Here is a 69,312-nt window from a genome sequence, read left to right as displayed (position 1 = left end):
AATTAGCAGTGTAATTCAAGATGGGTCCTGCTGCCCCAGAGCTGTAATTTACCCTGCGTACTTCAGACATCATTGTCCTTAGAGCCTAAAAAATCACCTTTTGCTACTGGTGGGGTAATGCACCGTGCTGGTGGTGTGGTAATTGCAATTGCTAGAATGAACCAGGACCGTTTAGGGTTCCAAATCAATCTGTGGCAATTAAAACACCAGTGATACACAGTCCTTGGAAAAGCCAAGCAAATTGTAATGATCGAATGCACTTATGCTCTCACAAGGGCTGTGAAACACAGAAACAGAGTCCAACTCCTCTCTCATCAATGCCAATATAAACCTGAAGTAAATCCACTAAAATTTATACTGGCGTGAGTAAAAGGAGTTTCCAGCCAAGTAACTTTTCCTGTCCTTGACAGCAGGTTTCTCTGTCAATGAATTTTTCTCGGTCATGGCTAAAGCATTAGCACTGTGAACTTCTGCAGCGATGCCCCAGCAGTGTCAGGAGGGTGCTGGCAGAGCAAGCCTTCCCAAGAGGAATGCCACGGCATTTAGTCTGAAGATCCATATGGCAATGATGTATCTATACCACCTGAAGACTCAGAAAGGCAACAAAACTGTCCAAGGGGCTGTGTTCAGAGGTGAATGCCTAATGACAAACACACAGCTGGGACTCCAGGAACCTCTCCAGCAGCACTACCTTGCATTGCATTATAAAACTTTCCTTACCATCAGCATCTTTCATTTAGCTGCCACTTAAATTTTGATGCCAGTGTTGCTAGGACCATAAATACAGCATAAGCCTCACATTCCTGAGAAGCAGAAAAATTGCCATCAGCCACAGCGGACATCTCAGAAGACTCCATCACAACATTGCCACTGCTTGTCCCTCCAGCAGACCAGCAGGTTTTTGCCCCAATGCCTACTAGATCAGCTCCAAATGTTATTTGTTGGTTAAAACCAGACAAAAAGCTCCGACTGCAATTTCCATTCCAGGCAGCAGAAGCAAGAACTGTAGGATCAGGGCTACGAGGCAGCTTAAACGCCATGATGCCAAGACAGCACCCAAGCTGGTTATGTCCCTGCCTCAGCTCTGTATCCCTGCCAGCTCCCGTGACCAGCCCGCTCTAAAGCTGGCGACCAGAGGCTTAGCCACAGTGAGCGCCTGTCTCTGGTGGGCCCTCCCAGGAGGAAATGTGGTTTCACAGTGGCTGCTTGTCCTTGGGATCTATTTGGAGACAGGACCCCGCCCTCCCAAGGGCTTGATGGATGACCAGCCAGGAGGATAAAAGGCTTTCCTCTTAAACAGCCCAGCTAAATATAAACCCTTGCTGGCTTTAATGTGTCTTGAGCACTAACTAAAACCATCTGCAATGGTAAATCTGCCGTCCTGGGCCCAACCATTGTCTCACAGGCAGCTCCAGACCTTGGAAGCTCCACGAGCTGGCAACAGGCCAGGCTGACAAAATGGCAGTGTGATGGAGACGCAGCCCAGGTCATGATGCAGGAGAGACTCCAGGCTGCTCCAGGCTCAGCAGTGTCCCGTGGGAGCCAGCTGCAGCACAGGGCGCTCCCAAGGCTGTTTAAATTCATGCTGAGAGTAAGGGGCTGGTTTATCCTGAACATTGCTTGGGGGAGTGCAAAAGCAGCTCAACAACACCTCTTTGAGAGGCTGTTCCCTCAGGAAGCAGGGTAGAGCCTACACTGGGACAGCCAGAGTTAAAGTCTTTTGGCAAAACAAAGTGGAGGGACCCCAGCACTGACTCCATCCTGCAGCTCAGCTCAGCAGTAAGGGGTTTCCCAGAAGCCAGGGCTGACCTAGTGAGTCTGTTAGAGGAAATCTGTAGAGGAATCTGGGGCTAATAAGCATTTATTAGCCCTGAGGTGCAGTACACTGAGAAGTATGGTTTAGCCAAAAGCAGTTGGGAGAAACGTGGCTTATTCTACCAACTCCTTGTGGTGATGCTGTGGTGGAATGAATATCCTTGCTGCAGTGACGTGGGAAGGACCTGAGGATAAACAAGAGCCCTCCCAGGGCTTGGATGTAACCAGTCTGTAGTGGAAGGAAGCTCTCAGGACCTCTTGCTGCTGTTCAGAATATATTCTGTCACTATCATAGTGTTAGTCAACCCATGAAATGCTAAGCAAGCCTTATATCAGGTCATATAGATACAAGTGGAAAATGAAGGGACTTTCAAGTTGCTTTGATGGAAGAGAAGCTCCATTTTCAGTGCAGCTCTGTGGAACCAAGACAACCACCAGCTTCAGATGGAACCGGGCCCACCAGTAAAGCCACTAGTCTCCACACATTTGGGCATCAAACTCCGTTCTTTAGCGCAACCCACCTGATGGTTAGACCCAGCTGGGAAAGTAAGAGGTCCACAGCGCACATATCCACCTGCTCCACAAAAAGACCGGACGGCACCATTCTTCTATGGCAGCCACAGCCCAGGCCACCCCCTCCCCCTGCCTCCCTTGTCCCACTCTCCCCACCCTCAACCGCTGAAGTGACTGGCACTCTCGCAGCCCCGTGGAGGCAGAGCTGTGGTCTGCACCGTGCCAGGGCTCCCTGCCAGCCTTCGCCAATGTCTCCTACGCCTCTGAGCCCAGTTTAGAAGCCTCGTTTTACTGCTTCCCAAACACAGCGGGTTCGGCTCAGTGCACCTTCTCCGGTTTACTCTGCGGAGGATGCAGGCCTGAAATAGAAAAAGGAAGGGACACCTAAAAATAAAGCATAATTACAGAGGGAAAGGGTGTTTGGAGTTCAGAGCTCTCGGCCATGCTGGTAAGCAGTGACTGAGACTCCAGGCTCACTGTTCCTACACAGATGGGCAGACTTTAACCTCTCAGGAAAGATCCTAGGTAACAGAAGCTGTCTTGAGCCCCAAAAGCCCCAATGTGTCTGTGGGGAAACCCTGTGGCAGTCAGAGATACCAGCAACCTCTGCCAGAGCTCTGTGAGGTGCCTGTGCCACGCAAACACACACTGTCCCGTCCCGAGTGAGCAGAGGGCTCACGTCGCCCCTTTGGGACACCTTCTACGAGCAGTGCAGTGGGCTGCTCTTGGAGTGCCCCAAGGTCACATCCTGGAGCTGAGGTGGGGTGAAAGCATAGGCAACAGCCTTAGCGAGGTTTATCGAATGCTGCCCTTGGTATGGAGGTACCTGCCTCACCCGCTTGGTTGACAGTCTGTGGAGTATGAAAAGTTTCTACCAGTTTCTGGGGAACCTGAGAGCAAGCCATGGGCTGAATCTGAGGCAGCTGGAATCCTCTGCTCAGTGCCTGTCCTCACCTGAGCCTGACAGAGAACCAAAGGTGATGAAAGACACTTCTCTACTCATTGGTGAAGGAAAAACTTAATGCCCAGCTGGCTGCTCCATGCAGGGAAGGGTGTTGCCAAGCCCCTGGCCCCTCCGATAACCTGCAGGGTCAAGCAGTTCAGACTTTCCAGGGCAGAGGACCAGAGCAAGGAGCACAGAAGCAGCAGTGTGTGCCTGCCACAAAAACAACACACTAAAGGGATTTCCCAGTAGAGGCCCAGATCCAGCCCTGCTGGTCTAAGCAAATGTGATTTCATTGAGCTGACGAGGAATTGGGAATTTGCTGTCAGCTGTGAATGTTGCCTGTAGAGCTAACATACAGTTATACCAGGACCATGTTGAGCCCTGAAACCTTGGATACAAAGATGGAAAGGCAGCACAGAGGCTCCTGCTTCTAAGTATCACAGGCAGATGCAGGGCAACAAAAAATTTCAGGATTTAAGTCCTGTTTACTATTACTTTGTTATAATTTCAATATTCTCCTGATACCTAATTGTCCCTTTGAGGTGGTCCAACCACCAAAACTTAATTAATGGCTTTCTCAGCATCTAGCCCCATCTCCTTTTACAGGTGATGAACTCCAGGGAGGAAACAAGTGTCTTTTTTTCAGTGGATGGCCAAGAAAAACTTGCCCTGAGGCCCTTTGTCTGCATTGACTGCAAATTCACACTCCCTCCTCCCACCAAAACGAATCCACCTTTGGGATGGAGCACAGGAGCCACGCAGCAATTTGTCTTACCAGTTTCAGATAAGTAATATCCTAAACTATCACAGTGCAATTAATGACCTAAGCCATCAGGTTTGAATCTGGTCTGGCTGAGAGCACCTCCGCTAGCATCATCTTCCCCCCTCCTAGCCCGCCTGGGAGTGACTCAGAGGGAACAGCATCACCTGCTGAATCATCAGGAAAACTTCCTGCACCAGCCGGCTCCATGGGGAGAACTCCCATACAGAAATGAACTGACCAAGCCAAACACTGCTTTGCTTGTGGGAGCTGCAGGGCTGCTGGCCAAGAAATTATGGGGCCTGGGTATCTCTGCTCAGTAAACACTCCTGATGGAGGGATTTCTTGTTCATCAGAGTTTCCCGACTTAATTAGCAAGCATGTAAAGACCCCAGGGTATTCAAGGAATTAGCTGTTGTACAAATCTGTCACAGAGGCAGTCCCTTCCCAACAGATGGAGGGTAACCAAAGCACTGGGAGAAGTGACTTGCCTGAGGTCGCACAGCCAGCTGCAGGCTGAGCTTGGAAGAGCACCCACCTCCCCACGTTGCTGTCTCCAGGCCTGTGTTCAGTCCTGCACACATTACAGCCCCCAGCTGAATTCTGCCACACTAGGCTTTCAAGGTGCACTCCTGCTCCCACTGTAACCCATCGGTGGTTTCACAGTAGGAACAAGATAGGACAGGCAGAGCTTCCCCCATGCCACATCCTTTCCCTTTGCCTGAGGATGCTTGGTTATCTTGTCTCCTCAGCCTGATAGTCTCCGTCTGTCCGTCTGGGCAGGACAGAAGCTCTGCCTGTTGACTGCACATTGTCCGCGTCTGTCTGGCAGCCTTGGCTCTCCCTTGTTCCATTGACTGCTCCCAGCACTGTCTCTGTCTGCCTGTCTCCCTGCTCAGGAGAGCAAGCCTGGCTCCCCTCTGCTGTGCCTCTGGCGTTCTGGCAGCATCTCTCCGTGTGTGGGAGGAGGTGGTGGAATAAGGGAAGAGCTCAGAGTTTAAGACGACACAAACCGGATGCTGCAGCACCCTTACCCAGCCACGGGGGGTGCAGAACCTGCCTGGTCCAGGGCAGGGGCAGGCACAACCCCTGGCTGAAGACCTGGGCACTGGTGCAGATGTGAGCACATCACGCAACATGAATGCAGATTTGCAAAACCAGGCAAAGATAATAACTCCAGTGCCACCCTTCCTTTCCCTCAAACCAAGGTACATCTGCACATGCCAGATGCAGAGCCAGTCAAAACCAGCAGCGATACAGACTGTAGGCCCAGATCTAATGGTGCAAAGTGAGTGAAAGCTTTTAATATCTGGCAAATTTGTTTTGCAGTGGTATTATGGCTTTACTAGAAGCCGGAAACACTAAAGGGGGCCCTTTGTCAGAAGGAAAGGTATATGACCCAATGATGACTTTCAGAGTAAGATTTCTCACTTTTTATCCAGCCCTTTTCTCCAACAAGTGCCTTAGGGCAGGTATTTTCCACCAAGCTTTCCAATGTTGGGTTCCTGCTGGGAGCAGAGGTAGGATCATAGGAGAAAGTCATTCCCAGGAGAGGAAAGGTAGAAAAAAAGCATTGCACTAGAAAAACATCTGATTTGATGGTCACTGATGAAGGAGATCTCACACAGTCCTCATTACTGTACAGTGCAGCCCCTAATTCCTCTGTGAGGCCACGTACTATGCACAGAAATTGAAACAGAGAGAATGACACGGTCAAGGTGGGTACAGTGATCTGTGGCAGGGACAAATGCAAGTCAATGAAATCTCAGCTGATGGTCCAGCCTGTCCTCCTTTAGAGTTGGCCAAAGTCATGGCTGCACTTTTCATGGCTCTCCTTCCACCTTTCCCACTAATGTGTAAATTGAAACATGTGGACTGAAAATGATGGGCTCACCACTGATCTGCAGACCACTGTTGAGGACTTACCGCTGTTAGGCTACAATGCCTGCAGCCCATCTGCCTCAACCCCAGGGGTCTCAGCCACCTCAGGCAGAGCCCGCTGACTCCAGCAAGCTGTGGTTGATGCAAGCAATGAGACCAAACCCTGACTTCACACAGTTCCCACACTCACCCGTGCAGCCTCAACACTTGTTTTTCAAAAGGAGCACATTAGCATTGTTACTCTAAAGCAGACCCCACTCTGTCCCCCAGATGACAGAAATAATCACAGGAAAGGCAGTGAAAGAGAAAACTCTTGGAGTCCTATCCAGCTCGTCTCTCTAGGTTCAACAGAAGACAGTCTCCTCAGGTCCTGTCCTAGTGATCCTTGTGACGGGATTTCTCCCAGGGCTACAGGAACATGCCAAAGGCTCAGAGGGCTCATGTGTTTTGTGACAGTCATCCTATATTTCCCCTCTCTTTCATCCCTTTAGTTCCAGTTTTTTACCTCTCTGTGTCCCCTAAAAGATATTTCTACCTCCTTGGGCATCTTCCAAGAATATGTATCAGCCCCTCCCCACCATCTGATTCAGCCTTTTGTCACAAACCAGTCCCTCAAGCTCCGGACCAGTTTACTACTGTCCTCCGGACTCTGTCAGTGGTCATCTTCCGGCTGGAAGACTAAAATTTTCCACAGGGTTTACTACCCACAGTCAGAACCAGATTTTCAACAATGTGCAGCACATCAGCTTGGAGTTGGTCACAACAAAAAAGCCATCTATTCTTCAGGGCAGAGATAAGACATAGGTCCTTCAGAAAATACATCAACTCTCTCCCACCTCCCAACACATTCACATCCCGCAGCATGTTTCACTGCTTGTTTGTATAGCGGTACAATAAGCCTGTATCTTAAGTAGGGCACCAAGATGCTAACATAATGGAAATGAAAAAAGACAGCCACGACTTCTTGAGCTGTAACAGATCCTACATTCAGACTGCGAGTCCTTCTCCAAAAGGGGAAAATCCCGAGTGTTGTTTTCATACACTTGCAGAGCTCTGGGGCACATCTAGTCGATTTTAATGAAAACTGTAAAACCAGAGGAGCTTGACTTGAATTGATCAATGTCAAAGTCCTTTTTGGTGCAGGAGACAGAGAGCCTCCTGTTGCTGGTTGCATATATTGCAGGCAGCAAATTATTCAAGTGCTCCCTCATTAAGTGCACGACAAAATATTTGCATAAATAAATAAAAATTTGCAGCCTACTGGTGATATCTTTAGCCACCCACTTCCACTGCCAAATGGTGACGTAAGACCTGCGGGGCTGTAGGTGTTGCTGGCAGTCCAAGGGTTAAGGTGGGTTAGTCACGGCAGGGCAGGGCCAGGGGCAGCTGCACTGCCCAGGGACACCGCCGGTGGAAGGCCAGTGCCATCTACGGGCCATATCCTGCCTTGGCTGCTCTCCGGGCTGACTGGGGACAAGGGACAAGAGTGGGAACAGGTCTGTCTCAAGGGACGGCTGCTCTGAGGTGTCATCAGTCAGCTCAGAGCCGGGGAACCCTGTTGCATGCAAAGAGAGAGCGCCCGGCCAGATGGGTTCAGACCGTGCTAGCAGAGAAGGCGTCACTCGTGGAGATGGGAAAAGAGATAGGTCACATCCCCTTGCAGCACAAGCCTCCACCTGGGTTCCCATCTGGCAGACTGGCCTCCATGAAGAGTCTGGGAGGATCTGGAAACATCCTTGATGGAAGAAAAACAGATGTCCCATCCCTGAATTATGGGGGAAGCAGGTACCCCCCGAACTCCTAGCAGAGGGCAGGAGTGATGTCAAAACAGAGCAACTAAGGCACACAGTGGCGAAGCTGTCTGTCACACTGAACCATCTGCCTGTGCCAAAGCTGGGAAGAAAACCCAAGGTTTTCTCTAAAGCACCAGCCAATGCTCTGGGAGTAAGTCTGCACCTTTCCTAAAGCACGATCCTGTACTGACATCCTTCATGGTGACAGTTAAAAATGCGCACCGGACCATGCAGAAGTGGCTAACTCTCACCATGCCCTTCCCGCTAACCCAATATTCCTGAATGTGAACAGTCGGGTTTGCCCAGAAAATACAGATAGACGGATATCCATCTGCCTGAGCCGCCGGGACTGGAGATCGGCTCCCTGGCCAGTCGGGCAGCGCCTTCACACAGCGACTGTCCCTGCCCTGGGAAGGCAGCACCCTCTGCCGCCCTCCCGAGCAAACCAGCCCTTGCTATAAACCCTCCCGGACCTCACTGACATTCCACTGGGGATTTCCAGGGAGCTTTGCGGTTGCTTGGATTCAGTCGTGTATGCAATGCCTCTTCTACTAGCTAAACATGACGAACTGAGAAAAAAAAAATAAGTCCAGGAACTTTTAAAGCCCTTTTAATCAATTGCTTGTGATGATAGCAAAAAAAGGCTGTGCGTGATCAGAGTGGAACTCCTGGACAAGCAAGGTCATACTTTTAATAATTACATCTCTCACCTGGTGGGTGGGAAACATCTTAGGAATCTTAAATGTGATCTGAATCAAACTTATCTGGGAAACGGCTTTCTCACAGCCCCATCAAGTAAGTAACCGCTTTTAATGGAAAACTTGAGAATTGACTGTCATGGTGAGCTTAAACAGGTGAGATTAAATGGCAAAATTTTCACAAAACAGCAAAACCTTTCTGCTTCCAATTCTACGGACTTTCTTGGAATTATAGAATTAATTATCTATATGTGATAGAATCAGGCAATTTATCAAAATACAAAAAATGCAGAAGTATTTGGGACCTGTGTATAACAACTTCTTGCTGTTAGACCACAGTATTATCTGATCAAAGAGCTTGCTAAAGGTTAAAAAACATACACAAAGTAAACCCAGCTTCACCTGCATCTTGTTTTCTAGCAGACATATCTGTTTTGATTTCCAGTGTTTTTAATACACGGTGTCTTTATGCCATGGCAGAGTGAATAGCCAGCTCCTCCCAAACAAGCCTGCTACCTCTACTTGCCATTAGTGTAAATGACTACATGTGGTCCAGGACAATGTTGAAAGCATCCTTGTGTGTCTAAGGTTTGTCCTTGGAAAGTGGACATAGGATGAGATAAGACAACCTCAGCTTGGCATTTTTCCTTGGCATTTTCTAGAAAAGACACAAATACCTGTCTGCAAAAGGACCACTGAAAACCTAACTACAAGAAAGCAGTAAGCCAGATACAAATTTATTGCCTACCACCTACAAGCCATATCTCTGCCTGTTTCTGCAAGCAAAGTTTAGTGAAGTATAGCAAAGCCATGCTCCAAAACAGCAGCTCTTGAGATGTTAAAGTCAGTCAGAAGAGGAGTAGTCTTGGCCAATATTAAAGTTAGTCACTAATTTTATTGTTGTTCCCCATCTGATCTCTGGTTTTCTCACACAAGGACTAGTCCGTCAAAGATTGTTTATAGACTTTGGATTGCCGGTTTCCAATTCCAGCATTAAGTCATAAACAGAATCACTCAAGCAGCAAGTGATTGATCTCACTGGAAGGAGAGTGAGTGATCTGTGCTGAAAACTCCCTAGTGGGATGGAAAGCAAACAAGTACCTTGATGCAATGTATTGGCTCATCAGGAACACACTAAAGTTGCCAACAAACATGGTTTACTGACATCCTGTTTCTTTCTGACTGCTCCAAGCGGTCAAACTGCATCTCCAGAGGTGGGAGAAACACAACTAAAAGCTTCCTCTTTCCACTTCTCTGACCAAGAAACTGTCCTCAGGTCAGAGTGGTGAAAAGACACACGGGCAGATGAAGATGTCCCAGGTGTGCATTAACTCGGGGAACCCTGGGCAGAGTAGACAGCACCTCTATGTCTTCGTTAGCCCTGGCTAGTGTAATGTGTACTATGCTGCACTATGGAGCGACAGTTGCATGGCTATGCAGTTGACCTGTGGTCAAACCAAGGCTGTGATTGCCTTCATTTATACCTCAAACACCTCTGCTGAGATACACCCCTCTGCAGATGGGTTTATACTTCATTGATTCCTCTACAGAAGACCTCATGGTTGCCAGAATTAAACAATCAATCCACGGCTGAGCTAGGAGAAGAATCCAGTTGTGAACTGAAATGGAAGTGGGTTTGAGTTTTTGTTTTTCCAGTGGAAAGTGGCTGGTGCCTCACTCTAAAAACTGTGCTGTGGGGAGGTGGAATTTGTAATTGCTAACCAGGAGCTCCCAGCTGTGCACGGCATCACTCTGAGATGTTTGAGACAGTTGGGGTATCTCACATCAGAGGGCATTGTTTCTCAATTTTAACTCAAGACCTGGGGGGAGGTTCCCTTTCTTTCTCTGAGTCATCATAATAAGACCAAGTGACTAGCAATTAGTTCCTAAATGTTAGCCTGACACAGGCCACTACACACTGGGTAGCAAAGACTTCCCGTGCAGTCTTAATCTCTAACCTGACACTAAGAGGACAGTAGAAACAGGAGGAACATGCAGCTGAGGTTAGTTCACTGAGAAGGGATCAAGGACTCAGCATTGACAAAATAGGAGAGCTCTGTAAAAAAAAATCAATGGCAGTGCTATTGATATAAAGAAATAACCGGACCATTCTTTTGCTGCAAAGGAGAAAGGAAAAGTTACAGGAGGTTGGATTGTGTCAGCGATTTGCTCAGTAGCCTGCAGAAAACTATACTGAGTTAGAACCATTTTGCCCATTTCATACAAAAATGGCATCTAAAGCTGCTTTCCAACTTGTTGCTACCTGAGCTGCAGTTCTAGTAATGTTTGTCTCAGGAGAAGCACTGAAGAGCTCCTTAGAGGTTTGGGGTTTTTTTTCATATGGCTAGAAATGGTCTCATAATGTCTCAACAGAATTTGCAGTGGTGAGTTTGTTACTTTAGTTAAATAACGCCCAGCAGAGCTGAAACCCACTGATCAATCTTTTTTGTGCTAGATGTGAAAGCCAAGAGCTGTACAGGTAAGATCCTTTCAGGCAGTGCTTCAGCTGAAACGCAAAACCACTGAACTTCCTTGTTCAGACCAACCAGTGGGTAAGGGGGTGATAGTGGCTGGTAAGCGTACAGATCCCTTGACCTCCCACACAATCTCTTCCTACATCTGTTAGCAAACCTGTTGTCATGTTGAAGATTGATCTCAGTTATAAGCCCTAACTCAGACTCCTCGTTAATCTCCACCTAAAAACACTAGCTATGGAAGAGCCTAGTATACAATCACCTACCCAAGCACCAGGGGAATTGAATACAAAGAAAGCAAAAGTCATTGTCATTTCCCTCTGTTCAGACAGCTTGCTTTTAACCACCCCCAATGAACTGAGTAGTGCTAATGTGTATTTCCTTCTAAAGCCTGTCAGTTGTCTTGTGCCATGTATAGCTCAGCATGCTCATTCTTTGCTGATTAATTTCTACAAATAACAGAATACGTAATCTAGCTCCAGAAACCTGTATTGTTTTTATTTGCTACTACTACTACTGTATGATGTAGGATCGTTGTATTTTGTGGATCCCGTGGATACGTGTACAAAGTAGGCACAAATTGAGAAGTATTTTACCACTGTTCAGCACAAGAGTCAATTGTGACGCTGGAGGAGGGTGTCAAGTCCAGTTTAACAGCTCTCTTTGAATTTGAGATATTTCACTGTAGAAAACTCACAAGAGCCTTTGAGATCCATTTGCTTCCTGGGGATGTTTTCTTTTCCTTTTGTTTTCTCCCTTTTTGCTACACCTCTGCTGTCATCCCAGACTCAGGTCTGGATGTTTTCTTGTGGTGTGTGGGCAGGAGCCCAGGGGAGGAGGGGGAAAGCAGACCTAATTACAGGGGATGGTCTCAAAAATAGAGTTGCTTTTCCCCTGGTCTGTGAGCTGGTGTGAGAGGTAGATGTTCTAGTTCTTTCCATAGTATTGGAACAGGAGGGCGGAGTTACTGGCAGATGTACTGTCTTACATGGGTTTAAACTAAGCTCAGAGTTACACAGCCATCACAATAGAAACAACTGAAGTAATTTTACATATTTAGCTTCCTTTCCTTCCTGCTTCCCTGCTGTCTCTTTCCCTCTAGCACTCTTTATAGGAGTATCAACCACCTATTCCTTCCCTGCAGATACTCAGTGTGGCCACAACATGACCACATCCTGCCCCAAACAACTACATCAAAAAGGAAAAGCCAGCAGAACTGCCAGTGCTCAGCTGGGGAAAAGGAACAGCAGTGATGGACCAGTTCCTGGAGATGCACGCAGATCTCAGTGAAGAAAAAGCACCAGCTTGCTTCATCATGGTGAAAATTCTTGTAACAATATTGCATGAAACTGGGGGAAAAACTGGGAGGAGGAGGAGGGCCTTGTAGTTTGCCAAATGAAATGGTCCAGGGAGAGAATGTGTGAAAGATGGAAAGGTTTGGATCACATCAGAGATGTGGTTCAGCACGTCCCTATAAACACCGTACTGGTACAACTGACAGCAGCACAGTGAAGTGCAGGATTAAGACTAACCAGCTGGCGGTGAGAGAATATCGGCAGCAGCATCCCTATGCCCATCTCCTTTGCCTCAGTTTTCCACACTGCAAAATGGAAGTTTATGGAACAGCAGGACCTGAAGGGCTCCGAGAGCTTGCCTGCCCAAAGCACAGAGCGAGGAGTAAATGAGACTATTCCCCATACAAGGCAGTAGTTCATGGTCTGTTGTCATACCCATTCTAAATTCTCATTTTGGGGGTTTTAACTGTAAAAACTTGTCTTGCCCTGGGCAGATGTTCAACTTGGAAAGCTTCCAGACTGGAAGCTTTTCTTCAGTTCTTTTGAAAAAAATCAGAGGAAAAAAATAATTTAACTACGTCCAAAGTCAAAAGAGCATTTTCCAGTGGCAGATTCCGAGAAAGTCCTGGCCTCACTCACACTAGGCTGGAGTAACAGCTCAAGTGTGTGTGACTGCTCCTGATAAAGCCCTTTGCAGGACTTGTTCTTTGTTAGGGTCAGCACATCTGAGGTCTGCTTCCAGAGTCTGGATTCAAGGACAAGTTTGGGGAGAGGCTGAAGTATTCCGTGTTATAACTATTCTCTGTTTCCCAAGGCTGATGGAAGTTTTGGGATATCATACTATTAAAGCAGCCCTGAGGCTGCTCTGATATGCACTGGGATGAGCAGAGGATAAAGCAGGGCCCTGGATGGCTTCAGAATGCACTGGTAAACCATAACTGAACACTTGGGGAGGATACATAATTTATAGAGATACCTTCTTTAAAGAAGGTATGTAGATATCATAATTATGATGACATACATTGTTGAGGCAGTCATTAGCCTTGAACATTAACCTCTGACTCCTGTCAGACACATTATTGGGTTCAACTGATCTGAGATTTGATCCAGGCAAGCAGTTCCTGCACAAGTTGGCACAAGACTAAGAATCTCTCCTGCTATGAAATCTTAAACTACATGGAGAAACTTGGAGTGACTTGGGGGGATAATTAAACACACAAGTCATGCGCTAACTAGTTCAATTAACTTCTCTTCAGTTCAGCTTCCTAAAGCTGGAACAATTCTAAGTCCAGCTCAAGAGCAGAAGATATGTCCATGCTGTTTGTCCATGTCCAGCCTGAAATGCAGTAACTGTCTATAGTGAAGCTTTAAACCTGGAAGAGCAGTGCATGAGCCAAAGCAGAGAAGTGTGGGTGAAATGCTCTGGAAAGCATATGGCCATGTTACACTTGTCTGCAGTTTGTGCCAGCACACCTGTACTTTAATATGGAGACTAAAATAGAAAGTGAAGTTGCTTTAACTATGACATCTGTAAAGCCAGAAACAGCAAAATAAATGGGAAAAGCTGCGGAATAGAGAGAGTCAGTAAAATGGCTACAGGGTAGCTGGATTTAAGCAAAGGGGCAGAAGTCATGGAAAGTCCTCTGGGAAACAAACTCGACAGGAAATAATACTGTTATAAAAGTACATGCACTGGCTATTACTGCGGCCGTAAAGCTTTCAAAGGGCTAGTTCTCATTTACTGACAGTGGACATAAAGGTTTTTTAACCTTGGCTCTGCTAAATTACAATCTTTTTGGAAGATATCCATGAGAAGTGCATTAGACGACACCCAAACCAAACAAACTTCATTGTTGGGCCATAAAAATAAAAAGGATGAGTTCGATGCTGAAGCATTGAGACTGATCATTGGAAGACCCAGCTTTGTCTTGTCCTCTGGTCGGTTACCTCTCTGATTCTGGCCACATAACATAGGGCTTTCAAGAAAAGCCAGTTCCTTATGAGGTTGTATCTGCTCCAAGTGTTCACCTTTACTGGCATTCAAAATCTTATTCCATTTGTCTGACTTTCAGTTCCACAATCAGTTCTTGTTTCTGACATAGAGATGAGGTGGTCTGGCTCTGAACTTCTCATTCAGTCATGCACTGAATTTGTGTTTGTGCTAAGGTTTTTTTGAGTCTGTCACAGCAAAGAACTCTGTAGGGTTACTAGTGTGCTTAAAATTACATACATTACCTATTCCTGTGTTACGTCAAGGCTGAATGCAAGTGTGTTTTTCTAAGTGAGAAAAGAGGGCAAGGAGGCATCAGTCTAGGAAAATTTACTGAAAGCACCAGCTGCTTTTTGGTAGCATCGGAATTTTTAGGTGGGCTTCAAACTGCCCATACAGAATGCAACATCTGCAAGTTTGCAGTTGCTATGAATAAACTGTGGGTGAAACTGAGCAAGTCTCATCCTTTGGTTACCCAGAGATGTTTACGGCTATCTGTATGACTCACTACTTAATTACTGTTTGCATTACCAAAGCACCCAGAGGTCTCAGTCAAGCGTGGGACCCCATCGTGTTAAGAACTGTACATACACAGGGAGACAGTCGCTGCCTCAGAGAAGTCACAACACAGACTTGACTGAATCAGGACTGGAGGGAAGCAAAGGCTTAGAGAGGGGCTGGCTGTCACACAGCAGAGCAGTGTGGGGAATAAAACCCTTATCCTCTTGTATCTCTGCCCAGTTCTCTACAAACTAAATCACACTGCCTCTCTGTACTTGCAACAAAAGAGACAAAAAAAGCCCAAAAAGGCAGCAAAAAGGCAACGGGTATTGTACAAAATGGTGCTCAAAGTAGTAAAAATGCTCTCAAATCAAATGCTTAAAACACCTGTCTTATTAAGGAAAACAGGACAGAACTACGAAGAACCTTGATCTGACTTGAGTAAAAAAGCATCGTTGCTCAGGGAGGTATCCCTGATTTTCATCTCAATGGGAACAAGACTACCAAGGTATTCCATCTCAATTACTTCGCTCTCTTTCTTTGTAAGCTGAGTATCTTGAGTCCCAGGCCGTGATCACCAACACATCAGGCGGTCTCTCTGCAGTTTAGAGCCAAGTCCAAAAACATTCCCTAATTCTTCTTAACTCCTATTGAGTTATGTAGGAAAGCAGAATCTCTGGAAGAAGCTGGAGCAGGTATGCGTAATTAACCATTTTATATCAGAGACTGAATCAAAGACTCAAGATGTCTGAAAGATGTGCTGAACTTCAAACACCATTTTTTGAAGATCAGCGACTTCACTGTCCCAAGTCCTCCCACAGTACAAGAAGGTCTGGTCACGGAACACAGAAGGCAAGGCTAAAAATCTAGGGCCATCACTTCTAGGAGAACTCCTTCCTTCTTCAGTGAACTTCAGGTTGACAGATGCTCCATTTTGCATGACGTAAGTTGCGAGTATCTGACAACATCCATATATTCCTCATGGTAGCCTCCTGTGCACAATGAGCTCTCGAATGAACACACAATACAGGCTATTTCTGACAGGTTCAACCTCAAGGTCATGCTAGTCACAATACTTAATACACCAGGGAGAAAGATGGGTTCCAAATTAGTCCCTTGCAACATAAAGCAGCAGTTTCACTTAACTGGAGATGCACAACAGCATCTGAATGAAAAAAAATAAAAAGGCTGCATAAACTTGAGCAGGGAACATGCTTTATTGAGAAGTAGATATAAGAACAGCACATTCTACCATGTCATGGGAACAGGGTTTAGCTTCTGCACAAGAATGGCCTTCTTCCCTACTCCACAACAGATCTACTTTGTTGGATAGTTTCATGAGCATCTGTAGTTAGTTACAATACAGGAGCAAAGGGTGTGAGACAGCAAAATTCAGTAATGCCCACAAGGTCTACATCATGTACTGATGATCCCTTTTTTTTTTTTTTCTTTTCTTTCACGGAGGCAGAGAAAGGCAGACAACCATCAGAAGAGCAATAGAGAACTTTTCCACATTAGGATGGGTCAGTAATTAACAGGAAATGGCTCCTACCTCCTGGCACAATGCAAGTGCTTCATTTCAGACACCATCCAGTGAGGAAGCATTGGAAGGTTTAAATGAAATCGGCACTGTGTGATGCTGCCATCATCCACCCCAGCATTGTCCCCCCCTGTTAATCACACTGGAGCCATGTAGGAAACCTGTGGCAGTGGTTATACTTGAAAGCCATTGTAAGATAGTTTCTTCCGGCGGTGCTGATGGAAGAGAGGAAGTAAAAGTTCTTTTTTGTTTTACAAAGACAAACAAGGATGCACTGTCAGAGAAGCATACCATCCACACAGCTAACCAGAGCTGCCACTGATGCACAGAATGTACACTGTAGGCAATCCAACGACTGACAATATTTGCATTGTAGAGTTTCTGTGGCTGTTTGGACAAGGTTAGCAAACATCTGCCTAAAGTTTTTGTTTCTTCAGTCTAGAGGGAAAAAATCCTCTCCAATACCAAGAGACCTACAAATCAGGGAAGACTGCTCTGCGAAAAATATCTCCACTGAAATACACTGAACATGCGTGTTTCTGTGTAAAGGAACCTACTAACTCCAAGAGATAAACCAGGAAAACACAGTAACTTATAATCGGAGGTCTCTCCAACAGATACGGTACTGTAGTAGCTCCAGGAGCATATACCAAGAGCAACTCTTTGAAACATCTCAGACCACGATGTTCTCACACACTTAGCCTTGACTCCTCCAGGGTAACACAAACAATCACACCACTCAGTTACAAGATATGCAAGTTTCTGACTGTACAATATTGACCATGTGAAGACCTGCTATGTTATATGGAAAACACTGCTGAAAGAGGTGGCACATTACCTTACTAAAACTATTTGATACATGGAATAGAACAGGCCATCAAACAGGACTAGTTAAAAATGCTGAAGTCAGTGTAACTGCAGCTTGTTGGAAAACCAGACTTTCCCCAAACAAGCATTAGACCTTGTTCAAAAGCCACAGAAATTATCTCCATTACTCAGAACGCAAGGAACCTGAAGGAAGAAACAATCAGATTATAGGACACAATACAACCTCACTGGAATAAGAACATGAGGGTAAGACCAGTGACTGGACAGGTACAGTACCAGATATCAGAACTCCTTGGGCCAGTGCTGCTAGGAGCTTCGTTTGGGTCCTATACAGATCCAATCCTTGCAACCTCATTGAGGCCGAAACATAAAGTTCCTCAGAACTAGCGTCTGTGGTGTGCACAAAAGATCTGGGCCAGAACAGTACCAAGGGGAACTGATCTTTCAGGAGGGTACTGTACCAGCCAATCACAACAGCAACAGATACAACAGAGATCCCTAGGGTACTTCCTACTGCTGGGGTTCACTGGCTTCAGGAGTGATAGACAGTTAAGTTCCCTTAGGAGGGGTCCATTTCAAACAGCTGGGATCCATTATCTTATTGCTGTTGGATCTTTTTGCCTCTTTGGCTATCCATTCATCAATCAGATCCTAAGGAAAAGAGCATGAAAGAGCAGATTAAAACAAATGATCCATGTGGAGAATTATCCATGGTACACCACCACACATCTAAGTCCACAGATCTGAAGATGACTAGCCTACTAACTGCACGGTGTGACAAAAATAACATTTCCCCCACAGAGCTTTCTAGAAGCCCTTCCAATTACACTAATAAGGCTACATTCATCTACAAAGTGAAGTCTCAGGGAGCAGAAAACAAAAGAGAGAAGCTGTCACATTTTGAAATTTATAAACCATTTGTCTTGTATCTAATGAGGACACAAACAGGACTCATTCGGGATTCCATTAATTCAGTTCACTTTTATGTCATCTGGCTGCCCAATAAAGGGCAGGCACGATGAGGACCATGATGGGAACGTTGATCCATTGCTCCCCTAAAAAGCCACTTATAATGAGCAACGTTATTCCACACATCAGAAAAGGAAGGTCAATACATCATATTCTTATGCTACTGAAGAATCAGGTTGGTTGCCCATGTCGTATTTTATCAGTTACTGCATCTGAAAATTACAGTGCTCCCCCACTAGAATGAAAAGGCTAGAAAATCCAGCACAATGCAAAGGCAATGCTGATTTTGGCAGGTTCACGTGAATCTAACAGCTAAATATAAAGAAACAAAAATACAGAAATAGCTATCACAAATCTTACCTGTCTTTTTAGGACCAGGTGTTTTCCTTTCCAGTACTTGAGCATCTGAAGTGCCTGCAACGTGCTAACAATGTCCACAGGGTTTACTGCAGTCTCCTGGCTGATTTCTGCAAACCAGTATCAGTTCATGTCAGAGCAGAAACAAATTCCTCTGTAATAGCCTGTAACTGTTAAGTTTCCAACTCCAAGTTTTATGCAACTCCTTTTGAAGGGGTACACACAAAATGCCTCACACATACTAATGAGATACATGCAGTGTTACTGTTGCTGCCGGCTTGCACCCCTTGTCCACCCTGGTTAACTACAGCACTGCTATACAACTTGCCTTTGCTTATTTCACTCTTGAAGACTAATTGATTGCAAAGAGCTTGAAGAGCCATGGGCTATGGGTACAAGCCATGCAGAGCTGTACAGAAACAGCCCAGCTCACCCAAAAACTGAAAGCCAGCCTACACATCACAATGATTTAGTGATACAATTTTAGGATCCAAGTTAAGGCGTAATCCTCTGAAAGACAGCTCCTTCTTCAGAACTACCTTGGTATCTCTACGAAATGCTGCACACTCCTAGGTGCCATAATCATAAAAATGCTATTTAAAGAGGTCCAAATAGTGTTAGTATTTTAACCGTGGCAGGACTGGAAAGGAGCCATACCCAACTACAGGAATATTCCACTAACTATGCTGTTGCACATCTGCATGAATGGTCAAGCATGACCTGCCTCATATTTGAGGAAAATCAGTGATATGCATAGGTATGTTCCTGAACCAATTCACTACAAGCTTATTTAGCTTAAAATCATACCTTTTATAGAGATCTCTTTTCCTTGAAAATTATGCAGGTAACGAAGGAGAACTTCTTTCCAGTAACTACGGTAGCTGATGAGGCCTAAATCAGACAAAGGGCGTTCTGGAGAGCCAACTTTTTCTTCTACTTTAGAAAGCAAGTAGCCTGTAAAGGAAAGAAAACCTATTTATCTTTCCTAAACTGTCACCCTCTTTAGCACACGCAGAAACCGGCTATAATGAAAACTGCTCAACCATCACCATCAATACGTTAGATTTCTTGGTGAAATTGTCACGTTGGGCAGAATAATGTTTGTAGAATTTCTCTCTCTCTACTTACTGAAGTCAATGAGCATTTTGCCGTAACCTTGCCTCATATATTGAGGCATTGTCAGGATACAAGAAACATTATAGTTGAGAAAAGAATTCTTCTCCTAAAAACAAGAACAGAGAGGACAGATTAACAGGTCTAGATCTGTACAAATGATGGGTATACCATAATCCCAACAAACGGAACAAGCCTGTGCAACTGATACAATACAAGGTGAAAGCAGCAACAGTAGAAAAACCTGCTTAACAACAAGTAACATGATCATCCTTCAGCTACCAACCTGGCTTAATGTCTTACTTTATTAGCCCTTAAATTGGGTGTTTGGTGCACAATTTCAAGCCTAGGATGGCTGGCCATGGAGCTGTACCTGAGGAACTGGTAACACCCTCACTACCACCTCTGTCATCTACCAGGTTTACATGCAACAGGAAAGTGACATAACAGCATGTCCTGGTTTTGGCCAGGATACGAGTTTCTTCTTAGTAGCTGCTGCAGTGCCGCATTTTGGATTTGCTATGAGAACAATGTTATTGACACACTGGTGCTTTTAGTTGTTGCTAAGTAATATTTATGCTAAGTCAAGGACTTTTCAGTTTCTCAGGCCCTGCCCACAAGAAAGCGGGAGGGGCACAAGAAACTGGGAGGGAGCAGAGCCAGGACAGCTGATGCGCAGTGGCCAAAGGGGTACTCCATAGCACAGAACATCATGCTCAGTATATAAACTGGGAGGAGGTGGTCTGAGTCTGTCGATCACTGCTCAGGGACTGACTGGGCATTGGTCAGCAGGTGGTGAGCAACTGTATTGGGCATCACTTGGGGTTTTTTCCCCTTCCCTTTGGATTTTATTCCTCTCCCCTTCTCATTATTATTACTGTTGTTGTTGTTATTATTATTTTATTTCAATTGCTAAATTGTTCTTGTTTCAACCCTTGCATTTTACCTTTTTCCTGATTCTCCTCCCCATCCTGCTGGGCACGGGGGGAGTGAGCGAGCAGCTGTGTGGTACCTGGTTGCCAGCTGAAGTTAAACCACAACACAGCAGCATTATAAGCACATTGAAATGTTCAGATAAAGACAACTCAGACACACTTATCTGCAGATCAAGGCCATTTTTCCTTAGAACCTTTTTTTTTCTTAGATATTTATCCAGTTTTGACTCAGTTATTTAAGGAATATAGTTGCCTGCTCTTTATTTGGGAGAGTATTCTCCTACCTACAGAATTTCACGGACTGAAACCTCTAAGCTACATTGCATGATATCACCATGTCCAGAAGGGTAGTAACTTTTTCTGTATTGAAGTAACAACAACCAGGAAATGTATTTCACTCATGTGTGGCAGAGATTAAACAAACAGATTGGCTATTTTTTAGGTAGGCAACATGTCTGAGAAAACAGCTGAGAAAACTGGCTCCTATTCTAAGCTTAGCCAGTGACTTACTTGAGTTATGCCCCAGTTTCTCCACCTAAGAATTTTTATTCCTTCAAGTACTTTGTTAAAAAAAAAACCAAAACATGCTGACTAATACTTATTCTCTACATTTTCTTTATCCTTTCTTTTGCCTATATTTAAGACACCACTATGCTTCCTAGCAACAACAGTTCATTTGAGCTGATTTGGTTTTTGTTAGTAATGACAAAAGATGCTACAGCAAAACACCTCCAATCCCTGCAGCAAAGTATGAACAATTTATGCAGATCCGGTTTGAAACTTCATCTATTCCTAAAAGCAACAAATCCCAAGACTGCAAGAACTCTGAGGGGAGATTCAGTACTGATAATTGTGTCCTAAATCTCATTCTAGAGAGGCAGTAATGCATATGTATGTATTTTCAACTAACCTTGGAGAAATATCCTATCAGGTGACAGCCAGTGTTGTCAGCTTCAGTCATGACATAGAAGAGGAAGGGTTCAACATCATAATACAGTGTTTTATGGTCCAAGAAAAGTTTTGCCAGCAGACACAGGTTTTGACAGTAGATCTAGAAGCAAAATAACAGAATACACCAGTTTATTATAGAGGAACATCCAAGACTGGACAAAAACAGGCATACATGGGAAATGACAAGAACGTTCTGATTCATCTGAGAAATGACATACACTCTTTCAAATAGAGCAGCTGGGTCAGGAAACAATTCCATTTGTGATGAAACTTGATAAGCCTAGCCTCCTAAGGCTGGGAATTGACATTTGTGATATTCATCTCTGAATGCTCTAAACACCACATCCCCAGTGAAGAGGAGCAGAAGGCTGGATCTCTGCTTGCTTGCACTATATTGCATTAATCCAGTGCTTCAAGGTTATCTCCGGTAAATATCAAAGATTCCTCCCAACTTCCAGCAGTGCAGAATTTAGCTTTTGCATTTGTTTCTTTGTTCTTTCCTCTGAAACCTTCAAGACCAGACACAACGCAAGACAGGGCACAAGCATGGTGCTACTACCTAGCACTGTATCTGCAGCTGCAGATGCATGTTCTACCCTTCAATTCAAGGTTAAGGAGGTCACCTTCAAATTTAGGCTGCTTCCCACTCTAACCCAAATTTCACCGAGTATTCACCACAGTGAATGGGAGATGGGCAGTAGCAACCTACTGAGGTCAAGCACAGTAATCTTCCCACTAACTTTCAGAAAGAGATCTTGACACGTATCTCCAACCATAGTAGGAGACAACAGACAGAACTGCTGGAGCACAACAGGGCTGAGGAATAACCACAAAGAAAACGCAGACAAAACTGCTGCTAGAATTGCAAGAATGAACAGATCAGACTCTAGTAGCCTTTCTGCAATTAAGAGGGAGAAAGGGCCATTTGCATCCTGGTTCTTTACAGGAAAAGCAGTGCCTGGCACATCTCAAAAATAGGCTCCACACTCAAGACTGACCTAATGATCACAGTTGTTACCTTATTCTTTTTCCCATCCACTTCAAACACCGAAATGGAGCCTTTGCGGTAGATTTCATCACCTGGTGGATGTTTCCAAACACATTTTGCCTATGACAGGAAAACAAAGTTAGGGTGACACTCCTGTTTTAAGGGCAGAAAAAGTTACAACAGCTACTGGGTATACCAGGAAACATGCAGTCTTCCCCCCTCCTAAAGTGAGCAACAGAGTTAACAACGATAATGTTTTAAAATGTTTACACGCCGACATCAGATTTAAAACTTGGGAATCAGCTCTACCCTAACCCTTACCATGTGTCTGCGCAGTATTGTCTGGCTCTTCATATATTTGAGACAGAACTCACACATGTAGAGACGTCCCAGACGAGCATACTCTTCTGGGTAGGGAGAATGATACCAGGTATCCAGCTCATAACGGCCAAAAGCGATTGTTTTAATCATATTGCTGCCTTCTGTGATCTGGCCCTGGAGCCGCAACTTCTCCTATGAATGAAAAAAAATGGATAATTACTTTTTTAAAAAAAAATATTAAAAGTAGGTAGAGAAGGGGACCCTATTTATTTCCCACAAGGACATCATTCACTTCAAGTCTTCTAAATTCATCCTTCAATGTGACAACATCTAATGACCCATCCCACAGACCTCCTCAGTCAAAACAGTCTGAGCCCTGTCCACAAGCAGCACGGTACAGACTGTTCTTTCACCAGGATTTGTCTTGTGAATCAGCACTTAGCAGCATGACAACACTAGGATCATATTCTTTCTGTCATGAAGGCAATGTAAACTCCTTGCCGCTTCACGCTTCTTTCCTAATCTGTAGGGAAAGGATACAGCCTAATGCTCTGTCTCAGAGATACCCCACACGCAACTGTCACTTGGTAACCATCAGAGTATCTTTTGGCTCATGTCTGGAGATGGAAGGTGGGTTTGGAAAGCACCTACAAGGTTTTGAGCTCCATTCCACAGTCACTGGCTGCTGTCAAGACGGTTTTTGTCTTCTGTTATCATCACTCCTTCAGTGGACAGTTGAAGCTGTCCACTCTTTCACTGAAAATGAACACCTATTAAATGGGACTGTTACTAATTATTCCTCTTGCAGGCACTGCAGCATTCATGACTGCAAATGCTTAACACCAGCTGTACTTTCAGCAAACCCTCTGAATGAGTGGCACTTAAATGTTATCCCTAGTGTAACTTGGCTGACTTGGCTGGGCTGTAGTTGCTCTTCTCACAAACGCTGATTCTATCTGCACAAGTACAACAAAACCCAGAAAGCGTTCACGTTTCTAACAAATACATTTGTTATGTGATTTTTCTCACCAGGTCCTCAGATGCCCGTGCTTGTGCTCTTCGGAAAAGCTCGAGGTCATACTCACTCGTCAAGTTTTCAAGCAGAGGTTCCCTAGTATTGCCATAGGTTTGTCTGTGCTCCTAGAACAATAAAATAATAGGAGGTTTTGCTGCCATGGTGCTGCTAAACTGTTGGATTTTGCAGCTTTTTTAGCTGAGAATGCTGCAGGATGACTGGGAAAGCCAAACTCCTGTTTAGTGGTCTCATTCCAGACAGGAGGGAATGAAAGAATAAAGTCATTGCTTTTACCATGTATTTTTCTTTTTGTTCCTTGCTTAGCCCCGAGTTCCTCTTCTTCCTGAGCTCAGCTACTTTCTCTTTGTAACGCAGCTGTCTCTCTGTTGGTGCCTGAAAGAAAGCAGAGGTGGAAACCTTCACTAGGTTTCATCCACTTTAAAGTTTTCTTTACCTTCCCGCCCTATAGGACCTCTGTCCTGGCTTTCATTTTATGATGTTTGCTGCCTCTGAACCAAATCCCGTGCTAATAAGAGGGCACTGCAGGTACAACATCAGCGTGTAAAATAGGAAATTTTTCTTTATACCACAGCTTGCCTTTGCCAGTGTACCTCAGTCCCACAAGACAGGGTGCACTCCTTATGTGCTGCTTAATCATAGGGAAAAGCTCAAGCTGACTCATTAAGTCATCTTGACTCAAGTCCAAGATGCAGGAACTGAAAAATTTAATTCCCCTGGTTTTATTCTTTTCTGTTTAGTCAGAGCAAAATTGTAGTTTACAGTGCTGCAGGAATTCTCTTGTCCTACATATTAAAGCACGCAGAAAAGGTCATCCTGAGAACAGCTCCAGCCTCCTTTGTAAATACTACTGGCCAATGCCACCTCTCTGCTCTTGCTAGGTGCTCCAGTCTCACGTTTGAGGAATACAATGAATTGCCCTTGCTGAAACAAATCGGAGATGACTAATGGGCGTGCCAGGACTCACCGCAACAGCTTATCTGAAGTGAAGAAGGAAGATCAAGTTAAAATCATTGCTGCTGGAAATGACAAGCTGAAGTTTTCCCACTGAAAACTGAGCAGCCACTCTATTAAGTGCAGATTGCCTACCTGGTGTCTGGTGGCGTGCCTGTTGTTGTCATCCTGCCGATGGGCCAGCATTCTCTCCTCAATCTGTTTATCCCGACTCTGGGCTCGCACCTGGAAGCCAAAACTCATGCTGCAGCAAAGTACTATCAAAGGCTTCATCTTTTCCTTCTCTTGTTTTGGTGAGTTTTCTGAACTGTAATTCACAGATGATTTGACGCACAAATGCTACTGTCTTACAGCTAAAGACATCAGCTGAAATATGTTAACTCTATCTTCTGTTCATAAATGATAGGTCTTGGCATTTTGTTCAAAAAAATTGGTAAGGAAGATAAAACAAAAAGACTTATTTACCTTGCACTCATCTGCTGAGAGATTATGATATAGTGGGCATCCTGATATGGAGAAGTGTCGCTCATGTTTTCCAGTTAGGTGTCCTGCAGAGGATCAGAAAAAAACACCACCTTTTAAAAAATATGATCATAAAGATGTTTAAAAAGCACTCAAGATGGGCAGATCCCTCATATGACCTTCTCAAGGAGCATGCTCAGTTTACCAGTGTGACAGAAGGAGCATGCTTCGTGGTTCATGGCAGAAGCTTTAAGAACAAAGAAGGAAAACCTTTTCCACACTAACTCAAAAGCTGCAGTCCATGCAAGCAGCCACACATATCTGAGGTCTGCAAAAATTTGTTTCTGAAAACCTGCTTCTGGCAGAGACTGGCACCCTACCTGCAAGACTCTGCATTCTCCTCCCACACCTGTGCCCATACTCCTAACTTGTTCTTCACCCTAGCATCCCCCAAACACTCCTAGCCAGAAAACACCTCCAGAAAGAATATACCTACAAATATGCTTCATATCCCTTCTTTGTACCTACTTCTCAGTAATATTCCTGATCATAATTAAGTGCATATTGTTAGGATGCATAAACTCAGCTGAGTGGGACTTTGAATATCACAGCAGGAAGGCAAAACCCAACAGATTAATCCTGGAGCTGAAATTACCTAAAGAGTTACAACCAGGAGTGGGACATTTCATGTTGAAATTGTAGCTTTCATGGAAGCGGCGGCGCTTAGGGCGGTGAGACAGGTCACTTCCAGAATCCTTCATGGACATGTCCTTGGCAATGCTCTCATCATGGGATACATTTGGACTGGAGATATCAATATCAGACTCTGAGGAAGGGGCATTCCCGGTGGGGGTACGAGGTGGAGACTCATCGTGATCCGCTGCATTTTTAGTGTCTAAATAAGGATCAAGATGTTACAAATTTGTCTGAAATAAAGCTTTCAAAAAAAATATGTAAAGCAACTCCGGACAGCTGTCTCAAACGCTCTGTCCTCAGGATATTATACTGTGCCCTCAGAGAATGGAGTCACACACTCTTTCCAACAGCATTTTGCAAACTTTCAACGCCTCACTGCACCCTATGTACCTCTGTCAGAAAAGTCAACCACTTGCTCAGTCTCTGACCCAGATGAGCGAGTCTGCCGGAGTGGGTATTTCTTTGGAGTCACAGGAGTAGGCTGCTGTTGGCTGCGGGTTACCCTCCTTGTAGAATAGACAGGCTCTTCTGCTCCAAACGATGGTGGATTACGAACTGGGCTGGAATCTAATTCCATAGAAACACCATAATTACACCCACAATAAGCACTGTAAGTCAAAAGAGTCACCTCGCACGTGCTCTGAAGTCTGTAATACCAACATCTGATAGCTGGTATCAACATAGAGTTCTGTCCTACCGCTCATGGCTGCACATCATCACAAAGACATGCTCCATTCTTCTGAGCTTAAATCTTTTGACACTTTTACCAACACTCAGGAATCTGGAATTAGATCAGCTTTCTATGGACTTAACTAGTAATTACAAACCAGCTTCCATTTGGAAAGCTAAAGAACCATTAGTTCTGATAGTTAGGTTATCAGTGTTTAGATAACCCTTGGGAATAGCAAGATTGCTTCTGGTGTGGAGCTATATTTGGAGCCCTGTGTGTCGTTTTGTGATCCTATGCTGCTCATAGACTATAAAACAATTATTTTGCATTAAAATAATGCTTTCATAATCCTAAAATCTCACAGACATCCCATACACACCCAACCACGTTTCCTCTTGTTTTTAAGACCTAATCACCAGATGATCATGTACATATATTTCTTACTTGCAATATAATTTTTTGCAAAACAAGATTCTTTATCAAAACGTATACATCAAGCAATGGAAAGAAGTTACTGTCATTTCCTCCCCTTGATGCCAGATGGCAGCTTATTAACAAACAGCCAAGAATGACTGCACTTACACTAAAAATGAGGAGGCGGACACATTCAATGTTTCCTCTTACAATACTGATGCCAAAGCATACAAAATAACTGGCAATATGTTGATTACATTTATTGCAGAGTAGGGTCAGCACCAGCAAGTCATGAAAATACATCTTCCCTTGTAGTACAGAAAACCCCAAAAACCAGAAAACCAACTTTCACCTCTAAACACCCTCTCTCTAGCTTGGCTCCAGTACCAATAGAACTGTCTAGACGGAAAGTAAATTTTTAGAGTTCTCAGAAAAATCAGGCAAAGCTGGCAGCAGAATCATGGTGTTTTGATTCCTACTTTCTTTAACAAATAGATGTTTTTACTTTTTGAACTGAGGATACTTGAGTTCTGACTTCCACCACCAGTGTAATCTTTAGACTATATTAACTCATTTGTGCAATATGCACATATAAAGACTGCTTTTTGCTGTGCCTCATTAATAGCAAATGAAAAACGTTAAATATTTTTATTTAGGTATAAACTCCACTCATTTAAGTTCTAAAGGTCAGGAATATGGAGTACATTGAGCCTGTTTTGCTTAAGAGGCTGCTTTTCTTTCCTTTGTTTAAGAAAATAAAGCATTTACCTTGAGAGCTTTGACTGAGTCTGGCTGAGGAACGGGTCACACGGGCAGATCGTCGTGATGTGCCATCACTTTCAGAGCTGTCTGTATGCTCAGGATCAGTCGAAAAATCAGAGTCTTCTGTTCCATCTGAGCTACTGCCTGCGTTCCTCTGTGACACCACAGACCCAGACATTAGCAAAGGAGCATTTAAACTTGCATATTTTATTTATACTATTAAAACCCCCCACTATTTTATACTAGATAGATAAATTCAAGCTGACACAATGACACATGCAAGCTAATAAATGTCAAGTGTATTTACTCTGGAGAAGATATTTTAGCTCAATAAATATGCAGTGTCAGACAGTGCCTTCTATAATAACAAGTTTCTGCAAACTGATCCACTAAGGAAGATAACTGTAGCACTGGATTTTATTTAAAGCAAAAGGTAAATCAAGTTTAGGGCTAGTTTGGACAATGCTATGAACTGACCGTTCTCGGATCACCCTGCCAAGCCAACAACACTCCTGCACTACCTGCCTGTTCACAACAGCAGAGCACCAGGCACCGCGGGAGCAGCTGGTGGAGCAAACAGATGGGCTCCAGCAACGGCCACACTGGCTCATCACCACTCAGCAACGCAGGGCAGAGAAAAGCAGGGCACTCAGCAAAGAGGCTGCGCTAGAACAGGCCGCGAATGCAGCCGCGTTCACCTTGTCCTGGCCCACCAGCGCGGCCCCCTGCACCACGCAGCGGCCTGCCCTGAGGGAAGCAGGCCCCGGGAGCTGGCGGGCAGCCACCAGGCCTCTCAAGATCCCTCCCCCGCACGACAGCCCTGACCCGACAGCCGGAGTGTGGAGGCGCCCACAGGTGTCGGCCAGAGCGGCCGGAGCCATGGGGCGCGGGCGGAGGCACCCCGCGGCCGCCGGCCCCGAGGGGAAGGCGCCGCGGCCGGCGCGCGCCTGAGGGGAGGGGCTGGGGCTCTGCCGAGGCCCCGCGCGCACGGGTGGCGCGAGGGCGGCCCCCGCGCCGCTTTGTTTTGCACCCAGCGGAGACTCGCCGGTCCCGACCAATCACAGCGTGCATGGGAGGAGCCGAAAGGGAGAACCCGCCAATGATAGCTTAAGACAGCAACAAAGCGCGGCCGCCGAGCGTGACTGACGGCAGCCGCCAGCCTATCACTGCAAGCTTCCCGCCTAGTGAAACATCAACCGGGGAGGGGAGGGGAGGGGAGGGGAGGGGTGGGGGGGGTGGGCGGAGTGGGATGGGGGAAGGGAGAGGGGGAGAAGCAAAGCACGCGCGGGGAGGATACCGTTGGGGGCGTAGATCGGCAGCCCCGGAAGCCAATCAGCGGCCAGCCAGGAAAGGCAGTCCGACCAATACGTGAACAGCTCTCCAACTGCCTGCCCAGTCGGGAAAACCAAGAGGCGGGCCGAGCTGCAGGCGCGGGGGAGGGGAAACGGTAACCGTTGGGGGCGATGAGTGACGAGCAAGATGGCCAATTAGCGCCCAGCATGCCCGTGTGGCAGCCACTCAGGAAGCGAGCGAGGCGGGCGCAGTGGGCTGAAGGCCGCTATTTTCCCCCCGGTTTTGTGCCCATGAGAGGTAGCGGAGGGGGTGGAAAACGGGGGAGAGCTACGGCCTGAGCTTCGCCAGTCCCCTGCCCGGTGCCTCCCCAGTCCCTCAGCCACGCTCACCTTCCTGCGCGGCATCCTGGGCGGGGGCAGTGAGGTTGGTTGGTCCCCGGCGCCCCCGGCCCGCGAAGCGGCAGTCGCCGCCGTGTTAGCGCTGGCGGGCTCCGTGGTGACAGCCGTGTCTCCCGTCTTGCGGCACCTCTGCTCCGGCGGCGCCAGCCTGCTGCCGCCAGTCCCAGTTCCCTGCTCGGTCCCTCACACTTCCGCCGGGACACGGCCCACACCCCCCGTCACGTGACCCCGAGCCAGTCCCATGCCAGCGGGGGCTGCCATCTTGGATTCTGACGAGTGTCCCGGCGGTGCCGCCGCTGACAGTGAAGCTACCGGCGGCCATCTTGGGTTCGGGCTGAGGGCTTTTAGCGGGGGCTGGGGCGGCGGCGGCCATCTTGGGTTTCGGCGCGAAGTCAGCGGGCTCCCGGGGACCGGAGCGGCTGTGTTCCCCAGGGAGCCATGTTGGGTTCGGGCAGCCTGAGCCCTCCCGCTGGGGCCATTTTGGGGCCGGGCAGAGGCGCGCCGCCGGGTCCATGGAGTGATTGGGTGGAGGAAGGCGGTGAGTCCCCGTTGCTCTTGAGGCGGAGGCGGGGAGCGCCGCGCCTCCGGCTCCCGGCCCCCCTTCTGCTAAGGGGGGTGCTGCCGCCTGCTCTGTGCGCGGCCAGCTGGAGGGAGAGGCCGTTCCCGAGCCCTGGTGCCGCGCTGGGGCGGGCCGCCGCGGGGGCCTAGCAGGCCTGGGCGGGCCTCGCAGGGCTGCGCTGCAGCGGGCTCCTGGTCGGAGAGGCTGTTGTCGTTAGTTCATTTTTCCGCTCTCAAAATATCGTCGCGGGGCGTGTGTGTTTTGGGTGAAGCTTTTCCTGTGTATTTCTGTCACGGGCGAATATCAGCTGGTCGTGTCTCTTCCCTGAGCTGCTGAGGCGGCTCTGGCTGGCCGGGGCAGTGCGGGCCGGGGGCTGCCGGGTGTGGTACCCCCCCGGGGTCTGCCGTGCCCCCCTCCCTCCACCCACCCACCCCCGGGGGTCTTCCCTGCCCCCCTCCCCCGAGTCTGATATGACCTGCCCGGTAGCTGGTTAAACATCATATATCAAAACGTTAATGTGATAAAGCAGTCTATGAGCACCAGTGTATTGCTTTATAAAAAGATCTGAGGAGATCAAACACAATGATTTCTTTTCAAACTACTGTTATCTTTAGGGATTATTACATTCTCAGGGCCTGATCCTATAATCCTCATGAGTGTATGTCATCCTTAGTCATACAAGTAATACCACTTTTCTTATTCCAAATTGTTATTGCTTCTAGGTGTATCCAATCTCCTGTGAAATATTGAAAGGCAAACGTTCTGAAGAAGTTGAGATGAAATACCTCTGTTTTTGCCAAAGCACAGAGGAATGGGAAGCAGTGTGTGTGGTATGTGAAGTGGGAGTGTATGCATTGGTTGCAAATAAGTGTATGTTTGATCTAAAAATAGTACATATTAAGCCCATGAAAACTATGGATGCATGATCAAGTCAGTAAGTTTCGTTATTTCAGTGAGCCAATTTGGAAACCTACTGAAAGGCAGCTGCAGGAGAAAACAATGCTGCACAAATGCATGAGTTTTTCCTACTTCATAAGAAAAAGAAAAGTCTGCCTGGAATTTTGTAGAATTTCAAATTGCAGTTAAGCCCAAATGTATTGCTAGGCTAACGAATGTTACGCTCTCAAGTTATTAGCATAACATGAAATGTTTAACTTAAGATAAATCTGGGATGAACTAAAGCATCGCCTCAAATGGCAAGAAGAATGGGAACAAAGAAAAGTAGTGCAGTATTCCCTAATGGAAAGAAAAGGGAGGAGTTAGTCCAAACACTTTGTAGTTGCTCATCTCCCATGTATTTTCCGTGAGACAAAGCTCAGTCCTCACAAGAGTGAATGATTCTAATGCTGCAAACTGATGAAGGGCTTTAATGGAAACATGGGACAGTTACGAGCAATAAAAAAGATTTCAAAGAGCTTGTAGATTGCAACTTCATCTTGTATTTTTTCTTGCATTAAATGGAATCTGCTTGTGGTAGAAAAATGACAATTAGCTTCAAGACGGGTTGTAACAACACGTTCGGGCCTTGAAAATGTCTGAATTCAAGTGCAGATTTGCTTGAATAAAAAAGACTAAAGAATACAGGAACTGTGAAAAGTTACGCACTTACTACATCCCATTGAAATAGTTGCCTGTTGGTGGTAGGTAAAGGATTCTCTATCAAAAACTCCGTGTTATGAGAGCTATAGTGCTTAATTGTATCAGGTAAAGAGAGTATTAATTAGAGATTCTAGGTGTTACTGAAGCTTATGTCTGAAATAGGTTGTTAATGTTGATGCATGTTAGCAGCACTTACCACCACCAACAGGATGTTGGTAGGAAACCAGAGCAAACAGAAGTGGGTGGTGTTTAATAACTTTCCTAGAGGTGGCAGAACTTGAACAGAAGCCAGGAATCCAGTTCCCCGTGCAGTTTTATAGTCTTCTGATAATTAAAACGGTAATGTGAAGTGTAATTCATCTGTTCAGTTTGAACACTGAATTGATGTAATTCTAGAGTATCCATTGTGTGTGGAGGAAGGGGGCAATGACAAGGGAAGATGGGCTTGTATTTGCTAAAACTGTCTCATGCTCTCATATAAGAGCAAAAACCAGATCATGTTATGACCACAGCACAGGTTGCAAGAACTTTTCTGTATGTGTGTATATACCACTAGAACAGACTGCAAGGATTTAACTTGCTGCTGCTACGCTGCAGTTCAAAATCCAGCCCAATCTTAGACTTATAGCAGAAATAAAAACCTGTTTTTTCATTAACTTGTACAGTCCTTCACATACAGCCCTTGGCCATGGCCAGTGCTTGGTACTGAAGAAGCTCCAGCCCTGGTGTTCATTGGAGCTGAAACTGCAGCTCTGTTCTAGGGAAAAACACAAAAGGGAGGTGAAAGTGGAGGCCTGCGTATGCTGGCAGGTGCTTTCCGTATTGGCATCGCCACTAGATGTCAGTGCATGAAACAGCTGTTTCAACCTGAGCAAGCTCCCGAAATTGAGAATTGGCGTGGAAAGAGAGGGGGTGATTTCTTCAGGGTGCAAAACTGGTGTAGGATCTCCACTGGGTTAAGCTCTCTTTAATAAGTTTCTTAAGACAGACTTGCAGTTTAACTCTTGTCAGTATTTTCTAAGTAGGAAATGAGGAATTTCCTGATACTACATTAGAAGAAAGTTTAGCAAATGCCCGATGACTTGAAATGTCACGTTAAATCACACAACAGTGATGTTTGTTTTTGAAATCCTCGGTTATTTAATATATGTATATAGGTTGCAGATTGCCACTGATGTCAGCAGAGTTAGCTGCCTGAAATCTCTTGGCCCTGAAGATCTCACTAAATCTATTGAAATCTCTCTAGGCCTTTAGCCTCACTAAATATCTTTGGAGCCTGGGCTTAGGTACATTCACTGTTGTATTAAAAAAAAAAAAAAAGTATCTCTTGCTGAATCTTAGAAAATACAGGCAATTAAAAGGGAATTTTCATTAAATCCAATCTCCATAAACAGGTGCAAGCATCAGTAGGTTGAAATTAGGTTTAAAACTATAATCTGCCTTGGTTCCCACTAGTTCTGGAGACAGTGGTATTAAGTGAGCTGCCTGCAGGATCTGTAATATAGCTATCACTTATATTAGTGATAATATAAAGTGGGCTTGCTTATGTAGGAATTGTGTTGAAGCAGAAAAAATGCTTGTAAAGTACTTCAAAGCATTCAATTTAATTACTTTGTGTGTTACTTGGTATAATGCATTCCTACAGAGTTGCTTTACCTACTTAAGTGTGTTTTAAAGCAAGTGAGAGAAACGCTATGTAATGAAAATATACCGTAAAAATATCTGAAGTACTATACTTGAATAAATCTTATTTGCTTTTAGGTGTCTTCTCAGTCTGTATCATCTCAGTCTAGTCTTGGGGACTAGAGTTACAGAAAGACTAGGATAATGATAAAGTGGTGCAAATATCCAGGGCACTGTTACACTGATAGGAAGATCCAGGACTGCTGCTGCTCTTACTTTCATACTTTCAGAAGGTGAGTAGAGGTGGCTTCCCTCTTGGGTTTGGGTTCCAGCTATATATTTTAAAATGTTTGAGTTTTAGATGTTGTAAGTCTGGGCAACAGAGCTGCATCAGAGAACCTCTTGACTTCTAACCCAATTTGATGTGTCTTAAAGACCTTTTTGGGAGTGGGTCGCCATCTGTCACAAGGGCACTTTTACTATAGAATAACTGAGGGCTAGCTGCTGTTTGCTGCCTGTATTTTTGGACTGGGCCTGAGCAACCTGATCTGCATCAGCCTGGCTTTGAGCAGGGGTTGGAGCCTAAATTATTCTGTCACTAGCTGAGAAGCTTGAACTTGGTTCTTGATAAAGTATAGTCAGCCATGTGTAAACTGGTTAAGTGTGGGTATGTATATACAAATTGTAGAAGGTACAAGGCACAGAATGTGATGTGGTAGAAAATCTGCTGTGGAACTTGGTCTAACAACAAGCTTGGCCCTAGGTATTTTTGCATCTTTACTTCTGTTTACAGCTGAAGATGCCAGCTCTCTAGTGGGCTTTGGTATGCTTCAGAAACAAACTCAACAGTAACGAATGTACTCAACTGAGACAATCATAGTGTTGAAGCAGGTATAGCCTGTGGGATTTATTAGCAGATTGGCATAGTATTTTTTACTTTTGCATTAAAAAAAATAATATTCATCAGCTGTTGCATATCAGGAGGCCTTCAGTTTGAAAAGGATTTGTTTGCATACAGTTCAGCAGGCAGGTTGGGTGTGGTGGTGTCTGTTTTGGTTTTTTGTTTTTTAAAGCCTGAAGCTGGTTTAGATCTGAATGGATGCTGACTTGTATAAATAGTCACAGACACCCCTGTATGGAGAACTGTGGCCATGTACTATGCATTGATCTGAAGGTCTTGCAGAACACATCTAGTTGTAGATGGACAAGGGTGTTTCAGTAAACTTGAACGGAATCCATGCTCGCGCTCTTTCCCTGGGGCTCTGGCACACAGACATCTGAGCGGAGCCTGTGTTTTCTGGCATTGGGAACAAGGTCAGTCCCATTTGGCCTACATTTTTTTTTTTTTAAATTGTAATGGAAAAAAGACCTAGTCTGACTTTTGCTGAAAGCAGAAGTTTTTCACTTAGTTACAGCTGAATATAGCCACACTTCCTGGTTCCCTCCCCTCCTCCCTCCCTCCCTTGGGTCTCATAGTATAATCTAATTATTAAATAGTTGCAATAAAAAAGTACATTTTGCCCTGGTAGAACTAAAGCCTATTGATAGACCAGATATTTTTATGCCATCCCTGTGCTGTTCCTGCTAAAATGGCTTATTTTTTGGGTTCTCTTGTCTGCTTTTGGATTTGTGATCTGCTCCTTTAATACATTCCTTCCAGTCTAGGCAGTGCTCTCCAACTGCCTGGCAGTGATCTTAATGCCTTGCCTCCTAATCAATCAAGTCCACTGTATACTTCCTTGAAGGAAAACTCTGTTCATGTTGTTTAGCCCAATGACACAGACTTTTGCAGGTTTAAGAAACATTTGTCACAAAAGGTGACACTGACGTGGGAAGTGAAGGTGAAACTTTATCCTGTTTGGCATTTCTGAGCCCATCCTCTGGGCAGTTCTTTTTCATAAAACTGACTGTGGTGCTGTGGGCAACTAGCCATAGACTTTGTAGCTTAGTTTCCAGCTGGCATTGGATATCTTGATTGGGGATATAAAAAACAAGTTATATGTGAGTATAGTAGGGACAGAATTTGTCTTTGCTTGCTCCACTAATTAAAGAGTGGTCCCTAATCATCATAGTCTGTGCCCCAGGTAATTGCCTGCAGTAGTGGAGATAGAGGGATGATTTAGGATGTGCCTGCCATTTAGATTCAAAGTGAAAATAGGAAGCAGGTAACAAACCAAGTGGCACCCCAGACTAAAGGGTGGAGTATACTTGGAGGCTCAGCCAAAGGTCAAGAAAGTAAGCAGTCTTAAGATAAGGAGCAAGAGAAAATTGTACTAAGACAGGGTGGAAGTAAAAACCAGAGCTAGGCAAAATGATTTTGATCAGCCTACTACCAGTTTGGTACACTGAATGACACCATTGCTGGGATGGTCTGGCTTACTCTGATATCAGACGTGCATCAATTTGGCAGCTTCTCTGTTTAGGCAGGTTTATCTTTCTATTAGTTTCTTAGGATACTGATTAGCTCTGTGCTTTAACACTGAAGGAGCCAAAACAGAGTGCAAACTGACAATCCAGAACGGATGGAGAATGGGAGGATATATCTGGAGGAAGCATATCGCAACGTGGAAGCAGTAGCTTTTACACCAGTTTGTAACATGTGATATGATCACTGTCCTGTATAGCTCTAATTAGGAAAAAACATATTGTCCTGAAGAAAATTTTCAGATAAGTAAAGATTGGGGTGAGTAATGTTATTGCTTTCTGGGGTCTTGTGTCCTGTTAGAAGTGCACTGCTGCAAAATGGCTGTTCCTAGGATAAGGTTTATGTGCCAGCTGGAACTGCTGATTTCCTTTGAAACTCCTGTTTTTGTAATTATTCATGGCAAAGAAAAAAGTTTCTTCCCATATGAACTTCTGGCTTGCTGAGCTCTGAGGTGAGCCAAGTAGGTTATTTTCTTCAGTGTCTGCATTTTTTCCTAATTACATTGTGCCAGTTGTTACCACAGCTTTATTTACCATTGCTACCAAATTTGTAAGTTCCATGTACTGGAAAAGTTCAGCAGCGCTTCTTGGGGATCATGTCTTGGAACTGCCTTGTATCTATGAGGGAATAACATTCTTGTGCCAAATACAGCCCTTTATGTAAACTTTTTTCTGTATCACACTTTTAACAGTTTCTAATCTAATTTGGTTTCAGGAAATGGAAGGGTACAGCTGTGTGACTGGGCTGCCACGCTTTGCCAGACAGTAGCTGATTGGTGAACTAGAGCTCTAATTGCTGACGCTCTTCTGTGCAAACAGGCAAAGCTGTGGTTTCTCAGTCCTGAAATGTAAAGCTTCCTTTAAGGCACATTGTCCTAAGCATGCTGTTATTCCTTAATGGGAAATGTTTTACACCTGATGCAGGCTGGTTTATTCTGGGAAATCTTACAAGGTGACTAGATGCTGGCTAACTCCTGAAGCCAAGTGGTTAGGCCTGGGAGGAGAAACGAGATCATCTCTTAGGATGTGGGATGTGCCAGCACAGATCACAAGTCCTTGTGTCCCCTAGATGTGTTATGTCTTCTTGCAGGCAACTTTTGTGTGTCACTTTGAACAGTCAAGTGCCAGCTTCTGTGTAAATGCACAGCCTGGCACAAAGCAGGGGATAGCCCTGAACACCATCAGCACTAATGGTGGTATAAAATAAAATGGGAGATCATGTACCCAACCTTCTGCAAGTGTATGATGAAAAGATCCCAAAGCAGGTAATAAACTTCATCCCTGTTGCATCTGTTTTCCAGCAGGAGAAGCTACAGGGTCACAGCAGTGAGGTGATCAGATGGCTTTTATAGTGGGTAGAAGGAACCCAGGCAGCCGTGGAGGATGTTGCAGCAGCAGGTATGAGATACACTCTGTTATAGCTGTAGTTTTGAGTCCCTTGCCTGTTTGGTACTTGATTGACTTGCTCTCCTTGGTCTGCTTGTATTAATTTGCATGCTCTATTACCATGTTGGCAGTGCTGGACATCAGTGATTACTTTCAAGTGTACTCTTTCTTTCTGTTATATTGATGATTCATACTATTAGGAGCCTTTCCATGACTTGGTTAAAATGATCCATTTCATAATGTCTCCTTACTCTTAGCAGGGTTTGTGCTGTGTTCCCAAAACTCCCACTGTTTGCACTGCAAGCATGACCAGACTGTGAAATAGCTTGGCTGGTCTGGTGAATAATCTGTTAGTCTCTTTTAATAAACTGCAGTTTTATTTATCTTGCTGCTCTTTAGAGCTTTTCATCTCAAAACATTTGAGTGCAGAAACCGTCCAGTAGTGAAGTGCAGCCATCTCTCCTGGGGATAAGAGTGGGAGGCAGACAGGCAGGCATTTTACTCCACAGTTCAGAGTGAGAGGAATTTTGTTCAAGGACAATGAGGGAAAGCTTAGCTTGTATGCTGAATGACCCTTTGATCTTCCACGTTCATGCTCAGCTGATCAGGACTTTAAATCTAAGCTCTGTCTCCCTCCTACCCATAGCAAACAGCCAGAAATATAATCGCATTTGGGACTTGAGCGCTGGACCAGAATGACAAGACTGCAGTGGCAACTCTTCAGCCTGACATGTTTCCTATTTCCTGTCACTTCATCAAGTGACATAAAGCTAAAGAACGGTGGGCAGCAGTTCTGGGATGTGTAGTAGGGGGTACTCGGAGGAGTCTCATGGGGAAGGGAAGGCCTGGCCTGTTACACAGAGATACTCTTCTGCATGCTGCTGGTAAATACTGAGGAACTGGACAGTGCTATTAAGTGTTAAAAGGTGACTTTCTGGAACACGTTGAATAGGTCTGTCCATAGCCATGAGATGCATTTGATAATTCTGAAGCTTTGTGGTGTTTGCTAATCGTAATGAAATGGCTGGCTTTCTGAGGCTCTGAAAACTGAGAATAGTTAACTGGTGGTGTGGTAGGTCAGGTCTCCTTCTGTGCAAGGAGAGAAGGCTACAGAAGCTGCTGTGGCAGAGGCAATGGAAACAAGCAGGCAGAGTATGATAAGAAGTTGGATCCTTGACCTGCAGCCCTCAAGCAGTTGTAAAAGATTGTGTTACTTCTGCTACTATGCAGCACAGAATTAGGAACCTTAATTACGGGGAGATGACCGCATTGCGTAGGCTGGAGTATAGCCTGTGGGAATGTAGGAACTTTAATTTTATAACACTTACTCTGTGGTGTGTGTCTTTGGGGAAGGATACAGAAAGTCCCATTTTTGTTGCAAATAAACTTGGCTGGCTGATAATGTGCAACTCATCTGAGCTAGAATGGCTGTAGCCCATTTGATAGGGAACAGCTGGTGCTTTCTTGCCTCTTCCTACATATTAAAGCAAAATGTGGGGTTTTTTAAGCCTTGAGCGAAGCCTTTGGTGAAAACAAAACTTGGGCTTGAGATAGAGTGGCACTTAGCCTAGTTGTGCCAAACCACTTTGTGGCTTGTTTGGTTTTTTTTATTCAGTATTCCTTGCTGCATTTGTAGCATGAGATACGGTGGGAACTATCAAAGGCACAGCTGTGTGACCTCCTTTATGCTAAAACAGAACAGCACAGAGGAGTGAGCATTTTTAATTTGTCCAGCTGTGGGTATTGGGTTCAAATTGCAGTGCCTTAAAAAGACAGTGTGGCAGAGAAACTGAAAGGTGAATTTGAATTTCTAGGTTGGAAGGACTGACTGAAGGGTTGCTAGAAAAGTCGAGCTACCAGTCTGTCAGTGGAAGAAGAATATGTTCAAAACTCCTCTATGTAGCATTTAGAACTATTTTTCATTGCAATTTTATATTCTTCTGAACAGCTGCACGTTGGTAGTTCCCTCTCTGTTCCTATACATTTGATTTTCTATTTCTTTGCTAATAGTTACTACGGACCTTGGGAAAGAAATATTTTTAGGAAGAGTGTCTTTGACTTGAAGAAATGTCTGTATACAGAGTAGGCAGCAAGGTTTCAAAGATCAGCTAGGTATAGTTTTACCTTGTTGCTGCAGCGGGAGCTGGGATAGGAAGAACTGTTAGGAGAACACCACTTGTTTGTTGAGTTTCAAACTTAATTTTAGGTTGTAAGATTGAGCAAACTGAGAAATACTTGATCTGTCTTCTGAGGAATGCTGTTAACTCTCAGAAATGCTCCCTGACACTGCTGCTGTTCTGGAATGTTCCCCTACCTTAGGACAGGCCTGAGCAGAGGTCATTGTGCCTCCCTGTGTGACTGACCTTATCAGAGATTGTGCAGCACTTTTTGCTAGAAGAGATAGGGATGATTAGTTTGATGGGTGGCATTTTGGTTTTTTACTAAGCTCTAATAACCAAAGCTGTGGTTTCTGTTGCATCTTTGCTTCCATCAGGAGGTACGTTCTGTCACTGCAGTATCGTAATATATGCCACCTCTTACCCACCCCACCCCCTGGTTTTTCTAGAAGCAAGAAGATGGCACTGTCTAGTTTACCATCTGTTGCCTGATTACATGCAAACAGAAACAGCCGGCCTTGTGAGTGGAGAGATACAGGAAGAGGATGGGGAGTGCTGCTTTGCTGTGATAGCCACTGGGGAGACCAACGGTCTGCTGCAGTCACAGCCTCTCCTCTCCAGAGAGGTTGGCACGAAGCCTGGGCTACTTTGCTACCTCATGCCTTTCCCCCCTGTTCTTAGCTAGCTGTGCCATGGCTTCCCAGGCTCCTGGGTTAGCTAGATCAGCCCCACCTTTTCCACTTGGACAGGTGCTTCCTTTCTCTAAACCCACATAACTGCATCCATCTGGAGGTAGAATGTAGGCCTGGACCCCTAGCAGGTAGAGTCTGCTTGTAGGTTTAGTAGAGGTATGGTGAACGGAAAGGGTGAAACATAATGACCTTGATTTGAGGACTAGTTAGACTAAAAACATGTTTTAGGGAACTAGAACAAGGGAAAAAAAGCATGTTGTGATACCTTGTCAAGAAATCAGATAACACTATGTAATTATAAGGTTTAAATAGAAGACAGGACCAGAAATGATACTTGAGGAACAGAAAAGAACCCCCAACCTCAACATTTTGATTTGTCTTTTTCCAGCTGCTTTTTTTTTTTTTTTAAAAAAACCCCTCTTAATTCAGCCAGAGTGGGGTTGCAGTGAGATCGCTTGAATTTCAGATGGCGGAGGGGTACATACAATTGGAAGTTCACCCCGCAGTAAAACTTGTATTAGAATTTTCCACAGCAGGTTTTTTTAGTTGAAAGGCAAACGCCCGCTGCGATGTTCACTGTGCTCAGCGCAGAGCTCAGGAAAATGGCAGGGGGGAAACCCCATCCAGCTGATGAAAGCCTCCGCTCCCTTGGAGCAGCGGGAGGGCCGTGGGTGGGGGGCCGGGAGCTTAGTGCTAGAGGCCTGCACTATGATCTTGACTATGTTTAAGCTTTCTGCTTCTTCCTGCATTTCTCCTTCTCCGTTGCACGCAGCGTAGCCCCCGCCGCCCTGGGACCTGCAGCGGCCCGGGGCCGCGCCTCCCTCCCAAGGTGAAAGAGAAACCAGGCCCGCCCACGTGACCCGCCAGAGGCAGAGGGCGAACGCTCTGATTAGCCTTCGCGGGGAAGGGGCGGGGCGTTGGAAGAGGCTTAGGATTGGCTCCTCCGTGGTAGGGCGGGCTTTACACCGCTGTCCCCTGTTCCGATTGGTCCTGCCGCCGCCGTTTGCAGGGGGAGAGGGCAGGGCGTGAGTATCTCTTCCCTGTTTGATTGGCTCTGGCGGAGGGTTGACGCCTATTAAAGGTGACTGCATTTCTGATTGGCTGCTGTTACAGCTCGTGCATGGGAGGAGCTTGCAGGGAGCGCTCATTGGCTTTGGTTGGAGGGGGCGGGTCGGTTGGCTACGGACAGCCAGTGATCGCTGGCTTCCGCCCGCCGGCGCCGCCCCCGCAGCGTTGATAAGAGTTGCTGGCGGCGGACTGGCGTCAGTGCTGCGGGAGGGCGGGCGGGATGGCAGGTGCGCCCTACTGCCGCGGCGGAGTGGGGGGGCTCCAGCCGCTCCGCGCCACCGTCCCCTTCCAGCTCCAGCAGCGCCGCGGAGACGGGGGCCGGGCAGGTAACGGTGGGTGGAAGCGGGCACCTCCCGTGCGCAGGCGGGGCGGCGGGGAAGCCTAGTGTCCCCGGCCCGGGGTGGGGCTCTGAAGCGGTACCGAGAGCCGCTCCGCCGGTTCTCAGCGGCACCTCCCGGGCGCGCGCAGCGGCTAGTCCCTGTGCGAACCGCTCTGCAGCGCGCCCCCGCGGGGGAGCGCCTCTGTGCCCCGGGCCCCGGCAGCTGAGACGAAGCCGTGCTCGGCCCTTGCAGGAGGGGGTTCCGGGGCTGTGCGCGCCAGCACCTCCCGTCCGGCATTGGTGAATGCCGCCGTGTGCTGGGGAAGGTCCTGATCGGTGCTGCGTGGGTGGAAGTGAAAAAACCGAGCGAACCGCGGACAGGGGAAAAGAAACCGGGGCGGGCGGGGGGGGGTGGGGCGCGACACAAGGCAGAAGAGACAGTGAGCGAAGGGGAGTGGCGGGCCGCGTCCCCGAACAGCCGAGGTGGCTCGGGCGCTCCCGCGGGCTGCGGTCGCACACGGAGGGGCAGCTCTGATCCCGGCCCCAGCGTCGGTGCAGGCAGGACGTGCCGCTGCTTGCGGGCTGCCGGGTCAGGGATCTGCCTGTTCGGAGGTGGTTTCGCAAAAAACTCGAGTCCTGTATTTTATGCATCTGATCTGGCTTCATAAAGAAGTAATAATTTGATTTGTGCTGATGGCAATTTGTCCCTAATTGCACCACTGAGATTTTTTCTGACCGCTTCAGGAATGCTTATTTAAATATAACTTTCTGGAGACCTAGTAACTGTCTTTGGCTTTTCTTTATGTACGTATTACTTTTGGCTGTTCACGGGACTGCTTTTGAATGTTGGGCTCTTGGCCGTTCACTATCTCAAGAAGCGTTAAAATAGCAGTGAAACACTTTTTGGGTTAGGTTTGAATTAAACGGACTTCTGGAACAGAGAGAAATATTTGTCAAGCTTTGGGCCAGCTGATCCTCGTGGCATCTGTTCAAAGCGCTGGTCTCTTGGTTAATACAGGAGCGATTTAATCGGCTTTGCAGAGGACAGTGCTGCAGCCCATCCTATAGTGAGAATCAGTGTCCTTTCCTGAAGTCTCCTGCGTTTCACTGCTTGAGACTTAACGGTCATTCCTGCCACTGGCAGGGTTGGTATTGATCAGAGAAGCTATTAAAAAGCTTTTTTGCTTAATTTACACGTGAAACAAGTTAATGGAATAAATTCTTCGGAGTGCTAGTCTTGCCTTCCCTCTCAGTGGTATGCTGAAATTGAGGTGAAGTCGCTGTTAATAGGGCAATTACTCAGTAGCTTCAGCTGTTAGTAAGAAAATAAAGCAAATCTGAAAGAAGGGAGAGCTAGGCTGCCTGTGATCTCTTAGTTCTGTTAGGGCTCTGTACTGTACCTGCTCCAAAGTGTGGTGAATACCATGCAGCTTTCTGAGGGCAAAACGGCTGGAGCTCCATTGACATGAACCAGGATTGCTGGCCTTCATTTCTTCCTGGCTCTGTAGCTCACTGTACCGGCTTTAGGAGCTTGAGTTTTTCCTCTTGATCATAGTCATTTCATCTACACAGTTTTGGAAGTTTGAAATTTTCATTGCTTTCTGCCTCCTTGCTCTTTGTATGCTTCAGTTTGCTGCCTGCATGTGTGGGAGCTGTAGCAGTAAACTGGCAGGGTTTAACCAAAAGCTGATACCCTGGTGATTCATAATCTAACACTTTTGCTCCTACCTTTTTGGGGCTCAGCGTGGAAATCTGCTGCTTTGTCAAATCTTCCTCATTTGACTCTGCAGACTTACTGAATCACTCGAGCTGCATGGTGGTTAGCTGCTGCGGATCTCTGTGGTTCTTGCTGGAAGAAGAGGTGTGGAGTGATCTGGGGTCTGATCCTGCAGCTGCTCAGATAATAGAGGGATCCCATTGAGATGAGGAGCAGCTGCTGAGTCTTTCAAAGGGCTTCTGTTAAAAGGAAGAGCTAGAGCTGTGGGATGCCAGGAAGGAGGTCTAAGAATATTTTAAAAGGACTTGACTTGCTATTTAGAAATCCAGGATGTTGGGAGTTGTAGTGATGGATCTGATCTATGTCATTGGGGTCAGTGTGTTGTTTTTTTTAAATTGCTTATCTCTTCAGTGATGTGGCTTTTGGTGGTGAAGCAGGTAGTGTATTAGTGTGTGATCCTCTTCAGGTGCAGGCTGGACCCATCCTTGTTGCATCTGTTTCTGCCAGCTTAGGTGGCTCAGAGGCGGCTACTGGGGTTAGTCAGAGCTCTGCAGGTGCTGTGATACTGGCAAGGTTATGTGTTGTCTGGGGTGGAGTGAGCTCTGTAGAGACTTTGAAGTTTAAATCTGTTAACGGCAATGCTTGTGCTGTTTGTGGCCTCAGTTGTTTCCTCCAAAGCCCACACAGAACCATGTGCTGGTGGGAGAGTTTCAACGTTTGCATCCAGCCTTCCTGAGACCTGTGCCTTCACATTTGTGAATGCACTGCCCAGTAACCCCAGTTAATTTTCTTAAGCAAGACACTGAGAAGTCTTTGTCTTCTCCCTTCCCCCCCCCCCTCCAGTATGACACTAGTGAAAAAAAAAGGATTATTTAAATTGCAGCCCAAATTTTAATTTGCGGACCCATTGGTGAACATAGAATTTCGTGAATGTGAGCAGGTAAGAAGTTGTAGTCATCTAAATTGGTTCATGCACAGAGTGGGAGAAGATGGAATATAGTGGAAAAGCAAAATCATGTCACACATTGCTAGTCAAGCAGACTCCTTCAGTGCATTCCTTATGTAAATGCGTAGGGATAAGATGGGATGGATAGCTGATCCGGGAGTTACCTTACCAACTGCTTTTCTGAATGGTGTTGGAGTAGATTTCTTGGGAGGTGAAAGGGTGTACCTGTGTACCAGTGACAGTGTGGTGTAAGAGGATCAGCAGTGAGGTGCAGAGATGCAAGTCCTCACCTGTAGACCTAAATGCTTGATTTGGGGGTTTCATGAATGGCTTTGACAAAGCCTCTGTCTTGCACTTCATGTATTTCCCACCAACTCTCTGTGAAACCAAAGCTTTAATCATAGCCTCTCTTCACCAGATTTCAATAAATTCACAAGTTTTCCCACCACCACCCCTACAACCCCAGAATTATGTGGTGCCTTTTAGCTTTTCAGGAAGTTACTGTTGGCTGAGCTGACTCATCTAGATGGGATTTTGTTGCTTGCCTGCTGAACTTGCCTGTTTTTGAGATGTCCAGTTGTTTTTGCTCTGTGGATCCTGCTAGAGAGACTGAGTGGACTGCCAAATATCTTCATTTGGTGTCTGAATTAAACCCGTGCCTGGTGCATATTACAGAGGCAGATGAGTGGGACACTATTCATTGGCATTACTGAGTGTATGTTTAGCGAAATGAAAGCGTTTCTTTAGGAATAAAAATATCTGTTTACCACTTGAAAGTGCTGTGGGATTGCTGCCTCCATGGGAGTGATGCAGCAGAGCTGTTACCAGTAGCATCCTCTGCTTCCTCCCTTTGCTACAGGCATCATGTAAGGAGTGTGGGGGTCTCCTCCCCTCCTCAGTCTTTTTAGCTGAATATCTTAAGTGCTTCAGGCCTCACTGTGTTCACTTTAGCAGTTGGTATCTGATGGAGTGTTGTGTCCTGGGGGATGGGGTATAAAGGCTTTCCTTGCTGAAACTGTCCAGATGTTTGTGGTGTCTGCTCTTGAGTTTTCTTTCATGCTGTTTAACACCTGTAGTTTTCCAGGGGGTGCTTAAGCAAGTGAACAAAGGACACAGATTCATAATGTTTATATCCTGCACCCAACTCAAAAGTGAAGGAGCTCATCTTAGAGAAGCAGTATCTCAGAAGTAGCAGCTCAGTTGGTATTGACTCTTCAAGCAGGAATGTAGAGTACTGTCACAGGAAAATTGTGCAGCTGCACTGTGCAAATAGCTGCTTTGACAGGCTTTGCATTTCCAGATTTTGGGATTCATCACTATTAAGTAATTCTGCCTTTGTCTCTGGAGTTTTGCTGTTGGTAAGCAGGCTCATGGAATTAAAGGGTTAAGCACAGGTGAGGGGGAAAAAGTACTCATGTAGGGACTGGTTGAGGGATGGGGAAATCTTGAAGATGTCCTGCTGCAGCACTAGCCAGGAAGAATCCTGCCTCTGTCCTATGGAATCAAATCAGTCTTTGTGCAGAACACAGCTGAATACAATACATGGCTCAGGTTTGGAGGTGAAGTATTGCAGGTGGCTTTGTTTAATGTAGAACAAGTTTCCTGCACAGTAATTGGAGCCCACTCATGGTATTGCAGTCCTTAGCTGATACAGATCATACTTTCAGTCTAAACTTGCTGCTCCCAGTTTGTTAGCCTCTGGATACGGGTGTGGGAAAGGGGAAACAAAGGACACATCTATAACTAATCTTGACTGGTGTTGACATTCAGTGGGTGAAACAAGTTTTTCTCTGCTTTAAAATGCTGGAGATGACATTTTAAACCAAATTTGCAGGGGGAAGGGATAGGACTATGCAGTCAGTTTGATCTGTCCCTTCTAAAGCAGAATGCTCCAGAGGAACTAGGAAGCTCTCAGGTCATTTACCCTGGATGGATTTTTATTTGTGAACCTTTCTTTCAGCTGGGGCTTATCTAGCACAATTGCATGGGCTGTAGCAAAGTTTTCAACATTTGTTGGGTGAGTAGAGAACTGGAGGAACCTGGATACCTATTTGTGCAGAGAAGTGGTTCTGTTCCAGGTGTGGTAATCATTTTTACTGTCAGACTACATGGTGCAAAAGAAAAAACAAGTAGTTGGCCTGACCCTGTGAGAGAAATAATGTCGAGCACCAAAGTGCAATGAGTTCTCTTTATGCAAAAACTCGGATGTTGAAATGCTGCATAAATGGCAGCATTGACTACACTGAGCTGATCTTGGCACTTCCTTCACTGCTCCTGCAGTTTTAAGATGACAATGCTGATTTGGTGGGATACACAGTTGTAAGAAAGATCTCCAGGAAAGACCCATAACATTCCCTCTTGGTGTTTATATTAATCAGGCCTTTTTGCATTAAAAATTAAGCTTGTGTTGCCATTCAAACCACCTGATAATGCAGGGTTGACTGTACAGGAAATGAGGAAAATTTCAAAGAAAGTTGTGTGGTTAGCCTATCCTTTGAAAATAATGGGAGGTAATTGTTACCATGCTTGTCTGGAACCTGCTGCATGACTCTGGGCAAGCTGCTTCTCTTCCCAGTGCCTCAGTTTCTTATAGCTTGTGTGCCATCCGTTCAGGAGCAGGAATTACAGAGTTCATACAGTTCCTGGCATGCTTGAGCCTGAGGCTACTGTGTACAACAGCTGTATGTGTAATGCTGTTGTGCTTATGCTGTTTAGGCTAGCTGTGATGCTGAGCTAATACTGGCTTTGGTGTCCTGCTTCCCAGTTAGAAAAGGCATGGGAGGGTCATTGGAAGGTGTATCAGATGTGATTTACTTTTCTTTTTTCCTTGCTGAAAAGTTGCTTCAGTAGCTTCATGTTGGGCCCTCCAGGCAGATGGCTTAACTGCAGCTAGCCATAGAGATGGCTGTGAGTAGGGAGGAGGGCTTGTTATAATGTGTTGATGTGATTTATGTTGTCATGCATACAAAGGACAGGAAACCTTCTTTTTCCCTTGTTTTCTACCTTGTCTATAACAGTAGAAATGTCAAAGACGTCTTACTTTGTTTTCATTTTACTTTATTTTGTCTCTACTGGAAGATTTCCAAGGGCTTGAGAATCAAAGGTTTCTCATCCTCGGGTTGAGGGCCCTGCCCCTTGCAGTGATCTTGATTTCTAGATGCTTATCAGGAGTTGATTTAAATAGAGTTAACAAAAAAGGTTAAAAGCCCAAACCCACAGCTCTGTCTTCATTGCTTGGGTTTCACTCTTCTGATATGGATGACACGGATCATTCAGGTAGCTCCTTAGTCATCTGTATTCTCCAGGATCAGAGTGAACAAGTCCTAAAGGACTAACGTTTGAACAAGTTTTTGCTTGCTCCTAAACCACTCTTTATGAGGCTGCCTGCCTATCTGTCTTCTTGTAGCTCTTACTTAAATTTCAAGAGTGTAAAGCCGGTCCAGAGGCACTCCCAGCGAGATGGGCTTGCTTGAAGATCCCACCAAAGTAGTTCCTTGCATCTGGCTAGATTTAGTAAAATGTGCACTTCAACCAAAGACTTTGAGGATGTTGAAATTTTTCAGGTTGTTTTATCATTTGCAAAACAAACTTTGTAAAAATTAAGTTAAAGATGAAGAGTTCCGCTCTTCTCCTCCATCAACTGGGTGTTCGTTCAGCTTCAGGCCTTGAGCTGTGTTGGAGGGACTCACTGTTTAACAGTGTCTGTGTCCAAAAAAAAAAAGACAGGTTGAACTGCTAGTGTCCCCTGTTAATTTCCTTCAATGATATCTGCAGATGCTGTGTCCTTTGGGCAGCTCTCTCCAGCTGTACTCTCTTAACGCAGCTTGTAACCAGGGGAGTGATTTACAAAGCTTGGAATTTCTTCCCTTGTGCTCCCGGGCCAGTTGTGAAGCCCCGGAGGCCGGTTCAGTGAAGCCTGCAGGGCAAGTCATTGCTGGGTTGTATCAGATGGGAATCCAGCTCCCCAGCCTGGTGCAGGATCCTCTTTGCCCCTGGGTTTTTTGTTTTCTGATGCACCCAGCTCGGTGGGTTGCTCTTTTCTGTGCGGGTCAAGCACTGAAGCAGAGAAAGATTCTCGTGGGTTTCTTAGAGGGCTGTGCTTTGGGAACAGCAGGTACTTTCTTGGGTGTCTTGGGCTGTGTGTACAGTTTGAGCAAGAGTCATGAGGGGCAGTGTGGTTTAACCACAGCTTCTGCCTCGCAGCGGAAGGTGCAATGGATTTCAGTGCTCTGAGGGTTTTGCATTTCTGCATTAATGTTTACTGAAATGAGCAAAGAGGTATGAAATCCCATCCTGGCATGGGTGTGAATTTCCCTTCAGTTATAAATCTTCTCTAAAAGCAAAAAGATTATAATTTTAAAATATTGGGGGGGAGGGGCAGGGGGTGGGGAAGAGATATATAGAATACTTCCTTTGCAGAGACTTGAGGTGAAAAGAGTTGGTCCAGAAATTACTGCTGTGGACGTGTTAACTCTTCAGGAGCAGCTGAGGGTTGTGTGTATCATTATCTCTTAATCTGCCCATAAATTCCAGCGTCCTTCTCCTCTGAAGCCCCTTAGCGTTCACATTGTTCTTTTTTTTCCTACCCATACATACAAATTGTGTTTGGTTTTCTTCTTTTTCTATTGTATTCTTCTTCCCCATCACATTGCTACTGCACACGACTTTCCTTTCTTGCTTTTGGGATAAAGTGAGATTTTTCTTTTCGTGGTATGCAGAGTGTGTCCGGCCTTCAGAGGCTGCTTGTGGTCATCCTGCCGCTGCCTGTCTTGTACTGGAGATCTTCTGTGCGTCCCTGCTTGGCTTCATTTTTTGTGGGGTTTCTGTGGAGGTGCCTTGCTTGTCTTTTGGTACCTTGAGTAAGCACGTTCTGGCAGGCTTCTCTGGATTTCCTACTCTGTCTTTGGTTAAAGCTTGAGATCTTCCCCATGTCTCTTCCACTTTAAAAGGTCTGTCCGTAGCTGTCTTTGTGGGGAAGAGATTCTTTTTGTCTCCAGTTTCTGTGAACTTTCATCCCAGCCCCTCTCCAGCTCTTTGATTTTTGCCTTCATTCCTGTCTTGGTAGCTAGCTCTGACCGTGCCGTGAATTCCTGTAAAATGTTTCTATTTTCTGGCACGTTTGCAGATTTCTGTAGTGTATGAAGCACAGGATTTCAAATTTCACAACAAACAAGTAAAACTGCCTGTTCACCTTCTTTTAGGCTTTCTGGGATTCGCAGAGCAAAAGAATTTATTCCTTGCATAATCCTGCATTGCTTTCAGATTGTGGGGTAGATAAAGCACTCCTGGAGAAGACCTTATGCAGAAGCAGCACATGAGGAAGTACCCAGGCTGACTGCAATGGTTGCAAACGTGGTTTCTTGAATCTTCACGTTTCTTCTGAATGAAGAGAGAGTGCAGTAAAGGCACAATGCTGGGAAAAGGCAGTTCTTTCCCTGTAAGGGTTTTTAGTCTTTGCTATGTTAAAGATTGGGACTGTTCCAAAATCACTGATTCTGTCTCATTTCTTTAATGCAGCAGTCAGGACATGTGGTTTCCTTTACCTGGTCCACCTGGAAAAAAACAATTAAATAAAAACTGAGGATATATTTCTGAAGTTTGCTCGCTGCTGAGAAATTTTTGACCTATTTGCAACAACCTGTCAGGTAACTTGATTCAACATGATGAAACTGCAGAGAAAATGAAATGAGATTTAAATCGTTATGATGTTGAAGCTTTAGTTTTGTTCTTTATTTCACTAATGCTTCTGCTGTTTGTCACTGCACTGGAAATGTCCAGTTAAAGTAGTTTTGGTCCTCAGAGGAGGTAAGTTGCCTGATCAAATGCTATCTTGCAGAGTGAGGTCAGATGAAGTGCAGTTCCCTGAATGCTTATAGATCACTGTTCTTAACATCCTCTGGAAGTCCTGTATATGTCTCTTGTCCAGTTACATTTTAAAACAAGAAGAACAGAAGGATAAACACTGGATTTCTTGCTGTGTACCAGCCCTACCTCCTGCTCTGTGTCCCTTCTGCTTGTGCTACCTGAACTGTGTCCGAGTAACTGTTGTGCATAAAATTGGTTTATATAGAGATCTTGCAGCTAGATTGTCTAGGATGATGTTAAAGATCAAGGACGCAGAGCTGGGGTGCAGCTGGGGACACTGGTACATATCCAGCAGCCTGGTTTGGTGTGTGTATTTTGTCTGAAAGAGGTGGTTCTGTGTCACAGGGTCCTGCTGTGTCTTGAAATGCCCATGGGAAATTCATTGCAGGCATTTCTGTTATCTTGCTGCCCCCTCAGATCAGGAGCATCATCTGAATAAGATGATGTGTTGTAAAGAGCATTACAAGATTTAGATGGGGGAAGCAGATACAGAGCTTAAATAGTTAGGATTAATTCCTGTTACAGTGGGGTGGAAGATACTTGCATAACTTAGTGACAGAGTTTCTTAGGCTTCATCTCAGCTAAAACTCTCCCTGAGAAATTCTGTCTTGAAAGCCTATAACTCTTGCTTGAGCCAGTAAACTGAAAACTGCATCCAAAACCATTAGACAGACCTTGATACTAAAAAATGCAGGGAAAGCTTCCCTGCATGGCAAAACCTGAGAGAGCCCCTTGTTGCACAGTTAACATGAAAGCTGATTATATTTAAATATGGACTGTTACTTTATGCTTCATCACCTTAAGACAGGCCTTTGCAGGGACGTCCTCTAAAAATGTCAGGGTCTGAACAGCATGTCCTTAAATTCTTCTGATACTAAAGGGTCAGTTTCTCCAGGGTGAAATCTGGAGAGAGAAGGAAGAAAATTTTACAACTCTAAAGTAGTAATTGGAACTTTATTTTTGCCTGCCATTGTGTTTTGATTCAGCCATAAGTATTCTGCATTGAAAATTGACCCTGGAAATTTTTAAAAGTTTACTGAAGACTTTTATTTTCTCTTTTTAGATGCAGAGGTTGGCTGGCTGAGGGAGACTCTTTAGGAAGCTCTGAGCTGACTGATGTCGATGCAGTTGGGAAAGCTAGGGACACTGCAAATCTAGAACTCCACTACTGAAAACTTTCTACTTCTAAATGCATGCATTGCAGCAGTCTCTAACTTGTGGCTGTGTGAGAGCTTCGTGCAGCAGTTGGAGGCAGCCAAACGGCTCCTGCAGATATGGTGACAGTTCTGTTATCTGCAGCAGTGTTACTGTCGCATGAAAAGTAAAAGCACCACAACCTGACACTTCTCAGCTGTGGAGCTGGCTCGGACCAGCTCCAGTGCTTGTGGCCAGGTGGCAGCTGCACAGGCTGGGTGCGGAGGGATGATAATAGCACGGAGCTGTAAACAGGACGCTCCACCCTGCCTCAGCGCCTCTCACGCACCCTCCTCCTTGTGCCCGAAACAACGGGCCATGCACACAGCTTCTGCTCTGTAAGGAGGGGCAGCCTGCCTCCAGCAGCACCCTGCCCTGCATCTCGCAGCTGCCTGCTGCCCTGCTGGTTCCTGCTGCTGTTTAAAGCAAACTGAATTGTTCAGCATCAGAGTTGTACTTCATGAAAAGCAGTGACTGTTCTTGCTGTTCATGCATTAATAGCTTTAGATGTTTGTCAGCTGCTGTGCGCAGTCGGTGCAGTTGTGACCATAGGAGGCCTCCTCTGCCCTCGGTTGTGCCTGTTCTCGAAGTCCTTCCAAGCTGGCTTTGACTCTGCTGAAGGTTTGGAGCACAAGAGTGGCTCTGGTCACTCTGGATGCGGTAGTTATGTCAAAGGGGTCCTCTGGGAGAGCTTGGTGGGGGGTGTGTGCTGTCAAAACAGCACGGGAGAGAGGCTACCCTGTTGCAACATCATTTGGTTCTTCTGCCAGCAGCCTCGTTTGGCAGAGCAGCGTGAGAGGAAGAGACAGCTGAAGCCATACGTAATGGAGATGCAAGTAACGTAGCCTCTGTGGGGAAATGAGTACTGAAGAGGAAGCTGCGAGTACTGATGAGTTTCTAAATTAGTGTAGCTGTCTCACTGTTAAGTGTTGGGAGCAGGGAGTGTGCCTAGAAACGCCAGCTGGACCCAGCACAATAAGTCTTTAATCCACTGTGGACCTTATGAGGTGGCTGTTGTGCAAGGACTAATGCTTCTCTTGCCCTCCCACACGGCTTTTTGTTCCTACCCTTTTCTTGCCTAGAACTCTAGTTCACTGCTCAAATGGTGGTTTAGCTGATAAAAAGATGTATGTAACAGGCCATGTCCCTGGAACAGTCTGAGCCGCAGCACCTTTGTATACAGAGGTATTTGGCAAACGCAACAAAGTGCTTAATGGTTCTAATGCTGGTTTTAGTGTGGTTAACTCGCTACCTGCCTGCTATACCCTCGTTTTGGGGAGGAAGGAGAGAATGTCTGTACACAAGGCACCTGGAGCAGAGAGCTATGCATGGCCTTAATATCTTGCCAGGAGGCCACAGGGCTGGTGCTAATGTGCGTGGTAATTTGCATGTCTAATAAAAATGAAATGCAAACAAACTTCCCTGCTGGCTTGAGCTCTCCTCTTTCTTGCTACCTTTTTGGTTCTGGTGATAACACCTTTTTTCCAGCTGCAAGGGTGACAACAGGGCTGCAGAAGAGGGCAACTGTGCTGTCTGCCCATGGGCCATGTGTTGATCATCTCGAGTTTGGAGCTGGCCTGGATGCGATGAAGGAGATGGGAGGATGCTGCAAAGCGCGCGCTGTGTGTCTCGCTGTAGCCTGCCGATCTGTGCGCTTGGCTCTCCGTCCTCTCTGCTGTTGGCTTGCAATGGGATTGCACTGGTGTGCTGACACACAATCTCAAGCTAGTTATATTTAAAAACCTCTGCGACTAGTATTTCTAGCTACCGTTACAAAAGTAATGTCTGAACAAGGTAATGTGGTCATCTCCTGGAAGCTGGGCAGACCCAGAGCTTCTGAATTTGAGCTTGGGCACTGCCAGCGCTGGGTTATGACAGGGAATGGGTTGTGCATCTTCCTTTCTGGTCTTGCTGATTGAAGGCACACACTAATGCCCCAAGTAGTTTTGCTGGAGGATCCAGAACTTTGCAGATGTTCTCTTGGCCTCCTTGAAACTGGAAGCGAGCAAAATAGCATGCTTCCTTGGGGGAAACTGAGGCATGCGGGGTCTTGGGTCTTACCACAGCTAAGAGCATTGGGCACTCCAGCTAGTAAGAAATGTGGCCTTATAGACCGTGTTGAGGTGGGTTTTTTCTACAGTGTTCATGCTAAAGCAACATGAACACACAGAGGATTTCACTTGGTTGTGTGGGAGCTACCTCAACTTTGACTGGAATGTCTAATCAATGATTTGAAGCAGTCACTTAAGGACTGCAATAAAAACCTCTGCTTTTTTTCTAGGAGCAATCTCTTGGTGATAAGCAAAATAAATGGACTTCTCCGGGCTGTATGTGCTAGTTCCCTTCTTGTGATCTCTGTAATGGACGTGGGCTTGTTAATTATGATAGCCGTTGCTGAATCTTGGCTTTGGAATAACTGCCTTTTCTTTTCCCTCTTGTCTAGCTAGCGTTCCCTGTGCTGCTGCTGTGGAGAAGACCTGCCGTCCTCGGCAGCCCCGTGTGCGGCGCACCTCTTCATTAGACACCATCGTGGGCTCGTACCTATTGGGTCAGTGGCCGAGGGACACTGAAGGAGCTTCCACTTTGTGCATGAGTGACAAAGCTACCCAGGTATAACATCCTGCAGACTGCCTGTGAAGCCCCTGGGCCAGGAGAGGGTTGCAGAACTGAAATGAGCTGTGTAAATGGGGGGTGAATAGGGAAGGCATTAAACTTCCATCTGTCCAGCTGCAACTTTCTAGGAAGGCTTTTCTTCCCCTTTTGCTTCTCAACTTTGATGGTTTCCACTTCAGCGCAGAGTTAGAATTTCCTTGGCCTTGCTTGGAGGCAGATGGCCTCTGGCTTTCTTATCCAGTACTGGCTTAAGGCTGATTTTTTTTTTTTTTTTTTTTTTTTTCTGGCTTGCAGTCCTGGGCCAAGTTCTTATGTAACACTCGCAGGCTGCGTGCCACATGCTGGTGAGAAGTCAAGGGTGCTCCCATGGAAGGGCTCACTAGCACGAATGGCGCAGCTCTCTACTGTAGAATGGAAAAGCTCCAGACCTCGAGGAACTCTTAGCAATCTGTAAATATTACTGTATGGCAGCAAATAGGGCTTGCCTATCTGCAGAGGTAAAAGTATTTAGGATAAGAGCATCTGTTTGCTTAACAGGTTGGTTTAGCACATTCAGTCTCTGTTAACTTGCTGTTTGATCTTTGCTATTCAGCAATTTATTACTGGGCTGTTTGCAGGAAATTCTCAATTGGATTCCAGCTTCCGTTGTCCTCTTCCAAAGTATTCTTGCCTGATTCTGTTTCAGTTCTAGTGGCCAGGAGTGCTGCTGAGGGCAGAAGATGTGCTGGAAAGGAAGGGAAAGAATTTATCTAAGTTTATGTGTGTCAGGGAAGCACACTCTTCCTTTCTGTCTCCATCAGCAATGGTTGGAACACTTAACCCCAGTGTTTTGGGGCTAATTAGTTTTTCTTGCATGTAGCCCTCTTGGAGAAAGGGTTGGAGAACAGGGGCACCTCCTTCTTCCCAGAATGGAAGATACCAGGATTAATTGGACTCTGCTGAGCATGGAGATCAGTGTGGAGCTGATCTCTGCAGTGAATAGGCGAGGTGTGTCCTTGCAGTCTTTCATCGATTACCTTCAAGTGTCTTGCAAATGCTAATTTTCACTGCTGTGCTTGTTTCATAGGCCTGTTGCAAGGCATCTCCACCATTTCACACACAACTGTGTCAAGTGATTTGTCTGTTGAAAGCTGGGAATAAAGTCCTTGGTTTTAGACTGCCATGTGTATTAACAACATGTTCTCATCGTAACCTCCAGGACTTTGCTGCTCCTTCCATGTTTTCAGGCTTAATAGTTACCAAATTAAGGACTTTCTCTGCTAGCCAGTACATGTTTAGTTCCCTCCTTATTCAGCTACTAATCAGCTGTTCCGCAGAGCTCTGTAGATTTGCTATCATAAGGTGGTTAAGTGAGAGATACAACTGCAGGTGCTCAGCGTGGGGGTGAGGATGGCAGCACTATACATGATTGGAGCTTGCGGCTTTATCTTGCTGTGCAAAGCGTGGTTTTTTCTCTCATTTTTCTGAGGAAGCGGTTTTGCCACAGTTAGTACAAAAGGTTCTGTAATTTCCTTCTGCCTTGACAATCTGCCTGTGAGAGGTGGGACGTGTATGTGCTCTTCGTTTTCAAGCCTTCCGATTGCAAACAGCATCTCTTCTTCCTTTTTAGGCCCCAATTTTTTTGTGAGCACTGGTGCAGTGCATGGGGTAGCACAGCAATAGGCTGCAATAAGTGGCTTTTCAAACAGGGCTCAGGAGACTCCCAGTGACTTGAGAACTTCTTGTAAAGCAAGACTGTTCTTAGCAGCGGGACTTCAGCTTCCCACGGACTCGCTTCTTGTCATAATGCAGGATACAGTTGTGGTCTTGTTTGTTAGACCTTTGCCTCTTCTCCTTAGCTTTCTTACCGAGATATAAAATGACACAGTGTTTTGGGATAATGGCCAAATAATGATGTTTGAGTTGTTTAGGAGAGAATGTTTGATGCAGGAGATGAGATCAGATGTGCCATGTGCTGAAACTGCAACGTTGGTCTTCACCATAGGATTTCCTGTTGTGTTGGTCTGTGCCTTTGCTCCCTCTGGCGTGGTTTGGGGGAGCACAGGGGTGGCTGTGACCAAGTACTCTGAGCTTAGCAGGACCTCAGAGCAATGGTTCAGGCTGAACGGGTTCCCTCTCTCAAACCAAACTGAACACACAAAATTTGGTTGAAAAGAACTGCGTGGTGATGTCTGCTGCTTACAGGCATTGCAAAATGGAGACCTGGGCAGCAAATGGTTTTAGCTGTGGGGAGCGCAGTGTGCTCTGCTTACAGGGGAGTATCTAAGGAGGAGTTTCGTTCAGAGCCTGTTATGTCAGGAGAGGTTTGGACTTTTGCCTAGAGACCACCTGTATCCCTTCACAGAAGGGAAATCTGGTACCTATCCCGGTAACTTGCCTTGTTCCTTTAGTTTAAATAGATTTTAAAACCTGTTTTGAGAGAAGAAGCTTCTGTCATCCCCATGACTCAACAGGGTTGTTTAAAACAGCTGCTCTTCTTGCAGTAGCCTCTGGGGAGATCAGTTAAGCTGCTTGGAGAGGAACTGTTCTCAGGCCCTTGCACCTTCTGGCAGCCTGTTGTTGAGGATGGAGGAGGGAAGTATCATCCAAAGCCTCCCACAGAAATGGCAGGCGGCAGTGACACAGGGTGAGCGTTTTGAGAGGCACTGAAGTGTAATGTTGGGGAAAAAACGATGGCTGGTCTTGAGAATGATGTGCCTTGGGACCGTTAGGATCCTGGAGTCTCTGCCGAGGGGGCCGAGTTCAGTGAAAGGAAGTTCCCACCCTTTTCTGATCAGTTTAACAGCCCTTTCTGACTTCCATTGATGTTCAGAATGTAGCTGTTGCTTGGAAAACAGCTGTGTAGCGTGGGGCTGGGGCAGGTTTTCTGTGTGAAGAGTCAGCTGAGAGCTGCCAGCCCTGCAGATGGAAGGATGTGAGCTGGAGAGGCCGCTGGGTTCTTCCAGTGCTCCGGCAGCAGCAGGCAGTCTGCAGGCCAAACTTGGGTTTTGGTTGCGCCTTTGAACTTCGATACGGGAGCCTGAGGTCTCAGAAGCACGTTGTGTGTTCTCACAGTTGGGTGAGGCTCTTCCTCTTGGTACAATGAGTGCCTAAAACCCTGCGTCACTGCTGCTCAGATGAGAGCCTGTGCAGGCAGTACAGGGGGCGGCTGCAGTTGTTCCTCTGGGGTAATGGGTTGGTGCCCTTTATCTCACCAGGTACTTGCGGTGATTAAGCCACTGACTTGTGGGCAAGACTCTTGCCACATAGGTCTGTGAGGTCTGGTCTCCTGGTAGGTGCAAATCTGGCCAAAATGGCTTTGTTTTGGCAAATACAAAAAGATGGCTATCTGTTAAGGCACACTAGTGCTAGTGAGTGTTGCGTTAATGGGGGGAGACTGGAACAGGACCATGAACGGAGGGTAGTTGATCACTTACTCTTTGGACTCTACCACCAGTCTCTAAACCAGTAAATGTGATTATTCTCAGCCATGTTTCTCATCACTTCAGACTCCAGTGTCCTGGCATGACGCGGAAGTGGGGAAGGCCAGCTGCAGTGCTCACAAGCGTTCTGCTTCTTGGGGTAGCGCAGATCACCGCAGAGAGGTAAAATAGACTGCTTCTGATACTTGAGCAAGATCTGTGTTAGTTGCTGTTGTACAGGAGGCTCCTGCTTGCACGGGAGGGGAGTGGGAGGACAGGGTAACAACTGAAGATGCAACTTCAGCCCTCATTCTCATGCCTAACGCTCTGCGATTCAGCTAAAGACTGATCTTGTTGGCTCCCTGTAGCTATTGTAAAGGAGCTCCACTGAAGCTCAGTGCATTGCTGGTGGTGGTGTGGCATACGTAGGTTCCAGCAGGGCCTGGTTCCTAGCTGCAGGTGGAAACTAACCCAGATCCACTAGAGGAAAGGCACCGGCCACGTTGCAGCAAGAAGGTTTGTGACAAGGCCCTGTGAGTGCTTCTGGCCCATCCTTCTGGAGAGGTGGCCAGAGCTGCTGCTTGTGTGATTGAAACAGTCTCTATTTTGGCACTTCCCTGTGGGCTGGAAGAGAGGGGGAGGAGAGAGACAAGACATGATCCTTTTTTGGTAGAGGTGTATTGCCCTGTCTGTAGCTGAAACTTTGTTTGCTAGATTGCCAAACTGAAGCAACAGCTCCAGCGAACAAAGCTAAATGGCAGAAGTGGCAAAGAAAAGGAGAAGAGCTCCCCGCTTCAGGGGGACCATGCTGTCTTTGGATCGCTCAGGGTATGTTCACGTCTCTCCTGCTCTGCTGTCACTGTGTGTCCTACTGAGGTGGAGAGCAGGTGCCCAAGCCACCTGGGTTGTTTTTTTCCCCTCAGACTTCTGCTCTCATGCCTGAGAAGGGAGATGGGTTTGTTGGGTGTTTTTCTCTCCTCCCACCTCTTCAGCATGTCCCTGTGCTTTGATCTACAGTTAGTGGATTTATGTGACTCTGCTGTCAGTCTTCTCCTGTCAGCCTCCTGAAAGACTTTGGCTGAGCCCTGGAGAGCTGTGGGAACAGGATGTAACTGCTGAATTTGTGCAGATATAACTCTCTTAACTTCTTTGATTCTGGATTGTGACAGGACACTCCTTCAGGCTTCCTTTCTTCATGTCCCATTTTGAGGTTCAGCCCCTGCTTGCATAGGAGCCTGGAAGGGCTAAACCAGGAACTGGAGGAAGCATTTGTGAAGGAACAGGGAGACGAAGAGCTTTTGCGGGTAAGTGAAGGTCACAAGATTGCCCTGAATCTTCTGGTTGGTCTTGGAAATGCTTTCCTCTAAAGACACTGCCTGTATCTGTTTCTTGGCCGTGGGGACGGCCTCTGTGTCTAGTTTTAGTTTGTTCTAGGCATGTAACAGTCTAAATTGGGTCAAGTGGCTGCTGGCTTCCCTCCTTAGAACTTGCTGGTGCTATGAGAGATCAGCCAGTAGTAATCTGAGGATAGATGACACCTCACTGGCAGCTTTAAGACACTTTGATTGGCATCCAGAGGCGGCTTTGTGCTGTGGAGATGTGGGAAAAGTGATGCCAGTTGGCTTAGAACTGAAGTGCGTTCCAGGGTATAGAAGGACTGATGTCCTGGTGTCGGAGGGCTGCCTCACTCCCCGAAGTGGAGGCTCAGCCTGTACCTGGATCCAGCACCCCAGGCAGCTGCTGTCTGCAGGTGCAACTGCTGCTAAACCTCTTCACTTCTGGCAGGCATTTCTTGCTCCTCTGAGACTTGGCTTCCTCCCTAGATATTGGATGTCCCAGATGGCCACAGGGCACCAGCGCCTGCCCAGAGAGGTTCTCGAGATGCATCCCTCACCTTGGAGCCTGGCAGTGACAGCTGTAGCAGCCTCTCTCTTTCTCCTTCTCCTTCTGTGCCTCTCCGCCTTTCTCCCCACACCCCGGTGAGACTAGCAGTGGGAGAGCTGTCCTCTGCAGCAGATGAGGTGCAGCCAGATCCAAAGGAGAAAGGTAAGTGCTGACATTCAAGGGGCTGGGAGTTCCAGGGGGACAAAGGAAGCCAGTGCTACGAAAACCTCAGTGCAGTGGCTCCTCCCTGCCTGTGTGCCAGGTTGGAAGCTGCAGCTGAGATGGGAGAGAGGGTCTCTGCCAGTTTGGCTCAACTGTAGTGGACTTCTAAAGCTCCAGTAGTTACCCACCTTCCAGGTGGGTGATTTCCAGTGCTGGATGGAGGGTGTGAGCTGGGAACTACAGAGATACAATGCCATGGACTTGGAGTGTTGTAGCCTGTAGCCCCAGGGTCTAGAAGGAAGGTGTTCTGTGTTGAGTACTTACTGTTGCTGGATTCTTTTAAAAATTTCTCAATCTGCTTTTCCTTCCCTACTAGAAGAGGGCAGCCCTTCACCAGTCCTAGCCTTTGCTGCTTCTCCTCGACCCAACCACAGCTACATGTTTAAACGGGAACCTCCTGAGGGATGTGAGAAAGTCCGGGCCTTTGAAGAAGCTTCGTAAGTATGAGGAGTTGTTGGCAGAAGAGAACTCATGTGAGGGTGGTCCTATGGGGAGGATGTTAGGGTGGGGGCAGCTGAGGCTTCTGTTGCTGCAATTGCCACCCCTACCCTGTTCGAAAAGTAGGGAGCAGCCCCTAGGATGAGACTCCCACAAAAATGTGGCTGCTCAGGTCCTGGTGAGAGGGGCTGAAAGCTGGAGTGCTAACCCTCAGACATGCTCAGAAAGATCTTGTGATTCCTTGTGCCTCCCAGGCAGTAGGTTTTTCTTAGCCAGCAGAGGCTCTTGAGGAGAAGAGGTGGTTCTCTTGTAAATAAGTGTGCTTTCAAAACAAAAACAGGCACCTCGTGCTGCTTTGTGCCTGAAGCATGATCCAGGTCGCAGAGGTAGTACAGCTTTCAGTCAGGCTCTTGGAAGAGTGCAAAACTTTGAGAGACAGGGTCTGGAGAGGGTCCAGCAGGGGCTGTGAGGATGATGAGGGGGCTGGAGCATCTTCCTTAGAGGAAGGGCTGAGAGAGCTGGGGCTGTTCAGCCTGGAGCAGGCGGAGGGGGGATCTTACGATGCCTACAGATATCTGGAGGGTGGGTGTCAGGAGGACGGGGCCAGGCTCTTCTCAGCGGTGCCCGGCGCCAGGACAAGGGGCCACGGGCACCAGCTGCAGCGCGGGAAGTTCCACCTGAACATGAGGGAGACCTTGTCTGCCCTGAGGGTGAGGGGGCGCTGGGACAGGCTGCCCAGAGCGGCTGCGGGGTCCCCGTCTCTGGGGACACCCAGACCCGCCGGGCGGCTCCGTGCAGCCTGCTGGGGGAGAGCCTGCTCTAGCAGGGGCTGGGCCGGGCGACCCCCGGAGCTCCCCTCCCAGTCCCACCAGTCTGTGGTGCTGTGAACTCCCTGTGGCTGTTTGGTGCCCTTGGGCGTGTCACTTACTCATCACGTCTGCTCTCTCCTTCAGCTCCCCCAGCCCTGATCAGCCTTTCCAGCCTTCCTGCCCAGATAAGAACAAAGTGCACTTCAACCCCACTGGTTCTGCCTTCTGCCCTGTGAGCCTGGTGAAGCCCCTCTTCCCAAATGTGGGCTTCCTCTTCAGGGGTTTTCCAGCTTCTTCCAGCCCTGGCACAGGCACATTTACATCCTGTCAGGCCACACCCCCCACCCCATTCCTTGGGGTGCGGAAGGACGCTGCAGTAGAAGGCTTCAGCGAGGTGTCCCAGTCTCCTTCACTGAACTATGACCACTGGAAGCATGGCCAGGCAGAGGAGAGCGTCGTCTTCCACAGCTCTCTGGTGGTGTGAAGCCTTTGGGAAAGCTAGCCATAGCCAGCACCAGCAGCTATGGCTCATCAGTGTGTCTCTGCTAGCCTGCGGAGACTAGTGCCTTGAAGGTGGGATGTGACAGCCAAGAGGCAGCCCTGGGACTGCGAACAGCAGGCTGCCTCTGAGGATGATAGAAGCTGTGAAGTCCAGCGTGCCACGGGACTACTCACTGCTGGAGGGGCTTGTTTCTCTGAGCCTCCCCTGTGAAAGCACTTTCCTGTGTTGAATTGTCTTTGTTTCCTGTGTGATTGTTTTGCTGGTGGAGAGCGGCCGGGCGCTGCTGCAGGGAGCAGAGGCAAACTCCTGTGCAGTGGCTCTGTGAGTGAGGCTGAGCTGGGAGAATGCAGGTGGGGCTCCCTCAGGACCCCTCACCCCGTAGCCTGCAGGGGCCTGTAGGACCACTGCCCCTGGATGTACTGGGGCAGGAAACGGTGTGGATCTGCACCAGTAGGACTGCTCATCTCCCTCTGAGCACAGAGAGGGCTGAAGAGCAGCAGATCCCTGACCGTGCCTCCCTGAGCACCTTTACCCCTCAAAGCAAGCCTGCAGCTTGGGGAACGCTGTGTTTTGGGGAGCACAGGTGACTGCATGCAGCTCCCACAGATCCGTGCACTGGAAAGCCTGTGTGACTGAGGGTGAGGGAGCTGCCTGCCTGGTTTCCCTGTGCCTGCGGACAGGGTTACAGGTGCCTTGGCTGTGCTGCAGGGAAGTGAAAACGGGCATTGCCCAAAGGTCCCTGCTGGGAGGGGGGTTGTTGCTGCTGTAGAGAAACTACCTGCTGCTTTCCAGCCCAGGCAGCCTGGCTGAGTGGGGATGGGTGCAGGGGGCTCTGGGACCCCTCTGCCTCACTGGGGGTGGCTGTATGGAAGCACTGCGCACCCCGCAGCGCTCTCCCAGCCTGTTTGTTGCCTTAGAAGGTGATGCAGTAACATGGGAACATTGGTTGTGAAGCCTCCTGACAAAATATTTGGTTTTGTGTTCTGTTGCAACGGCTCTGGGTTGTATTGAAGAAGCTGATTTTCTTGTATCTGATGTAGAAACTCTATTTTCTTCCAAAGACACTATTTTTGCAGCTGTTTGAAGTTTATATTTTATGTATGTATTGCAAAGCCTATAGGAGGAATGTTAGCTTTGGAGTTCTTGTCCTGTGTTTTAAAGGGGTTTTCTTTGCCGATGCTGGTCTTGCCAGTTCAAAGGAAGCAAAATAAATATTTCGAGCATCCAAAATGCTTCGTTGGCATTTAATACGTTGAGTCTATACTGGAGTCTGGGAGGAGTTTAGCAGGTGTTGGAGCTGCAGTACCAGCAGCTTTGAGGCCGTGCCCGGGGGGGGGGGGGGGCTCACGGGGGCCGGGGCAGTGAGTGTTTAACCGCTGCCCCCTCCACTCCAGCCCGTTCAGGCCGCGGAAAAGAGCACGGCCAGCTGCGGAGGAACGCCTGGAGCTGCGAACCGCCGCCTCCTCCGCCCCAGGCGCGGCCCGCGGCAGCTCCCGGGGACGGCGGGTGGCGGGGGAGCCCCTGCGCCCCGCCACGAGGCGTTGGGCGGGCGGGCGGTAGGACCTGCGCGGTGGGCCGTGGCCGAGGGGGGGGGCGGGGGCAACGCCGTCCGGTGCGCACGCGCACGCCCTGCCCGAGTCGCTCAGGCGACGGCGGGAACGCCAACCAGGGACCGCCCGCTAGCTCCGCCCCCGCCAGCGCAGCCAATCCTCGCGCTCCACATCGTGATGCGCCACCGCCAGGGCCGCGCGCAGCGAAGGGCCCCGGCGCGGGGCTGCCCCGGGCGCTGCCTGCCCCCAGCGGCGCCCCGCGGCTCCGAGCGCGGCTCAGCCGCGGTGGGGGCGGCCCTGCGGGAGCCCGAGAGGCCTCGGCGCGCCGCGCTCTGTCGGAGCCGCCCGCTTCCCCGCGCCGCCCGCCCGCCTCCGCCCCGCGGTGGGCCCGGCAGTGCGGCGGGCGGGCGCGGCCGGGGCCGGGTGGGCCCTGGGCAGCGGGCGGGCGCAGGCCGGGCGTATGAGGCAGCCCGCTCCGCCGCCGGCCGCGCTGCGGGATGTGGTGCTGGACGTGGCCCCGGCGCTGAGCGGCCGCGCCGCCGCCATGGGAGCGAGCGCCAACGGCACCGCGCTGCCCGAGCGCCTCCGCCTGCCCGTCTGCTTTCTGGGCGTCTTCGCCTGCTACTTCTACTACGGCATCTTGCAGGAGAGCATGTGAGCGCCGGGCCGGGGGAAGGGGCCCCGGGGGCGGCCTCCCTCACCGCGGGCCTCGGCGCGGCCACGGCCCAGGAGCCTTCCCCAGGGACGGTCCCGCCCAGGGTCCCGCCGTGTCCCGGGGAGGGGAGGGTCCCGCCCGGGGTCCCACCGTGCCACGGGGCGGCTGCTCCAGGCCGGGCCCAAGCACGGCCTCACCATGTCCCGCTCTTGCAGCACGCGGGGCCGGTACGGGGAAGGCGCGAAGCAGGAGAAGTTCAAGTATGCCCTGACCCTGGTGTTCATCCAGTGCGTGATCAACGCCGCCTTCGCCAAGCTCCGTAAGTCGGGTCTGGGGTGCTGCCGGCTGGGCCTGGGCACGCAGCGGCTCTGTGGCTTGGGAAGCCCGGCCGCGCATTGCCGGTGAGGGACTTTTCCCTTTGGAGGGCACAGTTGCCACTGCTCTTACTGCGGAGCGCCGGTGTGCGTTGTCCCTCGCATCTCTGGTGACCTTCTTAAGGCACTTCATGGCTGTGGCGGCTGTTCACAGCCCTCCTGATGTTCTTTCTTGTTTTCCTTCCAGTGATCCGTTTCTTTGATGCTGTCAAAGCAGATCGCACTCGGAGCTGGCTGTATGCCACGTGCTCACTCTCGTACCTGGGCGCAATGGTTTCCAGCAACTCGGCTCTGCAGTTCGTCAGCTACCCGACTCAGGTGGCACAGGGCAGGCGCTGCGAGGGCGAGGGGTAGCCAGTACTGATGTACAGCTTAGCGCTCTGTGCTGCTCTGACACTCAGAGTACCCCAAAAACGGGCACTGTGGTGACCAAGCTAATGCTGTGGAAGAGCCAGCTGGTGAAATGATGTGGAGGAAAACTGATTTTTGACACTTATTTTTCCCTAATTGCTTTTGTGGAGCTGTATCACCATGTTTTGGTTGGCACTGGGTTCTTGGAGAGGGGATAAGAGACTTCAGACTGCTTGGGAAAGGGAATAGCAATCCCTAGAAATTATGGGAATTTGCTAATTGGGAGCTGGTACTAATTTTAGAGGGCTTGAAATGATCTCTGAAACCCTCACAGTTAATTTAGCAGTTCCCTGTGGTGGGATTTTTTGTCTTCTCTTTTTTTAAGTGTCTGATATGTTTTGTTGGTGGGGTGCGTCAGGGTGTCTGATCCCACGTGGCCACCCTTGTGTTGTCACGACAGCTCTGTTTGCAGGCAGGTGATGGCATGCAGATGGCTAATACAGGCTTTCTTTTATAGGTCCTAGGCAAATCTTGTAAGCCCATTCCAGGTAAGCAAATTTCACGTTTCTTCGTGTCTGTTTGTGTGGCTTTCTTGTGTCCTCAGCTAGCACCTCTGTGGTGAAAACTCCTTCTGTGCCTCTCTCCCCTTCTGTCTGCTCTGCCACAGGAACAGCAGGTGGCATTTTATCTGCATGTTGTTCTGTTGGGCCAAGTTAAATTTGGAGAGGGTTTTCGGAGTGGTTTGTGATGTTGTTTCTTTACAGTCATGCTTTTAGGAGTGACTTTGCTGCGGAAGAAGTATCCACCGGCCAAGTATCTCTGCGTCCTCTTGATAGTTGCAGGCGTGGCCCTGTTTATGTACAAACCTAAAAAGGGTGCTGGGAGCGATGACCATGTCTTTGGCTATGGAGAGCTCCTGCTGGTGAGTACTGCCAACGTGCAGGTGACCCCAGCAGGGGTGAGGAGGAACAGGCCTGTTACAGCACAGATAAGGCTGTGTCCTTTGTACCTCAAGCGCAGCCTAAAGCTGATGTGGAAATGGTTCCCCAGGCGGACACCTGGGTTTGAGGGTGCTCTTGGAAGCTGTGATATGACATCAGTGCATGAGTACATGCATACCCCGCTTAGCCTGGAATGCTGACGTAATGGTCACATAATTGCTGCTTAGTAGGTGATTGAAATGTAAAACCCCCATAGATTCTCCCCATAGAGAAGACATAAAGAGCAAAGGTTTTCTTTGCTGTCTCTTATCTCTTATTAGCTGCTGTCACTGACCTTGGATGGGCTGACAGGTGTATCTCAGGACCACATGAGAGCTCACTACCAGACGGGTTCCAATCACATGATGTTGAATATTAATCTGTGGTCCACCTTGTTCCTGGGAGCTGGTAAGGAACATCCTGCAAAACCCACAGCCACCGCGCCCAGAGACTGCCCTGGGACACCCTATGCGTCAGGCTCCAAAAATGGGCCTAGAATGCTTTTTGCAAATAACTATGTTTTGGTTTGGGGTTTTTTTGTTTGTGTATATAGAAAGTCATGGTTGCTCAGTGTAGCTTGTCTCGTGCTCGCTAGAGGACGCTACTTCCCGCAGAGTGTAGCTGCCCAAGGCTTGCTCATTCCGGAGAGTTCTCCCTGCCGGCTTGCTCTGTGCTCCAGCCCTAACCGCCTGGGTTTCTACCCGATGGTGCTTTTGCACTGGCTGAGAAGCAAACTCAGTGTGGCTTTCTGCGCCGGTTAGGGAGTAGCGCCCTGGCAGTGTTCAAGGCCAGGCTGGATGGGGCTTTGGGCACCCTGCTCTAGTGGAAGGTGTCCCTGCCCATGGCAGGGGGCTGGGAACTAGATGATCTTTAAGGTCCCTTCCAACCCAAACCATTCTGAGATTCTATGACTATTTTGTCACAGTTGGATCTGTAGTCATCGATTGCTTCTTTTGTTAATTAACTAGGGAAGTGATCCCTGGTTCTCCTGTTCTCTTTATTTTCCACTGTGTGGAGTTTAGTCTTTGCTTTTGGTAGCTCCTCTTGGGTTATGAGCATAAACTGGAATTATACTGTGTAGGCAATGGCTGCTCAGGCTGCCTCTGGGCTTGTAATTCACACTTTTCATCTGGATCTTTCTTCCAGGGATACTGTTCACTGGAGAGCTCTGGGAGTTCTTGAGTTTTACGGAACGCTACCCCAGCATAATTTACAACATCCTGCTGTTTGGCCTGACAAGTGCACTGGGTCAGGTAAATACACCTCCAGTGTTCTGCAGCCTTCACAGGGATGTGTTTGCTCAGCTGGGAAACAGCAAAGTCAGGCTGTCTTGCTTTCAGTTGCTTTGCTTGGTGCTTGAGTGCTGTACAGGCTACCTTCAGAGTAAAAGTGGTTTCCATTTATATGCAAATAATTGGAATTTGAAATAAGGCTCTTTCAGCTCTGGCTCAATGGCTTTTCATCTGAAAATATGATCCGTGTTGTACTTTTTCTAGTCTGAGTGACAAAAAAACATCTATTTGTTTTCTACAGAGTTTTATTTTCATGACTGTGGTATACTTCGGACCTCTGACTTGTTCCATCATCACCACAACCCGCAAGTTCTTCACCATTTTAGCATCCGTCGTTCTATTTGCCAATCCCATCAGTACAATGCAGTGGGTGGGGACAGTCCTGGTGTTCTTGGGTAAGTCTGGGAAGCAAACGCCCGAGATCTTTCCCCTATTAAATAGGGATGATGCGTAGTGAGGGGAGAGCTAACAAAATATGCTGGTCAAAAAAAGTCTAGTTGTATTAGAACACTCTTGATGGACGGAAGTGTCAATAGCATTACCAGTGCAGGAAAAGAAAAACAGGACTCCTAGCTTTGATCTGTCTTATTTTTTCCCCACACTGGGTAAGTCGCTGCCTCTGAGCGACCATTAGTAGACTGGTGCTATTAAGCTGATTTTTCTGATTTTTCACTAAGTTCCATGCGTTACGTTTGTTTGAAGAATGTGAAACAATTTTCTATGCACATGGGTTATTTTATTCTCTTCCCAGGCCTTGGACTCGATGCCAAATTTGGAAAGGGAGTAAAGAAGACATCGCATTGAGGGAATGGCTGATCTCTGCAGTTGGAATGAACTTTTAATTTATTGTCTTGTACCTCAAAATCTGTTATGAAACTGGACTCAGGATAGGTAATCAGAAGGAGACTGTTTGGATTTTTTTGTTTTAGTTTTTTTTAATTCTAAGTTGTCTTAAAATTGTAATACTTTAGTTTTAACTGCAGTTAAGCTTTTTTTGTGTGTTTTTCTGTAATCAAAGCTGCATTACTAGATCCTAGCAGCAGGATGAAATTCTTGCCTTAACAGGAAAAAGAACTCTTCATATCTTTATTAAAGGGACAATGGCCACTTTTCCAGAACTTTAATTTCAGTGTCATTGGTTGATCTTGGAGAGAAACAGACAGCACACCCCTCTCCAAGGAGAGGGCTAGTCTTAGAATTATGTTAGTTCTTTGGTGTGGCCTGGAAAGATCCCCGGATTAAAGGCCTGTGTTGAAGACAATATTCTTTTCTGATTGATTGTATGTTTTTTCCATAACTGAGTTGGCAGAGTAGCCAGTTGGATGTTCTTCTATTAAGATAATATGTGTAAACATTGAGATGTGGTATATCCTTCAGCCGAGCCCTGCTAAAACACCAGCAACACTTGGCATATGTAAAAGTTTACAGGAAACCTGTTTAACTAGTGGGGCCCAAATTAATTCTTTTCATCCCCTCTGCTGATGAAGGAACAGGACCCTCTGTTGCTAAAACCATGCCAAGGTTGTGTGACAACAGCTTCTAGATGTTGAAAGGGCCCTTGTTAATTAACCACCATCACGGTGAGCTTTCAAACATCCACTCCTGAGCACAGGCTAGCTCCCCAGTGTTGTATGGGGAGGAGTTACTATCATAATGATGCCTTCAGAGCTGGAGAGCAAAATTCTCCAAAGAGCAAACTTTACACATGAAAGCATGTTTCTACCAGCTGTCACTTGGTCTCCATCTGTTCTGTGGCTTTGGCCTTTTGCCCCTCCAGATGGGGTCTTGGATCTCTTTCCTGAGTGGCTGTTTTAAGTCTCTCTCCGCCCTTCCCTGACCGGCCCCCCCGACCCCCCTCCCCATTCCATCTACTGCTTCCCCCACCCCTCCAGTATTTCTGACAGATTTTTTGGCCTCAAATTTGGTTTTCATTTGATCTGTCTTACTATCCTGTAGTTCTACTCAAACAACACGTTTCTTGCAAAATTAAACCCAAAGCTATTGAAGGGTTTTACTGTCACCTTCACCTCTTTGCTAATTTCCATCATCTTAAAGGTCAAGTGGTAAGTAGCAAACAAACACATTCTCAGTGGTAGAGAATCCTGAAGTAAAAGCTTCTGTGACTTAAATCCATGAATGCTGCCTGATGAACACCATGTGCTGGCATCTGCTACTGTGCAGAGATTCTGACATCCCTGGAGACAGTTATGCTTCCCAGTATCTCTAAGGTAATGAATGCTATTTCCATTTTATAAAAGGGAGCAGAGAAATTGCGTGACTTGTTCATGAAACACTGTGGCAGAGATATGAATTAATTACCTTCTGTGTGATTTAATCATAAAACTATCTTTGTGTTTGTAGGACTTGCACTTCTCTGTCTTTTAGCACTACCTTACATTTAACCAGTTGTCAAACTCAGCAACTAAAAGCAGCAAAAGAGATTCTAGGTGAGCTCTCAATTCTGTTAGGTTTTTTTTGCAGACCTGTTTCCCCTTCTATGAAATTAGTAATCTAATGTAGGAATAGACCCAGCTCCCCCATTACTGTGCAAATACAAACACCTGAAAAATGCATTATAAATCACTTGTTCCCTCAGCCATTCACTTCCTTGTGATAATCTTGGAATTTCTGTTCAAACATGTTGCCCATTAAGAATATTTGAGTAATTTATGTTACAAACCTCTACTCTTGTTCTAGAGTATGTGCTACAAATCAAAGGGAAATCACTCTTATTTTGATTCCACAGATGCAGGATTGCTTATTAGCAATAATTCTATGCTGACGAAAGCTCTTGAGAAAGTATATGATCAGAAATTGGGGGAGTGAGATAGCAGCAGTCTTTCTCCAGTTGCTGTCAGGCTGTTATCGGTGATCTTTTTATTTACAGCACCTCAAGCCAAATTGCCTCTTCTGTGTACAGAGACTGCTCTTCCTGAATTCTTCTCCCCCTTTGGCCCCCACTCTTAAGTGTAGCTCTAGGAGGGACTATGTCTGTAAAAAAAACCAAAAACCAAAAACAAACAAAAAACCCCCAACCCAACCCAAACAAGCAACAACAACAAAAAAACAACAACCAAAACCCAAAGACTTTGTTAATTTTTTTATTAACCATTGAGAAGAAGCCAACATAGTTTCAAGGGAGCTGTTGCTCAAAGCCACAGGTCTGTCCCCTTCCCCACACTGTAGCAGCTAAGATAACCAGCTGAATGAAGCTGGGAGGTTCCTAGGGTCTGTTTTTTAAGCCAAGATCTCTCTCTACCAATATCTTCAACTTGTCTGTATTCAGAGCACAGATGTAAAGATCAGTCTGCCAAGAAGGAAGAAAATAAGGGAGATTTTCTCTCTCCTGATTACTGCAGACTCCCTTGACCCACTTTAACTT

At 47.0% G+C, this 69,312-nt stretch overlaps 3 protein-coding genes across 14 annotated transcripts; 2 read left to right on the top strand and 1 right to left on the bottom strand.

Moving 5' to 3' along the window:
• Nucleotides 1-15,864: 15,864 nt before the first annotated feature.
• On the bottom strand, nt 15,865-29,556 carry KAT7 (lysine acetyltransferase 7). 2 transcript variants are annotated; one of them, XM_056362711.1, is made up of 15 exons: nt 29,342-29,556; nt 27,666-27,813; nt 26,204-26,380; nt 25,773-26,012; nt 25,121-25,203; nt 24,791-24,880; nt 23,978-24,076; nt 23,698-23,808; nt 22,669-22,860; nt 22,378-22,467; nt 21,319-21,459; nt 19,489-19,582; nt 19,168-19,314; nt 18,364-18,470; nt 15,865-17,685 (listed from the first exon to the last, which is right to left on the bottom strand). In XM_056362711.1, the coding sequence occupies exons 1-15, from the start codon at nt 29,354-29,356 to the stop codon at nt 17,584-17,586; spliced, it is 1,836 nt and encodes a 611-aa protein (XP_056218686.1). In that variant the 5' UTR covers nt 29,357-29,556; the 3' UTR covers nt 15,865-17,583. The 2 variants fall into 2 exon arrangements, with proteins under 2 accessions (XP_056218686.1, XP_056218685.1); XM_056362710.1 differs by lacking the exon at nt 29,342-29,556 and having other exon boundaries at nt 27,666-27,852.
• Nucleotides 29,557-29,727: 171 nt separating this feature from the next.
• Nucleotides 29,728-61,958, top strand: FAM117A (family with sequence similarity 117 member A). 11 transcript variants are annotated; one of them, XM_056362716.1, is made up of 11 exons: nt 29,728-29,888; nt 30,632-30,739; nt 33,270-33,424; nt 36,860-36,953; nt 53,307-53,469; nt 56,961-57,056; nt 57,588-57,701; nt 58,043-58,177; nt 58,697-58,919; nt 59,296-59,416; nt 60,371-61,958. In XM_056362716.1, the coding sequence occupies exons 4-11, from the start codon at nt 36,895-36,897 to the stop codon at nt 60,708-60,710; spliced, it is 1,251 nt and encodes a 416-aa protein (XP_056218691.1). In that variant the 5' UTR covers nt 29,728-29,888; nt 30,632-30,739; nt 33,270-33,424; nt 36,860-36,894; the 3' UTR covers nt 60,711-61,958. The 11 variants fall into 11 exon arrangements, with proteins under 11 accessions (XP_056218691.1, XP_056218690.1, XP_056218696.1 ...); XM_056362715.1 differs by having other exon boundaries at nt 36,857-36,953; XM_056362721.1 differs by lacking the exon at nt 36,860-36,953 and having other exon boundaries at nt 53,303-53,469.
• A 602-nt stretch (nt 61,959-62,560) lies between these two features.
• SLC35B1 (solute carrier family 35 member B1) lies at nt 62,561-67,191 on the top strand. The gene is made up of 9 exons (XM_056362404.1): nt 62,561-62,932; nt 63,149-63,252; nt 63,495-63,625; nt 64,176-64,206; nt 64,423-64,580; nt 64,920-65,046; nt 65,785-65,891; nt 66,172-66,325; nt 66,682-67,191. Exons 1-9 carry the CDS (start codon nt 62,739-62,741, stop codon nt 66,732-66,734), a joined length of 1,059 nt encoding a protein of 352 aa, XP_056218379.1. The 5' UTR covers nt 62,561-62,738; the 3' UTR covers nt 66,735-67,191.
• The last annotated feature ends 2,121 nt before the right edge of the window (nt 67,192-69,312 follow it).

The sequence above is a fragment of the Falco biarmicus genome, chromosome 17 (assembly GCF_023638135.1).
Source record: "Falco biarmicus isolate bFalBia1 chromosome 17, bFalBia1.pri, whole genome shotgun sequence".
Classification (NCBI taxonomy): Eukaryota; Metazoa; Chordata; class Aves; order Falconiformes; family Falconidae; genus Falco; species Falco biarmicus.
Note: the sequence above shows the minus strand (reverse complement) of the source record. Positions and strands in the feature narration are given on the sequence as shown.

Excerpts from the sequence above, each read along its gene's own strand:
- FAM117A (XM_056362713.1), top strand. The coding sequence starts at position 41,039 with ATGGCAGGTGCGCCCTACTGCCGCGGCGGAGTGGGGGGGCTCCAGCCG. Across the intron at positions 57,057-57,587 it reads GCGCAGATCACCGCAGAGAG|ATTGCCAAACTGAAGCAACA; the intron begins GTAAAATAGACT and ends TTTGTTTGCTAG. Across the intron at positions 57,702-58,042 it reads CTGTCTTTGGATCGCTCAGG|GACACTCCTTCAGGCTTCCT; the intron begins GTATGTTCACGT and ends GGATTGTGACAG.
- KAT7 (XM_056362710.1), bottom strand. The coding sequence starts at position 27,837 with ATGTCTGGGTCTGTGGTGTCACAGAGGAACGCAGGCAGTAGCTCAGAT. Across the intron at positions 19,583-21,318 it reads TGATAGGATATTTCTCCAAG|GAGAAGAATTCTTTTCTCAA; the intron begins GTTAGTTGAAAA and ends TCTTGTTTTTAG. Across the intron at positions 17,686-18,363 it reads ACCTGGTCCTAAAAAGACAG|GATCTGATTGATGAATGGAT; the intron begins GTAAGATTTGTG and ends TCTTTTCCTTAG.
- SLC35B1 (XM_056362404.1), top strand. The coding sequence starts at position 62,739 with ATGAGGCAGCCCGCTCCGCCGCCGGCCGCGCTGCGGGATGTGGTGCTG. Across the intron at positions 63,253-63,494 it reads CGCCGCCTTCGCCAAGCTCC|TGATCCGTTTCTTTGATGCT; the intron begins GTAAGTCGGGTC and ends TTTTCCTTCCAG. Across the intron at positions 66,326-66,681 it reads GACAGTCCTGGTGTTCTTGG|GCCTTGGACTCGATGCCAAA; the intron begins GTAAGTCTGGGA and ends TTCTCTTCCCAG.